Consider the following 72,089-nt stretch of genomic DNA (forward strand, 5'->3'; position numbering starts at 1 on the left):
TAAAAATCATTGAAACGCCTAAAAGAGAATTTCTTAAAAAAGAACCAGTTACAACAAGTTTTGCTTGGTTGGTATGCTTGAATTTTTATCGAGGTATGAATGGCGTGCCTTACATAAACGTTAGTCTATTGCGGACGCAAAGAGAGTCCAAGGGCTCAACGGCACGTTTCCGGTGATGGCACGTCAACAGTATTGTTGCGTGTTCAGTGAGCGCCTTGGAGACGCCTCAGGCGCTGAGTAACAATGAACGAGCAGCGATGACGACGAGAATTTTAGAGATGTCATTGTGGAGTCTACACGTGATATCGTCTGGCGGCGACGCCTGCAGTGCCTGGTTATGGCTTTCCTTGCATTGTCTTGCTTGGTTCGTGTAGCACGTCTGTGTTGATTGGGCGTTGTCGTTTTCTTCCTCTGAGCAATTTGTCGTGGAGATGACGTAAGTGCAATTGCGACTATTGAAGCTACGGTCACCGCGAACGAGTAAGGACACGCACGCAGCGTTTATATGTCTTACCAGTCAATGTCTTACTAAACGTTCGTCGTTAGTCTCAGCAATTAGCAGTCCGGCATTGATTTCAAAATCAATGTTTAAAAGAGAATTGAACCAGAAAAGATTCCCCAAGTCGCAAATCACAGCGTTTGTATAAACCTCAGTGCTTTGATCGTCGCTTGTAGACGCTGATGGCGATGGAATCAGTGCGGGTTGTAAAAACATGCCTCTACACGCGCGCGCCAAGCAGACTAAATGTCAACTGAAACTCGCGTCATCATTTTCTGTGACCATGTGACCACAGGAAATGGTGAGCTCAGTGTACCCTGGGAGGCGACCGCTTGGCAGCGCTGGCCGCGCTGAAGAGTGGCAGATGTGGTATCTGTTTTCAATTGGGCTCGATACTGATTCTACTTATTGCCATTACAAATTTCAACTTGCTTCTCCATTGGAATATTGATACCAAATAGTTACTAGGGGATCTGCTACTGCCACAGGGCTGCGGCACCTAACGGTGCAAATTACAACCATTATGCTACTACCAGACGGCATGCGCTACCGGGCGCGCTCAACGAAGCAAGACCCATTGATTATGTGTGATGACCACCGGTTAATGGCTATTTAATGAGCTGAGGAAGAAAAAACAGTGGTCATAATAAACTGCATGAAAATGCAGTAGTTTCGCCCGCTGTGTGCAGTTTAGAGCAGCTGGCACAGCTATCACTTCAATGACTTATTAATGCACGCTGAAAAGTCTACTTGCCAGCGAGCAAAGACGCCAAACTCACTAGGCTGCACTTTTCGCTCATGGATTGTTTACATCGATCGCTTCCAGAGGCATTCCAAGAACATACCATGCAATGCCTGCATTTGACGCGTTTGCATCCACAGTTTTTTTTTTCTTGAAGGGCTGCCTATATACAGTTGCCCCGTAATTTTTTTTGAAAAATATCACCAGAAATGACAAATATCTAGAGCAGAATTAGGTTACGCATATCCATAACTAACATTTACAAAGTACACTTCACTTTACTGCTCGAAACGCTGCGTCAAAATGGCAATGTGTGTGCGAAGGTGCACTCGCTCAAATTGAAAATATGTTTGGTAGTGGAACAGGGCTATTTCTCGCGGAGTGCTTGCAGCTGTTATACATTGTGCTTTGTTTGACGGGATATAAAGCAATATATCCTCAACAAAATTAGAGACGCTTAGTTACAAATATGCACTTCGATCATCTACACCATAGCCATTGTCCTACAGAGAAGCTATACGCGATGACCCCCCATGCCTCATTCCTAGCTTTGGTTCAAACGCTCAGTAGTGGCAGAAAACATTTGTTTCCATGTGACATCGACTTTGGAGTTGTGGCTTCATGGCAGGCGCTTCCCTTTCACTTTCTGGGCTCGCAATACTGCCTATTCAGCATGACAAGATCTGTACTTGAAGCCCAAACAATTGATTAGAAAGATCACATGCAGTTATTAAACCACGCTAGTTAGTATGATGTGCTAGCGAGATTATGTGATGTCGTGAATCTGCTGCTAGACCTGGAATGCACGCGAAAAGCCCTGATGGGATCTTGGCGGCGACGTCGCACAGCCAGACGACACGCTTCGTCCTCCCGCTCTCGTACGGCAGGATCTTGGCGGCAGCGTCACCCAGCTTCACGGAGTGCCTCTGCCTCGCGGTCTCACACATCGGGATTTTCTTTCTGCGAGCTGCCGCGGCTCTGCGGCCTTATCCATTGGGCAAATCCGAGCGCGCGCCAACAGCGAACGGATTTTATTACAACAATCCCCGTAACCTTGTAAACGATCGAAGAACTAAGCTGCCACTGCCTTGCGCGCTCGCCACTCTGCGGCGTTATCCATCGGACAACTCCGAGCGCGCGCTAACAGCGAACGGATTTTATTACAACGATCCTCGCCACCTAGTAAACAATCGAAGAACTAAGTTCCCACCGCATTGCGCACTCGCCGCTCGTCGGCGTTATCCATCGGACAACTGCGAGCGCGCGCTAACAGCGAATGGATTTGGATGAATGGATGCTATGAGCGTCCCCTTTATAGCGGGGTAGTGACAAGTATGCCACCAGGCTCGACAAAAAAAAACCTTTTTTCTTTTTTTTTTATGTTGGCCTAATGCCTCTACTTCGATAAATTCTATCTTAATGGAAAAAAGGTAAATTTTCAGCTTAAGTTCTCTGCCATTTACGGGACACTGTCCATATTTTATTTTCCAATATTTATTTTTGTCCTTTCTCTCTAATTTTCTGCCACCAATACTCTAACCGTCTCTTACATATTTCAATCGCGGGTGTGTTCAGCTTTCCATTGTTGTCCCTAAAACCCAAGGCTTCCTGTAGGCTCGTGCCCAAACGTACACCTGGGTGGATATCTCCACATTCAATCAGAACATGCTCCGCCGTTTCCTTATCTTTCCCGCAGCATGTGCATTGTTCTTGTTCTTTACTGAATCTTGCTTTATAACTACGCGTTCTAAGGCAGCCCGATCTCGCTTCAAACAGTAAAGCGCTTCCCCTTGAATTATCGTAAAATGCCTCCCTCCTTATTTCATTTTTGCCCTTTCGGTAGTTACTCAGAGCCGGTCTTTTCTCCATAGCTGCCATCCAGTAAATACTCTCCGCCTCCCTGACTTTTCCCTTAACGCTGTTTGTTGACATATGGCTCACAATACCAGCCGTATATTTACTAGTGAGTCTTCTAGTTCTTTTTCTCCACTGTGTGTCCACGCTCTTCCTATACAAATAACGGAACACCTTCTCTGCCCATCTACTCTCCTTCATATTTCTTAGCCTTTCTTCGAACCTTATTTTGCTCTGCGCTTCCCTCGCCTCAAAACCTGCCCACCCCATATCGCCCTTTACAGCCTCGTTTGTCGTCTTCCCGTGAGCACCCAACGCGAGGCGTCCCACAGTCCTTTGATTTACATCCATTCCCGATTGCACCTCTGCCCTCATGCACACCACTGAGTTCCCAAAAGTAAGCCCTGGAACCATTACACCCTTCCACAGACCTCGAAGCACCTCATCCCTATTGTATCCCCACAACGCTCTGTGCTTCATTATTGCCGCATTCCTCTTTCCTTTTGCTGCCGAGGCTTTTTCCTGTACCTCCATGTATCTATCACTCTCATTTACCCATACTCCAAGGTACTTGTATTCACTTACCCTCGGTATTTCTTGGCCTTGTATGGACACCGTCTGATCACAGGGATCATTGAATACCATCAATCCACACTTCGTTACACTGAATCCTAGTCCAAGAGCTTCACCTTCCCTCCCGCATATATTCGCCAGCTGCTGTATATCATCTCGACTGTCCGCAAATAAGACGATATCGTCCGCATAAAATAAACCTGGAAGCTTCTGCTCAATCATCATGCCGCCCTGTTTGTGTGACAGATTAAAACCAATGTTGCTACCTTCTAGCGCTTTTTCCATACTCACCATGTACAGCATGAATAACAGCGGGGACAAAGGACATCCCTGTCTCAGACCCCTGCTAACCTCAACGTTCTCTTTGCTACGCATTCCTTCCCACTCTATGCAAACTGTATTTTCTCGGTATATCTCCCTCAAAAGCTGTATACAGTCGTCGCCCATGCCCATTCCTTTCAATATATCCCACAAAATTTCCTGATTAACGTTGTCGTATGCCCCAGTGATGTCTAGAAAAGCCACGTACAAGGGCCTATTCTCTATTTTAGATATTTCTATACACTGAGTGAGAACAAACAGGTTATCGTCTAACCACCTGTCGACTCGAAATCCGTTCTGAAGTTCTCCCAAAATATCGTTATGTTCGGCCCATGTTTCTATTTTCATTTTTACTGCTTGCATCGCCAACCTGTATAGTACCGATGTAATGGTTAGTGGTCTATACGAGCGAATCTTGTCCTTTTCTCCCTTGCCTTTATAGATTAAGTTCATTCTACTTTGTCGCCAACTGTCCGGTATTTGTCCGTCCTTTAAGCTTTTTTCTACTGCTTTTAACAATGCTTCTTTAGTGTTATGTCCTAGTTCGTTAATGAGGCTAACGGGAATCCCATCTAAACCCGCGGCAGTGCGCTTTGGAATTTTTCCTTCGGCCTTTTTCCAGTTGAAATTATCAAGTACTAGCTCTTCCTCTGTTGCTTTCTCCGCCACACTTTTACTCACCGGGGAGATCCCCTGGACGCTCTTTTGAAACGAATCGGCTGTTACCTTTTGGATGTAACCTAGCGCTTCGTACCCTTCCAATTGATTTCCTCCTTCATCTAGAATATGTTGTTGCGTTGTGACAGACTTCCTACCTAGCGCCTTTATGTGGCTCCAAAAAATCCTAGGCGCGGCCTCCTTTTTTTCGTGTATCTCTGTCATCCAGCGTTCACTTTCACCTTTAATTTTTGCCTCTACCAATTTCTGTACATGGGATTTTTTCTCTAAATATATTTCCCATATTTTTTTGACTTCATCCTGCGGCCGCTTCTCCTTTTTTGCCTTTCTATGCTCCCGTGATGCTTCGCGTCGCTTCTCGATCGCCTCCCGGATTTCCTTGTTCCACCAACTTTTTGGCTTCCTTTTTCCTTTCCAGCAAACAGTTTTCTTCTCTTTCCCTATCTCCTTCGTCATTAGATGTAACAGCTCACTATATTCCCAGTCCTTGCCTGGTATTTCGCCTACTTCTTCCTCGACTCTTGCGGCTATATTTATTATTTGTTTGTCATTTAAATACGAGCTGCCAGACTTTGATTCCATGCTCATATTTTCAGTTTCGTATCCCATTTGTAATGTTATTCGTTTATGATCACTACCCAAGCTGTTAATGCCTTCCTCGTCTATCCTCATTTCTGTCAGTTTGTGGTAAATTCCTTCAGTCATGAGACAATAATCAATACTTCATTGCTTGTTTCTGACTTCCCATGTGATCTGGCCGTCACATTTAGGCCCCGTGTTAACTATCTCCAGACTATGTTGCTCGCAAAGATCTAGTAATAACTTCCCATTGGTGTCTGAATATCCGTCAAGGTCATGTATGTGGGCGTTCATGTCCCCTAGAAGGATGATTTCGGCCCCATTACCAAATTCCTTAATATCCGCACTCATGCAATCCACTATCTCCTTATTCTTTTCTCTGCAGTTATTCCCCGTCCACAAGTAGGCTACCCCTAGCCACGTTTCCTTTCCACCTACTGTGCCCAGAACTCAGAGGTGCTCTGAACACGTCTGTTTCACTCTAACCCATTTGGCTCCGCGGTGAATTAGCATTCCTACACCCCCACCTTTCCTTTCCGATATGGTCCTGTTACACCCTTCCCAAACATAATTTTTAATATGTGGTGGCTCTTCCAAGTCTCTAAGGTGTGTTTCTGTAACCGCATACACGCCTATCTGTTCTTTGTTTAACTGCTCCTCAATCTCTAACCATTTTGCCTTCTTTCTGCCACCCTGCATGTTTATGTAACTAATTGCAACACGCGCCTTTTTCCTTTTTCTTTTACCTTTTTTCTGGTTTTTCGCAATTCTACCTGTCAAAGCGTCCTCCTGGTTGTTTTCCCTGTTACGAGCTACCCCGGACTCCGAAGGGCCCGTGAGCCCCCCAAAAAAGCTACTGCGCGTCCTGCCAGTCGCCAGCCCATCTCGTGTCCAAGCCTCTTATCAAAATGAATCTTGTCTCTTTGGAATCCACCCCACCTGTGCACTTCCCTGTTTAAATCCACTACCTCGAAACCCTTCTCTCGACTAATTCGCCATATCTCTTTGTTTGCGTCGACAACCGCTCTTTGCAGGTTGACGTTGCGTACTGGTACTTCCGGTACTGTGCATACTACAATTTGCACCTGGGGGGACACGGTGCGCATGTCATCCACCCCTTTCGCCAAGGTCGTCGCTAGTCCTGACGATTCTTTTTTCAGGACGTCATTTAACCCTCCCGCAATTACAACGAGGTTACGATTGTTAGCTTTAGCTGCGAGTTGTTCACCCGCTTGACTCATTACTGTCCCCAGCGTTTGTCCTGGGAACGTCCCTATCGCAACTCTCTTGTCGCCTTTCACCCTTTCTTTGATTGCCGCTGCGCATCGGACTAAATTTGAGTCACCGGCGATGATGACCTGTTCAGACATTCCTTCTGAAACCTGCACCTGGCTGCTGACTAGGTGACTAGCGTGAGTCACGGCTGCTTGTTTGCTCCCTCCCTCCCTCAAAACTACTTCCCGGTAGCTGGGCCCTGTGGCCAATGTATCTGCCTTTGTCATGCCTGTTTCCCTCATCTCTCCCGCACGGGGGGTCGTCGCCATAATGCTTCCGCCGTCACCTGCGTCTTCGTTCCCTTTCGCGACCTTCGATAGGCCCTTCTCGGCTGCCCGGAGCCTTTCCTCCATGGCTGACGTTTTCTCTCGCTCCTTCGCCAATGCATTCTCCAGCTCTGCGATTTTCTCCATGAGCCCACTCTGGACCGCCATCATATTGTTCATTTTCTCCTCGAACTCGCACTGTCTACACTTGGCGTCATCCTCTGCTTTCTCTTCCGCACTAATTTCCACCTTCCACCCTACCCCGCACTCCGAACACTTTACGGTCTTTTTGACCATGGCTAGCTCAGTTTACCGATGCCCACGTGTTAGAAAACTGTACTAAAATACACTGGTCTAAGCCAAAAAGAACCACAATAATAAATAAATACGCTACACTTCACAGCACCTGCGCATGCACGTGGTCGGTCTACGCGCAGGCCTCAGCCACGTGGTGGCTGGAGAAAAAAAGACACAGTACAAAAAAAAACGTACACCGTACTAGACCTAATCAAGCCTTACGCTAGCGCCTTACGTTCTCATAACGCTACATACAGAGGCAAGCTGGAAACATGCAAAAACACTTATCTGTAGCTGTCATTCCGGAGCTCTCCAAAAACACGTCCGACCTCTACCACCACTTCCGTCGGACCGTCGAACTTGCTGCACTCTGCACGCGCCCCGTCTCGGCAACTCAGTGAAACAAATATAGCGAGAGGCACGGCAGGCACCAGTCCGGAGTTTTCATGGCAACAAGCGCCTTGTTGGTTCTCGCGGCCAAGCGTTTCTACGCCTTCGCACTCCACCAGCGCGAGTACACTGTAGCGCGGGTGTGCTCCCCGCCATCTAGTAAACAATCGAAGAACTAAACTAGAGGAAGCCACGCCATCTAGTAAACAATGCAAGAACTAAAGTAGAGGTAGCTACATACATACCCCGAGGATAGTCAGACCCACGCCTTGAGGAGCTTCGCCCCTAAAATAGTAATGTGCCTAAAATAGTAATGTGCCGGGCATATAGTGCGTAAGCAGGATAACCGCTCGCTCTTGTGGATCACTAAGTAGACGCCAAGAGAACGCAAGCGGGGGAAAGAAGACAGAAAGTCAGATCGGCAGAAGACATTAAGGGGTCTGCTGGTATAAAGTGGCAACAGCAAGCTCAAAACCAAGTTAACTGGCGGAGCACGGGTGAGGCCTTTATACTGCAGTGGACGTAGTCAGGCTGCTGCTGCTGCTGATGATGATGTGGCCGTGACACTGAAAGTCAAATTGCAGCAAGTAGTGCACGCTGTTATCGGTGCTAAGTGCATAGGTCGTCGATCAACTGATCTCGTTTAGACGCGCATAATTTTGTACATCAGGCACCAAACTTTCAGCCGCCCCGCCGCGATGGTCTAGTGGCTAAGGTACTCGGCTACTGACCCGCAGGTTGCGGGTTTGAATCCCGGCTGCGGCGGCTGAATTTTCGATGGAGGCGGAAATGTTGTAACCCCGTGTGCTCAGATTTGGGTGCACGTTAAAGAACCCCAGGTGGTCGAAATTTCCGGAGCCCTCCACTACGGCATCTCTCATAATCATAAGGTGGCTTTGGGACGTTAAACCCCACATATCAATCAATCATCAAACTTCTCACAAAGTCTCACTCCCACTCTTTCTCACGTATACAGTCACAACCGGCACGTTGCCACAGATTGAGACATTTTACAACAACTCGAAATAAATGCTCGAGGTGACGCGTTTTTCTATCATATTGCAGCGAGAACTTTCGAGGCACGCATACTTATGTTCGCCCTTCTGCAAGTTAACATGCGCCAGGCGTAACATGGGTGACGCGCGTTGTCGCTTGACCGCTTCAAACAGTCGCTGCGTTCTCGACATGCTGGTCCACTCGCTTACACCGAACTGTCGTCATCTGGTAACGCAAGTGCCGAAAAACTTGCGCATCTGGGCAATATGACAATCGTCACGAACCTTCGTAAGATTAAGTCAGAGCACACGATTTCCAGCTGTGGCGCAGTCACAACCTACCAAGATACCCTAAGGGTAAAACTATACGCATTTGCTATTCACTACTTCAAGGTTCGAAACAGTGAGGGCTCTCGCCTTGCTGTCCTCATCAGGAGCAGACGACACCGTATCACCGTGCTGATCAGCGCCACTGTGAAAAAATGTCGCACGATCGCACAACTTTTCGTAGTGAATAAGCAAAAACAGATGCCTCAGGAAGAAGCGCCAGAACTGCCCTGTTTCCCAATGCCACATAGCTGCTTGGGCCCAGACGCCCCATAGCCGATGTCACTAGGTGGCGCAATGTTGTTTCACGAATTCCTTTATTTAACGTGCAAAAAATATCTTTGCGCGTCAAGAAAAAAAAAAGCTTAATAGAAAAACGAACAAACTGCAAATTCATGTTGCGCACCTCTCTGTTTTTCTTGCGCTGCTTGCGCCATTTGATCTTCGCTTATGATAGCTTGTCTTCTCCAGGATCAAGCTTCTTTGATTTGACTTAGAAATCTCGAAGGTGTTCGGGCGAAGAGGTGGTGGGAAGAATTTTATCCCCTTATCACTGAGTGTCTACTCTTGGCCTACTTCTTTTTCTTTATGGTACTTGCTTGAGAGATCTCACGTGTTCGTGACGTGTAGGAGGACAGCAATAGGCTTTTTGACGTTGAAACACTTTATTTGACCGAACGGCCATGAAACAAAAATTCAGGTTACATCGAAGCCCCGCTGTGGTGGTGTAGTGGCTTAAGTACTTGGCTGCTGACGCGCAGGTCGCGGAATTGAATCCCGGCTGCGGTGGCTGCATTTCCGATGGAGGCGGAAAGCTGTGGGCCCGTGTGCTCAGATTTAGGTGCACGTTAAATAACCCCAGGTGGTAGAAATTTCCGGAGCCCTCCGCTACGGCATCTCTCATAATTATATGGTGGTTTTTAGATATTAAACTCCACATAGGAAATCAGGTTACATCAAGCATTGCACGCTGTAAACTGTTATCGGTATCCAGTTCATCGGTCGTTGATCAGGTGATCATCGTTGCGACGTGCCGTCTTTTATACACCACGCGTCACACTTTCTAGCCTTATCACTAGTAAATGCTCAGGCTCTGTTATAATCTTGAGTGTTAGTGTCCCGGGCGCTATCTTAAAATGATATGCTACAAAGGAGAAGCTTCTCAAACACTGGGGTGTAATGTGCTCTGACGTTATTCACAGTGTTTGGAAATTTAAACCAAGCACTTCAAAGTAGCATGCGTGGTAGTATAAACCTTGTCATGTAATGTTGCAAATGTCAAACCAGGGACATAGGTAAAAATTCTAAAAACTCTGCTTTGATAAAACAGTGAGTCATGAGAGCGATTGAAGCAAGTTAATCTAATGCTACAGCGCTGAACGATGCCCTAGATTTTGTGGAGGCACCCCCATATGACCCTAACAAGTCAATGACAGCAATATGGGGCCAAGCGGTGAAAAAATATATTGTTATAGAAAAGCACACCCATTTTTACACACTGCCAGAGTGTTATCAAGGATACATTTTTGTGTCTTCTTTTTTGAGTTGGTCACAAAACGGGTGCTCTCGTAATTTCGTTTGTGACGAACAATTTCTCCCGCTTTTCTATTTTCCCAAGTCAACTTATTCTTCCTTTTATGGTCACCAAGCTCGGCTTGAAAGAGGGTTAACCGGCACAACTTCAGCATTGCATCGACAAGTGGCCTGATACGACTGTCACGTTCAAAACTACACCATCCCTCCACAACGGCGGTTCTCATACTGATGCTGTTGTTTTGGGGCGCAAAACCCAAGCGATTGCTATAATGTTATTCTAGCGAAAGGCCTTTCTAGAGAAAGCTCATCTTAGCGTAATGTTAATTTCGATGGTGTATGCTGAGGCAACGACGCGATGCTTCTCAAATGCTTTTTCACTATGTAGATTCAAGCCAAAGAAACAAATACCTTTTTGGGTTTTTGAAACGAGGCTGTAAACAACTTTGTTGGGTAGTATCTATCAAATATAACCCGGCCAAAATTAAACCCCTTCTTTTGTACAAGCGCACTTATGCTTTAATAAACCTCTCATATAAATTTCAGTGTCACAAGCATTTATTTAGGAACTTTTATCCAGTAGAGTTCCGCGATGAACATCATGCTCAAACAGTATCACACGTTTCTCCATGTATATATCGTATTTTGTGCTGATATTTGTAGGTGATGGAGGTCAAGAAGCGGCTTTGTTTATCAAAACTAAAAAAATAACTCAGAGTATTGAGGAACAATAATCAATATAATGTTATTCATTAATAGATACCACAGAAGCTCCCAAATAGCTCCCAAATGCGGGCCCAGCAACAGTGTTATTAAGCGAACTTGAAAGCTAGATGAAATATGGGCGTAATCAATGGTGGGTTCACCCTGCAATGCAAATGAAAATTCATTTGGTGACATGAATAAGAGTTTTAGCAATATTAATCAAGATGCGATCTTGCTAGTTGCACTGGTGAATATCAAGAAGAATCAATGTAAAAATGAAAACAAGTTTGCGTTTATTTACTACTAATCTACCAACCGGACAATTAAAAACATGCTAACGAGCTACCAAAATCTTGTTTACGCTAACTATAGGGTATTATACAGTTTTCAAAAAATACACACTGAAAGCATTTAACTTAGCGTGTAATTAAAGACTATAGAGCTACTTTGTATTCTTAGAATTGTGCGAATAAAGAACACTGTATTTATATAGCCTGATGGAGCAAATCTTCCAACTCAATAGTGTCACCGTTGTTATTTAATGGTGTTGAAAGGCTATAGATGAAAAAACAAAAGGAGTCACGTGCTTTGTGCGAAGCGCAAGCATGCCTACGTATACTCCCATTTCTTTTGTTTTCTATAGGACTACTGCAAATTACACATTGAGAAGGCAAACTAAAGATCGTCCATTCGCAGGACAAAACTGCAAGGAGTCGCTCTCACACTGTTGTTTGCTGGCGTCATTGCTGTGCGCGTCTATTCTGAGCACCTATACTGCAGCAAAGCCACACGATTGGCAACAATTTCGAACGTGACTTTAGTTAAAAGATTAAAGCCAGTCAGTCACGTAGGCATAAAAATTGATTATCTTTTATTGTTTCAAAAACCATGCATGTAAGACCATGTCTCATGTGCTAGTGTCGTATAAGCCCTTTGATATGCAAACAATAAAATTTTAACAATTCAAATGAGTTGAACAGCTCTACATGCTTTGCAAACAATAGAACTTTCTCAAGCAACGTATTTGAGAATAAATCTTTTGGTTTTGTTTTATTATACCAATAATTTCAAAGCCTAGAATAGAACTTTACCTAAATATTTTGCCTACACAAAAATACGGCTAACGTTCCATAGAGTAACTGCTTCTCAGCCAAGAGGCTAAGAATACAATTTGTAGTAAAGACATTACATAATGCTCTGGCGGCCATCTTGTCTAGACAGTAATGCGAAAACAACATTTTCGCCTGTCTGCACACTTATCTTACGTCTCTATCAGTAGGTTTGGTATTTTACATAAAACATGTGTAAAATAACTAGTGACAACAATGACAGGTTAACGTTTGATTGTACTCTCAATATAGGGCTTGAATGCTAAACTTTATGTAATAAATCAATTTTACACAATTACAATTTTTTATGCCTTTTCATTGCTTCATTGCGTCATAGACACCAGTTTTTCTCAATAAAGCCACCTTTGAAGCTTACTAGCGGGAGTCAGGTACCTCGATCACTTATTTGAGGCTGCACGAACCCCCATTTTGGAGCGTCGTTTGAGCGTTCTAATCTACTACGGAAAGGTAGAACAGTAGATAAAATTAGTAGATTAAATTCCCTACGGAAAGATCTAGTTTACCACGGGTGTCAAGCTGTGCGCGCTGAAAGTTTAATCACTCAGAAAAGCGCATAAATAATGGCAATGGTGTAAATGCTAGTTCTCACAGGAGACTGTACACGTGTGTGGTCCGCTATTAAAATTCAAGCAACAGCATTATTGCATATAGACAAAAATCGCTACTACCTTGAAACACAGTAAACTAACACATAAAGAAGTTTTGTTTTTGCCCCCTCCGCCAATTCATTTTTTTGTCTCGAATTTCAGGATAACCAGGCTGGAAGGTATGTAGAAGTGGCAAAATAGTGATAATAGCGGTGGTGTCCTGTGGGGTTTTGTAGAGCTGTACAATTCATCTGAGGCGTTTCTGGGCTACGCATGTTCTCTAATAGAAAAAAAAACTTGTTAAAAAAATCACGCATTTCTGCGTGCATCGCTGGCGAATGCTTTACTCTAGCACGTAAGAAAGCGTCAAAGTCATTTAAAGCGATCGCGTTGTTTTAAGCTATCAGTCTTTCCCTCTTTCTCGCCTGATTGCAATGTTATAACTTTCACTTATACATGATGCGTCGCAAGGAGTGCTGCTATCGGCATTCTTGTTGTTTTAGGCCAGCGTGGTGATCAGGTTTCGAGGGAATCGTAACACGTATACGGGCTAGTCCATGGCTCTTACTTGCTCCACTGTCTGGAGGCATTTTTTTGAAAATGTTGTGATTAGATGCATGCCATCTGGCTTGTCAGCAAGAGAAGCTACTGTCGCCTATTACAATAGCCAGAAGTAAAAAGCGGTAATACCAAAGTGTATAAGCAGGTGTCATGTTAAGCAATTTAGGCAATGCACTGAAATATTCGGGAAGAAAATAATCTACCTTAGGTAATAAATACAACGCTTTTGAGGCTCACGGGATCGAATCTCGGCTGCGCAGCTGCATTCCCGGTGGAGGCAGAAATGCTGTAGCCCCGTGGGCTCAGGTTTGGATGCACGCTAAAGAACCCCAGGTGGGCGAAATTTCCGGAGCCCTCCACTACGGCATCTCTCATAATCATATGGTGCTTTTTGGGTGTTAAACCCAACGTATCATATATGTCAACGCTTTTGAGGCGCTAAAAGATTTTGCCCTCCAATGAAAAAAAATAGGTTGCAGTCAAACAATGTACAATTGAAGATTTTGGTGCATAGGCATTTAATGCTGCAATCTTCAGGTATGTAAGAAGAAACTTCTGAATTCACCTAATTATGACAACGTACTTTATGCATCGTACCGTGTACAATGAACGTTGTGGTATTCTATGTGTGTATGCTCAATAGTTCTCGCCCTAGTATATTTTATTTATTATCAAAAAATTCCGGAGTATCTCGGCCCAGCCCTATAGGAAGTGTTTATGAGGATAAGTAAGAGTGATAAAGAATAAAAAGAAATTGGTGCAATGGTAGGTAGGGCGTCCGCGCTACCTATTACCGCAGACCGAGCGCTGATATGTTAGACTCCCCTGTAGCTAAAACTTCGGTAGCATTTTAGTCTGCTTTCGTTATCTTTGCTGTCATAATTAGGTAAAGTATTTTCATAGCAGAAATACGTCCGAGAAGTTTAGGAGGACCTTGGCATCAAAGAATGTCGTATTAAAACATTTTTAAGAGGAGACTTAGCTCACAACCTTCTTATGTGCAAAAAAATTATGACCATTAGCCAATTATTTCAACATAGCTCCTATATTAAAAGATTCATATTCGTGCTTCACTTACAGCATTTGCAGAAGCAAGAATGACCATCTAGCCTGCAAGTTGGTGGAGATCCACTGGGGCAACTTGAATTCTGTGCAGGTGGGCACGGATATTCCTTTTTTACTGCGTGCAACAAAAACAAAAAGACGGTGACTCAAAATATAATATTTATTTCAATTTGCTTCAATTTTCGATCGAGGCAGAAATGTTGTAGGCCCGTGTGCTCACGTTTGGGTGCACGTTAAAGAAACCCAGGTGGTCGAACTTTTCGGAGCCCTCCACTACGGCGTCTCTCCTAATCATATTGAAGTTTCGGGACGTCAAACGCCACATATTATCATCAGCATTATTGAAATTTTGGTGCTGGTACAAATTTTGATCACACAAAATCTGCTAATAGTTTTTTGTGATATTAATTACACTGCCAACAAATAACCACACTAAATTCTCGAAAATTCATTTCTTGGCAGAATTTTGACGTTTTTTCTACATAAATATGTTCACAACCACAACACACAGGTGTTCACAAGCATTTGTAACAAATTGGCAGATTGATGCATTTCTTCTGTCTCTTTCGCGAAGTTCTAAAAATTTCTAATTGAAAGCTGTTTCGAACCACAAAGTTTCTGAAAAAAAAATATTTTGTCATACATCAGACTCCCGACATTACTTTATGAAGCCACGTTCTCTTTATCTTTCGGTAAAAATGTTCCCTTCAGGCATCCTGTCAAAGTGGAAGACGGCTTTACTTCCTAAGCACTACGAACATGGCGAAAGAGTATCCTAGTCTTCGTATTATGACAGTAATAGTACTTAATTTTGACCCTATTGTTTGAGGCGTTAAACCCAACAGCTAATATTATTATGACTGTATCAAATCTTGTTTAGTTTACACTGTTTTTGAAATGGAAATGTGCGAAAAAAACCAATTTGCTTATCACTGAATATTTTCGGAAGCATTTCACGGGACTTCGCACTAAATAAAATTTTTTGCTTGATAACAACTGTAATCTCATCAAACGTCCCTTTTTTTATTCGCTATAGCAGCTATGAACCGCCGCTTAAAATGCAAGGGCTGCATGATGAACTGGCGTTAAGCGCTTCTTGATTTCATTGGTGATAGATGTCTAGTATACTAAATACTCTAAGCCACAATATTGACCACAATATTTGACAAGTCATTTTCCAGTGATCTCAACGTATGTGCAGTCTGAATTGCATCTATATGGAGCGGCCAGGCAGCCAATTCAGCCGCTGTTTTTAGCGCACAGTATACAGATACCAACGCCAGACTATAGGTAGTAGCACTGTGGGTATAGTAGGCTGCCATTGCGCTATATGAACGCGTGAACACAAGCTTGTAGCTAACGCCTGATAGCATATGCGCCAGCGCTCATAGGCAGGCCCTTCACTTCCCAAGATAAGTGGGACTCAATTTGTACCAAATGTGAAGCAAGACATATGATTTTATTCGATTATAGACATCAAATTGTCATTGTGCTTGCCTAGGATACAGGGAAAGCAAATCCGATGAGGTATCCCGCAGGTACCTTGAAACGAAGACTTGACAATTTTTCTGTTTCGTATTTCTTGTCGTCATGCGGCTCGTGTACTACACCTTTATTTAAGAAAGTCCGCTTTGAATGATCCCGACGCGTTGATTCAATCTACTTACGTATGACTATATCCTTTGAACCAACCTGTTACTGAATGTTTCGAAGTATTTAAGTGAATTTACCGCTCAACTGTCTGAAAGAATGCTGAAGTGGCAGAGATAATCAACCTAATGGCATTCAAGGGGTAAAAAACGCAAAAACTTCAGTGTATTTGTTACCCAGAAAATTACTCTAGGAAACACACCAGGAAATTCTTGGAGAATTATTCATACCGTATAAATATTCTTGTTATTGAAAGAGAAGAAACAACCGCCATGAAACGCCGGCTCTTTTTTACGTTGTGGAAATTGCAGGATTTATTTTCTTACACTTTTATGCCTTTCTATGCGTCCACGTATAAAATTGAAAATTATTGAATATTATATCTCTTACTTTCTGCTTATTTTATGCTGCTGGTACTTTTAGAATTGTTGATTGATTGATTTATTGATTGATATGTGTGATTTAACGTACCAAAACCACCATAAGATTGAGAGACGCCGTAGTGGAGGACTCTGAAAAGTTCGAATACCTGGGGTTCTTTAACGTGCACCCAAATCTGAGCACACGGGCCTACAACATTTCTCCACCATCGGAAATGGCCCCGCCGTGGTGGTCTAGTGGCTAAGGTACTCGGATGCTGACCCGCAGGTCGCGGGATTGGTTTCCGGCTGTGGCGGCTGCATTTCCGATGAGCGGAAATGTAGACCCGTGTATTCAGATTTGGGTGCACGTTAAAGAACCCGAGGAAGTCAAAATTTCCGGAGCCTTCTACTACGGCGTCTCTCAAAATCGTATGGTGGTTTAGGGACGTTAAACCACACATATCAATCAATCAAACCATCGGAAATGGAGCTGCTACAGCCAAGAACTGATTGAGGAACCTCATTTTAAGCTGTTATTGAATTCTACAACATTTTTATTTACAGATAAAAATATATGGCATGCAGCATATAAAAGGGCTTTTACGAAAAGTTCTGCAGGAAGTACAACATGTGCGACTGCCTGCATATTATACAAACTTCCAAAAAATATTTGCGATCTGGCCACTACAATGTGACTTCAATTGCAGGGGCGACAACATCCGTATGAACCTCTTAATATCTTCACAACATCTAAACTTCCTTTGGACGGCCTCACACGTTTTTCACAATACAAAAGCTTTCATTTGTTAACTCGTACATTTGTTACAATACAAACTCTAACATAACATGCATGAGTACACACATTTAGCGCTTGCGTGATAGTAGGTGGATTCAACGAGAAAATTATTGTAGTTTCTAATATCAGTAACAACTTGTTTTATATGCGTTTGTAGAAAAACTTTAGTTAAAAGGTGAGACATGAACAGGTGAACTCACTCAATAAAGCTCTGGCCCCCTCCTGCGCAATTTAGTTCAAGATTTAGCCTTTTTAACACACTGAGGACGAAAAAAACCCTTTTGTATTTTGATTTCATTAGGAGTAGAATCCAGGCTTCAGTGGGCTAGTGAGGTGAGGGCCCGAGTTGTATAAATCAAGTGTGGTGGAGGCTGGATGAAAAATTAGCTGATGATTAAGAAAAAAAATGACGACGTTATTTCGCTAGGTGTGAAGGTGGAAGAGAAGTGACTGTAAACCAGACAGTGACGGATCGTCCTTTTTTTTTTTTGCTTGACCACATTTACCTCAAAACTGCCAACTTGGTCTTTCCGTAAGAAGTTGCAAGGGGTGTGAAGCAAACTTACTGCATTGGCAAAAGCATTTTCCGTTTGAATTTTCCACGCAGAGACTTGCCGGTGGTTTCCTGCAGATTAGCCTACAAGAACCACCTGTAACGATAAAGATTAATGGTTTACTGGTATATGGCGTATTTCTAAAGTATTAAAAATGACACATCTTAAGGATCCCAGGAATCGCTTGCGCAATGCCGCTGTGCATTATCGCTTACTTTATAGTGGAGAGCTGGTCCAAATGGTAAATATCTGTCTGCGACTTTGTGCATTTCTCCTCCATAAAGATGCTTTACCGTGGTTTTGCACGCTTTACGCGAGGGCAATGTTTGCTTGTTATCTAATTTACTGTGCTATTAAAACTAGTGTTTCTAATGGCATCCCTGGAAAGCTGACGACATTCTCCATGTGCTTTTGTACACTTCAACATTTTGGCACGATTACTTACGTTGTTGCCTCGAAATGATTAACAGTCTTTCTTGGCCTAAAATAACATGGCAGTCTTTTGACAAGGAATGCGCTCAGAATGAATTTTAAAAAAGTTAAGGGACCCTAAAGCTTCGCCTTCAGGAATTGAACGCGATAGCGACATCCTGTGCCTAGTGCGTCTTTCGAACACTTTGCGAATGAAACCTTTTCGAATGGTCTATGCAACCACTATGCACGGCTTTAAGGGAATAGGCGCAGCAGCGTGTGTGCCTTTTGTATTGGGGTACCGGCTTTCCACCACGAAGCCAACATGGTAATCGCATAATCTCGCGCCTTCGCATTGAATGCTTGTACGGTGCATTATTACGGCAACATTTCATGTTGCATAGTGGAGCATGTATAAAGTACGCGTGTGTTTGCGAAGCATGAAAGCCACTTTCACTGCATTTCCAAAAACAGTAAGTTCTTTTCAATGTTTTCACAAGCTAAGGCGTGGTCGTATGGTAGAATATGCGCTTGCCACGTAAATGGCCGGGATCTGATCCCTACTGGTACCCAAACAACCCTTGTTCGGTCTCCACTTTGCACCAGTATTTTTCATCATTTATTTGAATCGTTCTCTATTTTCCGGTCAGGCATAAGGTGATTTTTTTTTCTCACAACGAACGACACCGGCGCCAACGCCGACGCCGAAATTTCTGTGCGAAATGATCTCTTTGACCCTTTCCCTTTAAAAACAGTATTTTTTCAATGACGAAGAGCTAAATGTGCCACATTGCTTATTTATAGTACTTTATTAGGCAGCACTGCTTCCTGTCACCACTTACCAGAAGCTTTATAGTCAGCTCAATTCATACTACATGAATTTCGCTTAATTTAACGGAATGAAAGCCTATGCAGCTATATATATAGACAGAGAGAAATAGAGAATAAAGGGAGGGAGGATGGTCAAGCTTGGCTCGGTTGGCTACCCTACACTTAGGGTGAGAGGAAGGGGGAACAATAGAAGAGAAAGAGACAAAGAGAAAAGAAGAGTTAGAAAGAGATTAATAAATAGCCACCTCAAGGCTACACATGCACTGTCTCACGCTGCTCTTTCACAAGCGCTCATGAAGTCTGGTTGTCCTTAAAGAGCACAAGAGAGCTTTTGTGACTTTGCGCGTACGAGAAACCATCTGCCAAGGTTCCAGGATTTTTTTTTCTGTTCAGCTGACGGAGCTTGGCTTCCATCACAGGTAGGCGCAATGCTGTAGTCAAAAGCGTATAATTTTAAACACTCTAGCGATACACCACCATCCCGACAGCGTATCACTCGAATACACACCAGCGAACATCACTCTTAAAAAAGCAGAGTTAAGTGGAGCTTTCACACAAGAACATGCGTGTGTATTTCGTGCACGAATCTGACTAAATTAGTTCTGATATTTCTTGAATTGACACTTGCGCTCACGCTTCTGCGCTTACAGTTTTAGCTAGTATAAATTAGAGGATAATATTTCTCGCATATTGAAGTACTTTTGCTTTTTAGCTTTAGCGCCATCAGTTTTTAACATAGCTAAGCATGTAACGAATATTTAAAATTCTCGAAACACATTGCTACTGTTTCCAACATTTCTACAAGCGGTGTTGCCTTATTCAAGTTTATTACCTTGACAAGTGTACGCTTCTTGTCGAAGCGCTAGTTATATACACTCCGTGTTAAAGAATATCTCATCTCTACAAGCTACAAAATATTCTCTATTACCTTTTTACGACTTATGAACTGCGTATTTATTACAACTGATCCAGTCTACTTCAAATATGACTTCCACTGATGCGTAAATTCCTGTGTGTATGGTGTCGATCGCAACACTGGCGGAATGGAAACGGTGAGATCCAAACCAGGCAGACTCCTTATACGAGTAACAAAGATTTAGACGAGGCCTACGTTTTCGGAAGGGACGTTTCAACAGGATAAGGATACAACACTCACGCATGTGTTCGTAGTCTTGTATTGAGTCCATGAACAAAGCTTTTCTCGACTTCTTCGGCCGTCTAGAAAATATATTGTGTTTGAATATTTAGTAACGGGTGAAAAGAAATATCACTGCAGTAGAGTTTTATGACAATTTCCAACCCATTGTACGACATCTAAGCAATTAGCTAACACGAAATTTTAATGATCGAACGTTTATAAAACTTTGACAAATTTTTCCTTTCAAGTTCAATATTGAACCTGAGGTTAAGTAATACATTTTTACAAACTCCTATTCTTACTCGCCTTCCGCGATGAGCTGCGTAGCCGGGAATAAAATGCTACATTTGCCTGAAGCCCAACTAACCATGGGCGTGGTGTTGTTTGCTCTGATGGGCATCAAATTAGGTGCATCTTTTGAAACGCAAACTCGGGTATCTACTCAGCTTTTAGAGACGATAGTAATTCTTTGGACACCTGAACGCAGAAAGTTTGCCTGGTCTACCTGTCTGTCACACGCGTCAGCTACCCGGCAAAAGTTTAAGCTTTCCTGAATGCCCAGCCTTCTTGAATTGGTGGCTGCACTCATACTTCTGAACATTGTCAATCAAAAAGCAACTATTACGCATATCTGAGGCACAAAATCAATACTTAATTAATAGATGGTATGTTTCTTTACTAGAAACTACATAGATATGTAATTCCAAAGACTCTAGTGTTTCTTACGCTGTGCACAAAAAAGCTTGCTCTCGACGATATACTGCTGCCACCTATCAGTGGCCCTTGGTTTTGCATAAGCTCATGTTTCCCGACACCACTGCCAGATGGCGTCCATATCTCACGCAATGCAGTCACTATTTTATCAATGCCAGCCCTTCGCAGCGAATTCAACATCAATGAGGCACTGGCTGAGGCAAGGCAAAACAAAAGGGTGGCTCAGCCGGCAGAAAAAAAATTTTGACAAAATTTGCAGCGCAGCACACAGATACTTCAGGGTTTCGGGACCATTCTTTATTTTTATTTTTACTTTTTTCGCGCCATTCTCTTAAATTTCTCTCGCATGCCTAACACTTTGATTGTAATTGCTGATTTGTCATTGTCAAAAATTCTGAATTATAAACAAGTTAACAACACGTTTTCAAACGAACTTTCATTCACAGTTTTACATTTGCCGCTCTCGTTTTCTTGAAATACAGAACTTCTGTGATTATAAACCTAGTCCTGCCATAAAAACTCTCATTGTTCTAGAATTTGTTGCATTTGGCGATTATTGGGGAGTGCTGTTTTTTCCTATATAAATGTTCAGTGCTTTGGTGTATGTGCAAATGTGGTACTAGAGCACACCTCTGTAATACGAGGTTTTACAGACGACTGCTCCGGAAAAACGGGAAAAATTGCCGAGGTGTAGTTTTGTGGGTATCCCTCACGAGTTTAACATTTGGTAATAAATGAACTTCAATATTTCGCGAATATTGTTTTATAGAAGAAATGAATCTTCAAAGTACAAACCTGCCATGGGTGGCTTAGCGCGTACACAAGACGAGAAAGAAAGCTCAACACCCAAAGGCACAATTCATTTCCGAAACCTGAATTAGCTCGAACTGGAACACTAGTCCGAAATGCTGCTGGATCGAGTTCTCCTCAGGTGTGTCTCCCATAGTGCAAGTCACAGTGGTAGAAGTGTATCTTTAATAATTGCGAGTTTATTGAACAATCAAATTCATTACTTATTTTATTGAAACTGATCCGTAGATAAAGCTAGTGTGTTGATCGACCTTCCCTTCCTTTTTGAAGGGACCAATTTGTCTCTATGAAGCAATATTTATGGAGCAGAAGTCGAGCGTGCGTGCTCTCGCTCCGTACCCAGACTCCTTATCCACAAGTCTTCAGATTATTGCGGAATACATTTAAAAAAGGGAAGCTGCATATGGCTAAGTTATGGAAGGTTGCGTCAGCCTACAAAACGTAGAAGAATTTTAGGGGGTTGACATGTATCATCTATACATGAAGGCCTCATCACAGCTTTTATTTCAGATGGGCTTGCACCTTCAGAGGTTTACCGCAAACGGCGATATACGATGAGATGACACAATAGTGTGCACTGAAGTGCCCTTGATTTCTCCAACCACCAGACGAGGCCTTTACGTTTGTCAGTTGTGTACCACGATAGGAGCGTTTTTGTTGATGGTAGCGATAATCCAAGACCTATCTACTGCCTTCATAATCAATAAATCTCTTTGTATCAAATCGTTGTGAGTTTTGGGAGCTCATGCACAATATTGTATCTCTCTGGCTCGATTATGCGCATCTCTTGCCATGGGTCTGAGCTCTTTTCCCATCGTGTTTGTGTGTGTGCTTTTCACTTGAATGTGTTTCTTTGCCTTTATGTGGAGGTCGTGTGTATAGGCCCTGGAGTAGGTAACACAATTTTTTTTCATATTTTCTTGTAACAAGTTGGAAGATGAAGCCTAAAAATAAATACACTAAGCTGATTTTACGGCCTCTTTCTTGGGCGCAGTACCGTCGTAGCAAGGAATGTGAAACTAGAAGTAGTGCAAAGGAAAGTGTTTGATTCAAGTATGCCTCTTCACCACTCTATTTTTTTCCACAGTCCTATCACTGCTAAATATTAAACATGACAGCATCATATTTAGGAAACATAACAGTATGGGCTTGATTGATTGATTGAGATGTTGGGTTTAACCTCCCAAAACCACCATATATTATGAGAGATGCCGTAGTAGAGGGCTCCGGAAATTTCGACCAACTGGGGTTCTCTAACGCAAGCTCAAACCTGAGCACACGGACCTACATTTCCGTCTCCATCGGAAATGCAGCCGCCACAGCCGGGATTCAATCTCGTGACCTGCGGGTCAGCAGCCGAGTACATTAGCCACTAGACCACCGTGTCGGGGCAATTATATTGGCTTATTTCCTCAACCTGGGTACAATATAATGGTAGTATGTGATTTAAAAAGCAGTTGTGTGCTTTGTCTACAATAAGAAGTGGTGAATAATTTTGCCGCAGTTTATTTTTACTTCTAAGTTTGCTAGAATGACACCAAAAATTACCAACCTTACATTGTGGAGTTCATAGTTATGGTGGATACAATATACATAAAAAAATAGTTTCTAAAATGTACTGTTCGCTGTTCAATTGAAACCATAAAACAGCTTGATATTTTCTTTGATGTTGCTGAATGTCTGTAAATAATGCATATTTCCACCATTATTAAATTGAAGTTTGACTTGAGTCATTTATGACGCGTTGGGAAAAACCGTTTGAAGCATCTCTTGTATTTATGCAATTTATCATTTTACTACAAATGCTGAATACTTTACGCATCTAGTTTAAACCTATTTCCCACAAGGGTTCTGGTTAATTAGAATTAGGCTAAGGGTATAGTAACTGCCTGCAAGTAGCGTATAGGTCACACAATGTGTTTCCTTCAAATGCTTTCGTTATAGTGCCATATGATGACGCTAATTTGAACAATTCAGTAGAAAATGACAACTTACCTGCATGAGACACCATAAAACATTAGCAATAACAACAAAACTGCTGTTGTAAATGAGTGTGCCATGCCCTCTGCACTGAAAACAAAAAGAAAAATATGTCTGGAACCTTTATTTACTTCCCACGTTCTATCTTTACGTATAAGCCTGGGTAGTAAGTACATCAAAACATATCAATGGTAAAAATATGTGGGGGAGAACGGGTAAAAGACGATTGATTAACGATACATTATTTGCAACCTGAATATTTGTTTCAGAATACGTGTTTGATAAATTCACCAAATTAGTGAACCTGGTAATGAAACTTCATCGCGATACCAAAGAACAAAACGATTTTTTGCGTATGAGTAAAGTACAATTTAGAAATTTCAGGAACACCACTCTTACACTGATACGACACCTAGTAAGCGAGAAAACGCGCTTAAAGAAAATATCAGTGGCAACGCCACTTTAAAATTGCCGCACTGAACAACGTAACATAAGAAATTTCGTAGGCGTCTACTAGGCCCTACGTAGATTATAATCGACAAAAGTGAAGCACATTGTAATCAGTGGGTGTCATAGACATAGCATATGAATTTTCCAAAACTTTCATCTCTCCGATGCCACGAAAATACAGAAAATACCTTTTTAAAGTTTTTTGAGTCTTGTGGCGAGATTTTGGTGCGCTATTTAAAAATGATACTTCAACGATGTATTTATTCAGTATTATTAAACTCATGTTAGCGAAACAACCGGCATTATAGTTCTCAGAGTGCAGTTTGTTCATCGAACCCACGTCCTTTTAACACGGTTTTTGGCGTTCGAGTTGTCCGTTCAAATTTGTTCTTTTGTACACCTATCTCCTTTCTAAAGAACACAGCAGAGTTATTAACAGATACTATGTAACGCATCTGCGCCAGCAGTGCAGTGTAGATAAGTCCGGCTAGTCAGATTTACATACTAAAACAAGCCTCTTTGCCTTGTTTTATTAGAATCACCAGGCTTTTATCCAAGTGTTTTACTATATATATGTAATATATTGCAAACTTTAGTAATAGTTAGAGAACTGGGACCGTAGACTTGACTAATAAACAAACACAAAACATTGTATTACGCTTGAAGAAAGTTGTCTGAGTGCGCAAATAAACACATTGTGTATAAAGAATAAACGTACTTCCGCGGTTACGTTACATTTGATGCCGTGTGCTACGTCTACTAGGGTTAGAATATTTACCTGACTTCTTTATTTTAACGGTCCGTTACACGTTCCATATATCCATTCATTGGTCATGTAGAGGCCATTTCAGCAGGTGTTCTTTTGCTCCAGCTGTTTCGAATTTGCGAGAACACACCGGTCGGTGCAAAATCGACTTTTTAAAAACTGTTCAAAGGACAGAAACATATGGAAATTTACACAATAAATATCTATGTGGGCATTGTTCTTTTATGGTTCTTTACATCATAGCAAAGTACTTTCTTTCTTTTTTCTCTGGTATGTTACTTCTATCTCTGTGCTAAATCGGTAGGAATTACAATGGTCACTTCGCCTTTAGGTGAAAACTGCGTAGCAGTAATAGAAGCCGAACAATCGCATTTCTTAAGCGAAAGGTACATAGAAGTGCCGAAAAGTGCTCACATAATGAATTTATTTTGTAAAATATAATGAAATATAAACAGAAACATTGAGTTACGCACAAACTCTAAACACATAATCCGCTAATATTTGTAGTGATAATAATTATATGTTCAGAAATACTAGGCAAATACAAAATTTGGTGCAATGACCAGCATCACTGTTCCATCAGCCATGGCAGCTGATTATTCCCTACCTACGCTGTAAACCCAGATGGGTGGAACATTTGGCAATTTCTAGTGGCACTCTGAAGCAGGTATGAAACATTGTAAAGAAAACGTGTGCGATGGATCAAGCAATGTTTGCTATTTTTGTTAGCTCCACTGGAGATACCGAATCCTAGAATATGAGTTGAAACTCGGTTGAAAAAATCGAGAAGTGGACTTATCTTCATCTAGTCAGCAACTATAGAAAAGTCTGCTTGTTGTAGCGCTGACTCTAATGGCATTAGCTACATAGCTTTCTCACAAAACAATGCATAAGGCTCCCTAGAAAGCAGTTCTAGCTGGTCTATTTAAATTTTGGAGTAGGTCAGATGGAATTATGGGTTTGTAGGAAGGTGGTCAACTTATGTGGTACATTGCGGGAGAAAGGCTTCAGTAGTTTGCTAAAGACGTGCGAGCTTCTCAGTGAGAGCTACCTACTTTTCAGCAAACATCGTAACCTCACATTGAAGTAGAGACCTTCCTCGGGGATGTGCTGCCTGCTTGCGCATGTTGTAGGTGATGGCTGTGTTTGATGTCGATGTTTAAAAATCTAAGCTTCATGCAGCTTATTGCTCTGAGAATACATACGAAGACTGACACCGTGCTCTGTTGCATGCGTGATGCACTCCGGCACCGAGCGCTGGCCTACAATTAAAAAAAAAACTCTTTAAAAACAGCGGCTATCTTGCAGTGCTTTCAAGTGTTGCCCGGCAAACACCCTCAGCCAAAATGCTCTACACTTCATCACAACTACAGTGTAGATGACATTCTTAAGTTTCGGTTTCAGTGCGCGTTACCTATACCGAAGCATTTGTCATAGCCGCTGTCCTCTCAAGCAAGCCTATACGAGAGTTATGTCAAATTTTTCCTAGATGTGGGCCTCGAACTTAACGTGATGTGGAAACCCGTCTATAGCAACTGATTCATCTCATTCGAAAGCTGCCGTAGATACAACAACAGCGGTTTCAAGCTGTACTCGAAAGCAAAATTTGAGCTTTAATTTATTGATATGTGGGGTTTAACGTCACAGAACAACCATATGAATATCTGAATTTTCTTAAGGGCACAAAATAATGAGCACACTGGCCTACAGCAGTTTCACTTCCATCAAAAATACAGCCGCAGCAGCAGGGATTCAATCTCGCAGCTTGCGGGTCAGCAGCGAACTACTTTAGCCACTACCCACCGCGACGGGGCGAGATAACGAGGTTTAATACTATTTATATCGCTACTGATTTTAAAGAATATATTTTAAGTGTGAGTAGGCATTTAGGGAGAAGCGCTACAAAAAGACATAGACACTTTAAATATTTTATAAAAGGTATTCTTTACCTCAATATCATGCTCATATTTCGAACTGCACGATAGGAATGAAAAAAAAGAAATTTATGTAATTGTCTAAGATTCCGTATCTAATATTTACAGCGGGGGTTTTGCGCCAGAAAACCACCCTATAATCATGAAGAAAGCCCCAGTGGTAGGCTCCGGAAATTGGGGCCATATAATGCTATTCAACTAGCCATTGCATTGCACAGTAGTTCGACCTGTGTTGTTTCACTTCCAGTGAGATAAAACAGCCGCAGCCTTGACCAAGCCTGTGACCTTCGGGTCAGCAGACAAGCACCATTGCTGGTACACCACAGCGCCGGAAATGTTCAAGCTATTAATATGTTGCATGTTACGGTTAGTGCGCTTTTTATAGTATGCCTGAAATATGTTTTTCTTGTGAGATTCATGGTGCGGTGTCATCCAACTTCGATGCAAAAACAAGCTTCTTGTTGGTTTCCTCTGTGTGCCATGACACTCCACACGAACGGTCGGACACAGCAAACGTTTAGAATAGATTTTAATTTACCTCCTAAGTGAACCTAAACATTCATGTGTAAGGCTGTGTATGCACAACCCCCTCAGGCGACTATAGAAGTGGCCCCCTTACCTCCGTCCCGTGCTCACGCTTATTCTAATGAGGGGAGAGACCTCAGGAGACCTCCGTCACGTACTTACCAACGAAGCTTCGAGGCGGTCACACGTTTGTTTTAGAGGTGCTTTTGCGGCACGTGTGTGCGAGAAAACCAGCGAGAGCAGATGATAGTCTGTCCGACGTGCGTCTTAGCCTTGTGTGTCTAAGTGACCAAGCTACAGTTCAACGTCACTACCCGATTCTGCGCCCAAGAACCAAACTGAAAATGCTCAGCATAAAAAAAGCAATGTTAATTTATTTATCGAGCATAAATCAATCTTGGCGCGTGTATCATGCTTACTGTAGCTATAACAAACGCTTAGAGCGAAGAACACTCAAGCAACAGTAATGGTGGCACCACACCTTTAACTTTTGGCCAGCCACTTAGAGGAAAGGTAAACAATGAAGCAGTGTTTCTTAAACCCGCCTATCAAAACTCGTGTGTAACATAATCATAATACCGTTGATATGACCGGACTGTACAGTTCTTCTAAGATGCACTATCACGTAAGACGATGTTCAATATATATTGAGTGAAGCGCTCACGATAACGTATGCTCTGTTCAAACATTATGAACATCATGATGAGAGCTGTTAGCGTATATAGGCAGCGGAAACGCCAGCAGGCTCCAACATCGTCAATCTATTATCGTAGTCACGTTGATCTCTGGACGTGCTGCATTTTGCATGTTTCGGTGCGCGCCATACAACTAGTGTGGTGAAAGCATGGGCCCTTTTAGGCGTCACAACAGAGAAATCAGAAAAATCCAACTCGGGAAAAACCAAGAAAATGGGTGCTAAAAAAAGCCTCAAAGGTGTAAAAGTGCCGTTCGCGTTCACTTGTGTTCTTCAACACGTGGTTAAGAACCAGCCATTATCTTTTTTACCTTAATTGTATGGTGGTTTCGGGACGTTAAACCCCACAGATCAATCTTTTTTACCTCAGTCGGTGCAATGCTTCTTGCCACTCACTCACCGGAAACCTCGTGTGAATAAAGTTTGCTGAAATGCCCCCGGGATCAGAAGCACTTTCAAGCTTTTCGCATACAAACTAATGCACTGCTTTTGACTAGTACGACATTGATGACGCATTTTTTGTGGAACTGAATGGCGTTATCTTGTGACATTATTATACCACCATAGTGATGTCACAGATTATAGCGAAATGATAACTTTATTTTGCATTTTTAGCGTGGGCCATAACGACCGCTTTTTAGTGTGTTGCGGTTGCTACGCAAGTCTCATACATGTCGCATATCGGCCACTTAAATATAAGGCACATTATTTCTGTAAATTCTGTCCATATATGACTTATGTGTATAATAATTATGCTTTAGTTAAAAAATTGATGATTGATATATATGTGAGGTTTAATGTCCCGAAAGTTTAGTTAAGAAATTAACGTGAACTGAAATAATGATAAAAGAAGAAATCCCAACGAAGTAATGCGAACGCATACTGCCGTTCATAGTACGAACAATACTAAGAGCATTCAATAAGAAACAGCGCCTCATCATTGAACAAACCGCCATTAAAGCGTTAAGAAGTTGCTATCTCATAACATCAAAACTACACCTACCCAGTTTTTGTGAGGACAAAGATATATAATTTAAAGACTAGTGCGATAAAGAAAACGGCATTGACCTTGTTGACCGGACGAATGGAAATAATAAAAAAAGTTGGCTGATCCCAAGTTCAGTGAAAATAGGTATGAGAATCATTAATTAGCAAGATTGTTATGTCTCTTTAAAATCAGCACAACATTAAGAGGTGGACGTAAATTATGTCATACATGACTTCCATGTCATGATTATAATATGTGCGCCTGGTTTTGTGTTTGTCGTCCATTCGTGTCACATACTACCAAATTTTGTACATGTGATGCTAGCAAAACGACCGTGAGCGAAATATGAGCGTTGCTTGTAGTCATGTTTCACATGACACACATGTCTTAATTATCATGTTTCGACATGTCCCTTACCTTCGTCGTCAATTAAAGTCGAGTAACCAAATTTGTTGTGAAGCTAGCGAAATGGCCGCGAGTGCCCTATGAGTGTAGCATGTAGTCATTTTTTACATGACACGCATATTATGGTTATCATGTTTGGACGTGTCATTTACCTTCGTCGTTCGGTTATATCACGTTTTACACAGTTTCGTACAGGTGAAGCTAGCGAAACCACCGCGAGCACATCATGAATGTGGTATGTACTCATGTTCTTACATGACACACAAGTAATGGTTATCATGTATGCATCAGTCATATACCTTCGTCATCCATTCGCGTCATGTAACACCAAATTTGGCACATGCGAAGCTAGCGAAACGGCCGCAACCGCATCACGAGCATGGTATGTAGTCATGTTCCTAGATGACACGCATGTCATAATTTTCATGTCTGCAACACTCACGTACTTTCGTCATTCATTCACGTCCCGTAATAGCAGATTTGGTACATGTGAAGCTAGCGAAATGACCGCGAGTGCAGCATGACCATGGCGTGTAGTCATGGCTTACATGACTTGCTTTTTATGATTTCCACTTTAGGACCTTTCACTTCTGTTTGCATGCCATACCATACCTTTTTTGCAATATGTCATGCGAAGGAAACCACTGCAAGAGCAGCAAGACCATGACATGCATATCATGACATTCATGGCATACACGTCATGCAGCCATGCATGACGTTATGTTCGCCATGCAGTCATTGTTTGCCATACCGATTTCGGAATGGATTCGTTTATCAGAACAGCCAGGAGAGCTAAATGCCGTAGGCGGTGAGATAGATAGATAGATAGATAGATAGATAGATAGATAGATAGATAGATAGATAGATAGATAGATAGATAGATAGATAGATAGATAGATAGATAGATAGATAGATAGATAGATAGATAGATAGATATGATGAAAGTCGAAGTTCGCTTAGAAATGGTTCGCATTTAAAATCAGTGTACCAGTAGGAGTAAAATGCGGCTATTCTGCAAGGCACTCAAGTATTGAGTCCACACCAGGCTCCGATTTTATAGCAGAGTATTACACATTATATTTGTATTTCTATAGTTCCTGAAGCCACATTGCTCAATGCTGTAGAAACACACTCAAGATATTTAAATACACTAATTATGATAACGTGCATGTTCTTGCTATAATACTGGCATCTATGCTTAAGGGGAGTGCTCACGTCACGTAAAACCTTAAGGTACCTTTCAAACGCCATTGTAGCCGTCGTCCTTATTGGGCCCACGATGTGAACACACCTACTAGATTTACAATGATGCGTATACCCACCTCATAAAGCTTGAATAAAAGACTTTTACTCCACGCATTCCTTATAGACGAGAACTTGACCATAGAAGACTACTTGCCGACTGCTTTACATGAAATGACAGTCGAAGGGTGTGCGATGTATTAGCCTTTTCAGTCAAGGCTTATAACTCAGTACATATATGTATGAACATATCTGCTTTCGCGTAAATTTAGAACACATCAATTTTGAAAGGAACAATTTGTGATTGAAATTCGTAGCCAAAGTGTATGGTCTGATGGCCCCTAAGGTCACTACACTAATTTATCGATGAATTGATAGAATGAAGTGCTGTGAAAACAACTTCAAATGTATTAGAAGAAAATTGTGACATGCGTGTGGGTTCGTGAACAGTTTGGTTTAAATAAAAATTATTGCATTTATTTGGAAAGTCATAACATGCGGCTGAAAGACAACTAGACACTTCATTCTCACTCCTCATAATAATTATCATAAAATTTTTATTGAAAATTATAATATATTAGAAGCAGTAGCAGTTACATTCGCTATTCTCAAGGTGGCAATTGGGATATTTGCCAAAGAGCCTGCACTTTGTATGGTTCCATGGAGCACACGGTTGATTGACTGGTGCTGCAACAGAACAAGTTTTAACAATATGAAAATTGATGATTGGGCTAGTTGACCCATGAATACGAACTCAGTATGTTAATAGACGACGAAAGTTCATGAATATATTGTACGCGAATAAAGTGTTAGAATACACGTACCTCAATAAGAAAGGTAGAAGCTTCGATTTTGAAGATAACGGTGTAAATGTAATGACAAAAGTGTCATTCATGGTCTCAATGAACAGTAGCGCTTCACCACGTAAAGAATGGCCAGAGGAAAGTCTGAGGGCAGGACAGTTCCTCGTTGCTCATATTGAAGGCATGTTTATTTGGAATGTTGGTATCGTCTAGCATATCAAGGGGCAAGGAAGCAAAGCTATGGGGTAATGTCAGTGTGCGGAGGAGAGTAAGGAGGGGAGGGGTAAGAAGCATGACTTAGCCATGAGTAGTATTGGGCGTGCAAAGTAGAAAGCAGCTTGGGGAAAAGAAAGTATAGCATATCAGCATCTAGTATGATGTAGCAGAGAGGAAAGTAAGGCGATTAGGCGTGACGTGAGCTCAAGTACGAAGTCGAGGATGAGGGGAAAGCGTCAGATCTATTGTTTCCTAAGTCTTCATGCCACTATCACATAGCTGCTTCTGTTTTTACCCCTGACCAACGTAGAAACCAAGTCTATTCTTCATGGAATAAGTATAGAATAGAAAAGGTCACAGAACTCATCGTTGCTGTGAGCAACTATTCATATTGCAAACAGCTAAACAACAGCCACTTTTGTTCAGTCATGTCACAAGCTCACCCACGTATTCTATTCTTTCTGCTTATTCATAGTTGGAGTTCACGAAAGTTTTTAATTATTGTTACCTGTTGTTCTAGTATGTAATGATTATGCGACATTTCAATCTTTTTGTCCTTTTAAGATGTCTGTGAAATCAGTTTCTACGTAGTACTGTGATTTTCTTTTAGCTTATTATAGTTTTGTTCACTCACTGCTGCATCTTCTGTATATATATTGCCTCAAGGGTTTTTTAGGGACTTTAAAAATGGTGATACTAAAGACCACTGCAAATATCTTTGATTAAGTGGGTATACTCGCATTTGATGTACATCTGAAACACTTTGTAACCAAAGATACCACGATACAACATGAACACCAGATGGCAACCCAGCTCCAATTACCATCAAAGGAGTACTAAGTAAAACACGCACTGTGCTCATCATCATCGCACATTGGCACATCATTTTCTAAGGAAACAAAACTCTTCATCTAAAAAGTGTACATATGAAGTATTGCAACAGGTTGAACATAATGAAGATATCTTTCCTTCATGTATAATCTCGCCAGTAAGCCTGTCCCTGCTTTGCTGACAGCAGTACAGTATGCAAGAAAAGGTTCAGAGCCACATGACTTGCTTCAGTGCCAACCAATCATCATGTGCCTTTTTTTGAAGTGTCGTGAACGTTCTTTCAAAAATTATTTTATGCATCGTCCCGTCTGCCCTATATATTGTTTACCACATGATAGTCGAATACTGTTAGCTACACTGGTAGGCCAGGCAACAAATAAACCTTTATTCTGACTTTTCCAGCCTCATTTACCACATGATTCTCTCTGATTGTGGACTTCAACGAGCTTGTTTGGGACTGAAAGCACAATTTTGACTTTTAAGCAGCTTCCATTCTTCTTCAAGTTGTGGTAGACCTTAAGAAAATAAGGAGTACTTGTCCCCTTTTCACGTGCATAGGTACACGTACCCTGTGAACGGTTATTCGCACGCGCATTTTTTGGAGCAAGGATTTTGGAATTCAACACTGCACGTGCAAAGGGAAGCCAGCGCGTAACAACCAGTCAGTCTGGAAGCGCAGGTTATAGGCATGTCGGGAAGACAAGTCTTCTTTACTGCAATAAAAATATTGATAGATTGCGATGCCTCTTTTGACTATCTTGGTATACGCTAACGCACACTGAAAATGGGCTTATTCTATCACGGTTTGCAGCACCAGCAGGTCTTGTCATTTCAAAGCAATCTCAGTGTCTATAAACTTGAGAGTGCTTGTCTTCGACAGCTCACAAATGAATTCTATGAAGTTAAAACGGTGTTTAGAAGCCTTGACAACTTGGGAAGCATATTTCGGCACCACTTCTGTATCCTTATTCAAAAAAATAAAAAAAATTGTAGTCATAAACATATTGGTCGATTTCTAACATTCTTGTTCTCAGCAAACGATCTAACCTTGCTGTGTTTTGTCTGCCCAAAAATAAGAATCGTTCGCCCTTGTTTGTTTTCTTTCTTATTTTTCACAAATGCTGCTGCCGAGCGTTTGGTGGCTGATCTCCGGTGGTGGGTTTTGCCAATCTTTCGCGAATCACAATTATCGCTTAGGATTTGTGCTATACAAGATCTAACGCATACGCCCTACCTCTTAAGGTGTGACTTGTTTTTACAGTCCGTGTACTTTACTTTTACGTAAAATGTTTGTTGGTAGCTAGCGCTCACATGCTGTCTGGAGTCTTTCCCCGTGTTACGTGCGCTGCAGAGTGTTTCAGCACTTCGAAGGGGTGGTTCGTTTGCGTTAACTTGTCTCCCTCCTCTCCAAAGCATGCGTTTTTGTCAGTTAAGCTCTTTCTGAATAAATATAAACATTGCAATGGGGCTATGACAGCAAACAATTCTGAAAGCCGCTCAAGCTTCCATTTTTATTAACCTTGGCATTACACAATTAAAAAAACCTTTGCTGAAGAATCACGTCATGAAAGGCATGTATAGATTAGGTTTTTATCATTTCAGAAGCTTGAACAGCTAGTTTTTTGCAAGAAGGTCTTATTCCATAGCATACTTCATGTCTCACGTGAAGAACGTAATAATCGAGTTTGCTTGAAACTATTCAAACGTCCTCGCACAAGACAAACCACTAACGTAGATCAAAGACCTGCGGTGGTATTGCACGAAACTATAGGAATTATTAAGACCATAGTGTAAGCTTAAAACCGTGCCACCTGTTTTCTACGCCAGCTGGCCCATTCTCCCACTTGTGGGACAATGTCTCGCTCAGAGTTACGTACTTCACGGCACAAGGAGACGAGAAAAGCAAAAGGTGCGTAGAGCATTCGTTCGTTATACTGCCGTACGGGTCATGACCGTTCCCTCAAGGTGGGTTGAGCAACTCCTCTTGAGTACAACCAACCAACCAACTTGCGAAACATAAACCGCATGCAACTGGTTCTTAAGGTGCACAAAGCAGCCATAAGAGCGTATAAAGACGTGGAGCACCTAGCAGATAAGATTGTACACTGATAAAATATTCCACAGGTTTTTAAATAAAAAAATTAGTTCTTTATGCATATTGTTAGCCAAAGGCTAGTACAGGCTGGAACAATGTATAACATTTCATGCATACTTGAAGACTTAAACACTGCAAAAAAAACAACACATCTGGCAGTTTTAGCCACACCTATAGTATACAGAACATACAAATATTACGTCAAACTGAAGAAAACATTAAGCAAAATGTACACTAGGTGAAACACGTAAATTAACTAAATTTTTACGCAATAGTGACGAACCATTAGCACATAGTAACACATACTGCAAGCACTACAATTCCGCTAATTGTAGAGCAGATTCCATGTTAGTTCCTGAAGGTCGAAAATGTTTTGCTATGTTTAGTAAAAATCCTGTGCACGGACTACTGAAAATACAGAAATGTTTTCTCATGTGGTATAATATTAAGTGCACCTGTATTTAGGCATTGGACACGTAATGCTGCTATGAAAACTCTTTCAGGAAGAACTCAAAGCGTTCATGTCACATTAAAGCATTCGCTGAAATATTACTAGAGTAGCTTCACCAGTGTATTCGTTTCAATGTATACAACATGGGTCAGCACTGTCTCCGTAGAAATATGGTTTCACTGTTAAATACCCACAATCTATTTGGGGAGACGTCGTGCTAAAGAGCTTGTAATGAGAAAGGATACAAACGTATTTTTAATTGCATTGTGGCAGTTCAAAAATTACAGATTTGCTGAAGAAAACAAGCCCGATTCATATCTGCTAATCAAAAAAATTCGAAACGTCACACACGAGTGTGTCATAGATAATTCTGCAAACAAGATTTCGAGAAGAGTTCTAACTATACATGCAACTAGAAGCACTGTCTTACCGCAGCCACACTTGCATCCGCCTTTGGATAAATGTAAACATGACGGTACTGTTGTCCTACAGCAACGAATTTTGCACGTAGGGTCGCCTAGAAATAGCGAGATAAAATAAAAGAGTGCGATTCACTAAATCATTTTACTTGTTTATTATTTTTTGCAGAAATTATGAATTTTATGTTTGAAATATTTGTTTATTTTTATTCATTGCTGTCTACCTTCACTGATCATTTGCATATGTCCTGCTTGCAATTTAGCGTAAATTCATGAAATTCTAGTTTACCATGACACGGCTTTAAAAATAATAAAATTCACAGAACTTGAAGATGGTGAAAATAAAAGCAACATGTTTATTTTATTTCGTGTGCACAAAATGTGCAGGAATAACGGACAGTTTTCCGGAACTCATGGGCATTTTCGCACAGTTCATCGAGTGCAGAATTAGTAAGAATGCTCACCGGTGTGTTCACTAGCAGCTTTTGTGGCCGACTGTTGTAGCCAGCTTGAGTGCTAGACTTCTTAATTTATTTTAACAATGCATTCTGAAAATTTGTAATGGCCTGACTGCAATAACTTCTACCACCGTTACTCACAGCTATAGTGTGTGTTTTATTATCCTAAATACGTCAAAATTTACGCAACTTTTCCCAAAACTTCCTCAAAAAATTTGTTCCTCTTGCAGGCATATAGAAATAATTTGAACTCCTGTTAGAGAAAAAAGTGCAGAACAACAAACGTTGTTCTACCTAAAAAAGTAAAGTTCCCTTGAACATGTCGCTCTTAAAATTTTGTCTATTCAAGGAGTACAAATATTATCAATATTGGCAAAGAATTTTAATATGGCATAGACCATATTAGAGGGTCCTATAATCTTCAATAACCTGGGGTTCTTCATGTGCCCCTCAGTCAAAACATAGAGGCGTCGAGCATTTTGCTTCTGTCTCAGTGCTTCTACTACGGGCGGTCTTCAATACCGTGAGCTCTGGGTAACCAATCGAGCACCACAACTACTATACCACCATGGGTTAATGCGAAACTATACTTAGGAAATCGATTCATCAATATCGCACCTTCTGAATGTTCAAATACAAAGCTGAGCTTGAAGATATCAACTTGTTATTGCTTGAACATTCATACTTCCAAATATTTACGTCATACTCCCAAATATGAACATTCATATCCCCCAAAACTGCTATAATGAGCAGCATAAATACGTATAAGTTGGTATGTTTAAATAATATCTGTTTTGATGAGTGTGAATTGGTTTAGCCTATTGGTCATAAGGCTTCCAATGAGACGCGCTGTCTATTTTAAGAACGTTGTTCTCCAACAGAAAAGATGTTCTGTTAGCTTGACACCGAATAATAGATCACGCGAACATAGCGCTTGCATTGGCTGATTGTGAATTTTGCATTGGCTGATTATCAATCCTTAACGTTTTCATTTTGATGTTCTTAATAAATAGCATGTGTTGGGTGACATGCCCCTAAGGTATGACATTGAACAACAAATATATCGTTTGGAGCTCAGTTGCTCTAGTGGTGTTCTTCCTCATGTTGTGTCCGTGTATGTACATGCATGTCGACCACATGTTATGGCTTGTATCCATTAGACGCTATAGTATACATGCGGGGGCTTACTTTGAAGGAGTCTCACAGAATAAGCCACCTTTTGGTGCCGGAATGCTAAATGGATGCTTTTTACCTTGGTGTAATGCAACACGCATAACCGTAGGAAATTGGTTTTTTAAGGCTGAAAATTTTATTTCAGGAACTGGCGTATGACCTCCGGAAACAAGTGTAGTGATAATAATGAAGCATATTTGCTGGTACAGGCATTCGATTTAGTAATGTTAGAATAAACGTTAACGCCACCTGCGGCAATATCACTACCTCCCGATTTACTAACGAGAAATCACTTCGGTCAGTTTTGCCTTAAGAATAATCCTAGACTATCTTCAATAAAAGTTTTATTTCTAAGGATGATTCCAGCGGAGAATAATGTGGTACTTACGGTACTTCATCAAGATACAGGGCACAACAGTAAACACCATGAAAGATACCAGCCATCGTTGGCTCATATTAACCTTCAATAAAAATAAATATTTAGTAATTTCACAATATTCAGGCATTAGTTGATATAGCATTCTCTAATACCACATGTACAACCACCAACTAGACTATTAGTTTTTTCACTAAGCTGCAGAAAAACGATAAACTGCATGCACAGCCTGAATAGGAATTACATATACAGTAGGTGTAGACTGTACAACCTTTCAGCAAATTTGTCACGACATGGTAGAAAGCACGTTCTCATTTTTATTGCGCGCTCAGCTGTCAAACTATTGTTCATTACGCACAATGAACATCCGTTCCTTTTTTCCAGGTGGTTGTTTTGCTTAGCTTATTTCTGTTTATTTTGAGAACAACACAACAAGACACTAAAAGCATTGCTACAATTGGCGATGTTGAACACAGTATATGCACTGAAATCCTCGCGCTTTTTAAAAAAAATTATGTGACATTACAATAACACTTGTTCACACATTTCACAAAGATGGATCACAAATATCTATAGAACTCAATCACATGATACTCTTTGGCTGCCAATAGAAAATAAATGTTGAAGCAATCTTGATATACTTGTTCCCTTTGCCCTGTGCGCAAGCAAATCTACTTGTCTTGCGCAGTAAGAGGGAGGAGTAGTCTTCTTTAGCCATTCCTTGCATCATCTCATTCTTTCTGAATACTACCTCCTTGTGTCTACTGCTTCCTCACTTTGCAGCTCATGAATGATTAAATTTCTTACGTTGACACTTGAGATTCATTGGAGGAGGTGTATGCAGATGGTTTATTCGGGCCAATTAGAAGTGCTATCATTATATTTACCGTATTTTTTAGCTCTAAGTTGGAAAACAGATCTACGAAATCAAGTTGTGTGTGACATAGCAAAACTAGGAAACACCGAAAGTAATATGAATAGTACTTCTTCATATAACGATGTGCCGCGGCAGCCCGATTTTCGATAAAACCGAAAAAGTCGGAGACCCATGTCTTTAGCAGCGGAGCGTTAGGTACATCAAGCATGGTGATTCAGACACCGAAATCTTCAACGATAATTTCTCATGCCAATCGATGCTAGTAGAAGGCTTGCAGGCGTATAATAGATCTTTCGAAAAAACATCCGTGAGGCTCGGCTAGAAAAGGAGTGGCAGGGTGACTGTATTCAGCGGGTTCATCATTAGATGCTTTGATTGTTTTGTCCAAATTCTACCAGCGGTGACCTCAGATGATTACAAAGTCAAGAAGGCTCTACTTGAGTACGTCTGGGGGTTTCAGAGAAAGTTCTCACACATCTAAACAGTAAGAAAACGAGACGGGCCAGCTGTTTGGTGTTCAAACTTTTGGTTATTTTTATCGTTGTTTGGAGGTAGTCAACATAAAAATATCGTCTAGGGGCTTGAGAGATTACATCATTTCCAAACAGTTCTGATTGATATGTGGGGTTTAACGTCCCAAAACCAGGCTATGATTATGACAGACGCCGTAGTAGAGGAATCCGGGAATTTCGACCACTTCCTGCCCTCAAATCTGAGTACACGGGCCTACAGCATTTCCGCCTTCATCGGAAATGGAAATGCCGCTACCGGGATTCGAACCCACGACCTGCGGGTCAGCAGCCGTGTACCCTAACCACTAGAGCACCACAGCGGGGCTCCGAGAAGTTCTAACGTTATGCCACGGGGAACTCGCAGTACTTGTGAAAGAGTACAAATTTAAGATGGTGGCTGAGCTCTCCGAATGCGCCGACTAGCATTTGGACACTAAAAGGCAAAAGAACTTAGGAAAAATATAGACATGAGAAAAATATAGCGGAGAAAAATCAAACTTGAAGGGCAAACCAGTAGAGTTGCAGTGCAATGTCAGATTATTGAACGATGAATTGTTCCATAAGTGGCACTCGCATTTCATCACCAGAATTCGATAGGTGCGAATTACGTGATCATGACACAAGAAGCATTCGTAGTGATAGGCAAAGAAGTAAGACGGCCTACGTCGTTGTAGGTGAACATGCACTTAAGGCAACGGTACCGAGGAGGTTTAACCGAGAAATTACAGTGCCACGTCACGTGTTGTTGCATTGTCTAGAGCTCCTGTATAATTTTGACGCGTTGTATTTAGTGGACCCTAATCATATTCCGACATTTTTGGTTGATAATTCTTAGTGCTATTTCAAAAAATAAAATTAGGTATAATTCTTAGCATATCAAACTAACAATTGTAGCTTTATTCCACACTTCCAAGACCACATTCAAGAAAAGCAACTCAACTCGTCGTTGTAGAGGTACCTTGTTCTTTACCTTAATATATGCCTCAGTATTGTAACCTATAATAGAAAATCAGCAACACGATAATGTTCCGAGGAATAGCAATCCTTTTAACATCAAGCCTATATATTTTCATGGTTCATAAAGCAAACCCTTTTCAGCATCCTTATTTAGCAAGATGGTACCTGTGTAGAAAGTGATGCACATTTTTTTTTTAATTTTGTGCACTTTTTGAAAGTTTTGTGCAGCACATGGAACAGTGCATAGTTGTCGAGTGTTTTATTGGTCATTAGGTTCAACGTGGAAACCATACGGAGCACCCAGACAGGGACAGTGGATAAAAACAAAAGGCATTAGTGCTATGTATCGTGCTTTCTTTTCTCGTCCCAGTCTGTATGAGCTGTATTGCTTTAGTGGTGCAATACTAACTATCCCACTTAGCCATCCTCGTAATTTTACCTCACTCTTGGCACCACTTACATATTTCTACTGCGTCCCCAACTTAACAGCAATATTATTATGTTCAGTTGAAAAAACGTGGCGCGAGGTTGCCAATGTGAAGAACGAGAAGAGACAGAGAGAGCGCCAACTCACAACTAAGTCTATTTTCATGAAGCATTCCCAATATATAGGCTTTTGGAGGACTTGCGCAGAACATTTCATTCACCGCACGTGCAGACATGAACATTTTGATGATGTAATAAACGATTATGGCAATCATGACATCTGGGAATTAAACACATATGCCTGGTGTAAAGATGTCGAAAAAACCAAACACACCCAAGCCTGCGCAAAAAAATGCGAGGAAAAAACAGCAAAAAAGACTGACAGACACTTCGCAGCAACCTGCTAAAGTACATCTAGATCGAACAGTTGGAATTCACTATTATGCAGCAAAACAGAAAGCACGCTTACGCACGAGGTGGTGTGCGATAAGAAGCATGCAAAGGCCCTCCTGCGTTGTGCTGTGGGCCCTGTTTACGCAATTCCCCTGAGCCGTGGCAAGGTATATATAGGCGAGACAGGGCACTGTACAAATGACCGTTTAATATAGCATTCTTTATCAATTAGGAATTGAACAGGGTCTCATTTGCCCTTCCACTGTGTTTTGTGTGGCTGCAGGCCGCAGTTCGATCGCAAGTGACTACTTGGAAGGAGCCGCAATGCGCTGGCGCGGGAGTTACTCGAAGCCTTTCACATAAGGAAGAAAGGAGACTCGTGCGTCAGCGATCCTTCAGTTGTGTTGCTTAATAGTGAATTCCAACTGTTAGATTTAGATGTATTTTATATAGTTGCTACGAAGTGTCTGTCAGTCCTTTTTGCTGTTTTTTTTCCTCACATTTTTTTGCGCACCCCCAGGTGGTCTAAATTTCCGGAGCACTCCACTACGGCGTCTCTCATAATCATATAGTGGTTTTGGGACGTTAAACCCCACATATCAATCAATCAATTTTTTTGCGCAGGCTTGGCTGTATTTGGTTTTTTTCGACGTCTTCACGTCAGGCATATCTCTTTGATTCCCAGATATCATGATTGCAATAATCGCTTTTTACACCATCAGAATGTTGATGCCTGCACGTGCGGTGAATGAAATGCTCTGCGCATGTCCTCAAGGAGCCTATATATTGGGAATGCTTCATGAAAATAGACTTAGTTGTGAGTTGGCGCTCTTTCTGTCTCTTCTCGCTCTTCTCATTGGCAACCTTGCGCCACGATTTTTGAACTTAATACGTACCAACTAGCCCAACATAACGTACTGTTATTATTACGTTCCACAGCGCTCTCTTATGGAATCTATAGCTTTAATTCATGTGATATTTATGCGTAATTGTTCGAGGAAAATAGGAACACCACCCATCTTCAACGATTGCGTCACTCACAGGTAAGATGCCCGCCTAGCCAGCACATATTGAATATTTCTTCACTACCAAAATTGAGATGTCGATTTGCAAACGCTGCTAACCTAAAAATTACCTTTCAGTGGAATATGAATCCACTGAAAGGTAATCCACTGAAAGGTTACAACTTCAATCTTGAATGAACAGTAGAATAGTTGTGGTGCTTTGGTGCACAAATATGGAGCACCCTCTCACACTTTAAACCTACTGACATGCTCTATAAATTAAAATTGTGCTTGCGAAAATTACATGAAAGAGTAACGAAATGTTTTATTATGCTCTCCCACACTGGCTGAACAACTTGTGCAGATATTGATAGACAATATGCATGACTAAAAACCTAATGCACGCATTAGGCCAAACGACTAGCATTTATTAAGTTAGGAGAATCAATGACTCATTTTCTGGAATCAATATACAACATTTATATTTTACACAACGAATATAGGGCCCTTGTTGGAACACCTTTTTTGCGGTTACAGCCGATGTAAAGATTTTATTTAGGCAAATCAAACCTTTAGTACGGAACGAGAATATTTACATTTGTCGTCTGAGCAATTGCAACTTTTCTCTTTCACCGGTCATGAATTTTTAAAACTTATAAGAATGCTATGTGGGAGATTACAAACAGATACCACAATATATTTCTCTGCTTTTTTCGCATTCATGCAGACAATTATGTGTCAGTGAAGAAGCGAAGGTAAACACAGCTGTACGAAAATACACCAGGAGTGACTTCTGTTTAATTTGCAAGTTGATGCGAAGTATATATTAAACAGTGTAGTTCAGGCAGTTTTGTCACTGAAAGCTGTCACAATCGAGTACCTGAAGCAAACTTTCAGCTGTGAATTATTCATTTACTGCGTAAATAAGACGCGTCTGCTGTGCTAGAATACCGAAGTTGTATGCGATAGCATCAAAGTAGGTTTAACATTACTCTAGATATGTTGTGATAATGGAATAGGCTTGTTACTATTGAAAACCAAGATAAGTTCATGAGAGACGCCCTCGTGGAGTTTTCCGGAACTTTTTCTCCATCTGGTGTTCCTTACATGCACCTAAATCGCACAGCGCATGGGTTGCTACCTATTTACCTCCTTCAGAATGCTTCGGCCACTAGCTGGGATTGAACTCGCGACCTTTGGGTCAGCAGCCAAGAAACCTAGCGATTGTTTCACCGAGATGGGCGCTGATGGATAATAAACTAGCCACATCGAGGAAATCATGCGCGAAGGTTCAGGTACACAATAGCAGAAACGTGGGAATGCCATAACACTAATAATAATAGTAATAACGCTTGCGAGTGTGTGAACAATGCGTACATTATTCAAAGCATCGCATAAAACATACGCTACCTTATGCCCTTATAGCTGACGATACATTACCTTCAATATTACTTGCACAAAACAACTGCGTAATCTGTTTCTTTGGTATTGCAACGCATGTGTTGTTTTGCAAGCAACACGTTAATATTTATAAAAGTTATTTTCAGCAAAAGCCGGCTTCATTGTCCAAATACAGCCTTTTTCTGTTCATTGAACAAACACCTGTCAGCGGTTGTCATTTTTACTTAAATGAATAAAAGTGCGCGAAGAATTTTTGATCTGTTTGATCTTGGAAACATCATTACAATACATGTATTGTTTATAATTTGTGTTTGACAGGTGTTCCTTGCTTATAAAATGGATCTACAAGAATTTTCATGCCAATACAATGAGTATGCGCAAGCATAGGGCAATAAATATAGAAGCAAATAGGTACGCCTGAAAACTGCGTATCTATCTCTCTGTCTGTCTGTCTGTCTGTCTGTCTGTTCCTGGGTCTGTCTGTCTGTCTGTCTGCCTGTCTGTCCCTGGGTCTGTCTGTCTGTCTGTCCGCTTTATCTGGTTGCCCTCGTAATTACCGTCTTTGAGTGCACCAAAATTAGTATGGAAGAAAAAGAGGGTTTAAAAGCATGTTTCGCGGCTAATAACAATAATAACATGAGAGTTTGCTCGCCTACGTTTTGAAATCATTGACTTGTGATATGCGTGGAACATGTACGTACACCACGAGCAGCAGAATGCGGGCATGAAGCACATGTTACTGAAACTTTGTCTACACAGGAACAGCTGAAACATGAATTAGGACATAATTGCAAGAAGTTTCAGCGCGCGAACAAAGGAAAAAGGACAGCGCAGACAGAAAGAGTGCGAACTTACAACTAACTTTATTTCACAGAGTGGCAAAAATATATAGGGCTAAAAAAGGTTGATTACAGAGCATGAAGGTAAAATGCAAGCCTAATCTACACATCAGTAACAAAACACGTGTGACGGGTCTTCTATTGCCTCAAAGCCCAGCCAGGTAATCACGTTCAGCCTGTCATAAAGCAACCGATGATGTGCTTACGCATTTATCTCCAAGCAAGTGTATTTTTTCGGCTTCGATAACTTCTCGGGTAAGCTGGTCCCTGTGCCTTGCCAATTTTGAGCCCTGATCAAAGAGAGGGGTGCACCCACAATCTCGGCAATGAATGCCAAGATGCCCTTGTACTACATTGTGCATACTGTTTCGGTGTTCTCGGAGGTGGTCATTTATGCACCTGCCGGTTTGCCCGACATAGATGCACCCACACGTCAGTGGAATCAAGTATACGACTCCCACTGCGCATGGGATGTAGCGTGTCCTGTGCGCGACGGAGCACGAGGCATAATTTCCACGAGGCGTATTGACCCGTTTGCAAAGCCTCTGCAATTTTTCCGGTGCAGAAAAAGCACAAGAACGTTGACGTCTCGAGCAATCTTCTTTAGTCTGTGTGAGACGTCGTGCACGTAAGGTAGTACGACAGGCCGGCTCTTTCTGACACTGTTTCGGTTATCCGGTTTGTCACCTCGCTTCACGACAGTGACCAGCTTTTCCACCACCGAAACAAGAACATGCGCGGGGTAACCAGCTTTGGTGAGCCGCTACACTTGTAGAGCAAAGTTGCGATGTACCTTCGGGGGGCAGGACTTCTTTAAGGCGTTGGCAAGGCAGAGGTTAGCAATGCCCCGCTTTACCAATTTAGAGTGAGCTGACCTGAAAAGCAGAAGTGGCTTGCCGCTTCTTGGTTCATACATCCAGCAAACATGTCGGGGTTCTAGCAAAAGCTTCAAATCTAGAAACTTCAGGTTGTTATCAGTAGGTGATTCATAGGTTAGAGCTAGTGGTTTCAGGCACTCTCGGAAAACAGTCAACACGTCAGAGAAAATGGTCTGGAAATTTTGACTATCACATTTCAACAACACTAAATAATCAACAAAACGGCAAACTGTAAAGACTACAAAGTCATCAAGCTTGTTTGACAAGACACCATCATGGTGTGCTAGAAATATGTCACTGAGAATGGGTGCCAAACTTGAAGCAATACATCTTCCACTTTTTTGTAAGTAGTTTTTGTCTTCCCGTGATACAAAAGTGGCGTTCAAATAGAAACTGAGTAATTCCAATAAGCTGCTCTTATAAATTCTAGTACGCGTTTGGAACGCTGATGATCCTAACCTGTCCATGGATTCCTCTACACATTTAAGTAGTTGTTCATGCGGCAAAGAATAATACAAGTCCTTAATATCCACAGACATTGCCTGGAGTGCTGTGTTAGTTCGCCCAATAATGTCAATAACAGCGTCAGAGTTCTTGACTCAAAAAGGGTCGTCTATTGTTATATTTTTAGCTTTTCTTTCTTGCCACTCTGTGAAACAAAGTTAGTTGGATGTCAACGCTTTTTCTGTCTACCCTGTCCTTTTTACTTTGTTCGCGCGCTGAAACATATTGCAAATATGACTACTTACCAACTAGCCCAAGTTTCCGCTCTTATGAATTGGGAATTCAAATGGGAGATTTTCAAAACAACTGGCATCGACAGCTTCACCAACCGAATGCAAAATGTAAATATTGCAGTCCCAGGAGTGTAGGACCACAGTAAAAAGTGGTTGCACGGCAGTTTTAGTTTACTTTTGCTTTTATTTACTTTTTGTGGTAATCTTGGGGGGCATGCGAGTCATTGCGCCAAAATTGCTTCGACACGCAGCATCAGTTTGACGGTGCTCAGTCGAAGTGTACGACCGGATCAGCCCTGACCCCACAGACACTGCAGTACCCGCACTGCACCCCGCGATGTGCTGCGCCACCTGAGACTACCCAGCGCTTGTGCTTTCTGTTAACACAGGACAAACAAACCAACTTACACGTAGGTGACAGTGAGGTAGGAATGGAAACGCCATTGTGACGACCCTCGGATTGCCTCACAGCACTTTCGGCCTGCACATGAATGAACTCCTTTCGATACCCAGCGTGGCAAAGTTACCCCTTGCATCAGTCGGAGTACAACCTAATTGTTTGCGGTTCGCGCGCCTACAAGTCGCCACCCAGACAAGGCGACGTGCGCTGCGGCACCGTATTATCCCTGGTGACCTTCCATTGCTGTCCGGCTTGCTTCAGGTAGCTTTCGGAAGTGGCCGGGCTTACAACACGTTAAATTGTGGCTTACGTCACAGTAAACAGGCACCCAGTCGAGACCTTTGATGAAAGCTGTCGCACTGGCATGCCTTAGGCTATTTCCTTACTAATTCTTTCAAACGAGCTCGTAAGAAGAACCACATGCGGAGAGCGAGGGGTTCCACTTACAGCGCACAGGGGACTGGAGTATTACTGTCCCGTCAGCAATTAGTTGAAGTGCTACCAGAGATGCATTTTTAAGGGCCCCAAATCCCATAACCCGTAGCTTATAGTGCTATGTTCTACAAGATTAGTTGAAATGTTCTACAAGATTAGTTCAACATTAGTTCGAAATGTTCTACAAGATTAGTTAAAACTGCTTTCAAATAACAGTGCACCGTTCATTGTATTTCCTCTGCTAACTATGTACTTTTCGAAACAATACATCTACATCATAATCATCATCATCAGTCTCACTACGCTCACTGCAGGGCGAACGCCTCTCTCATGTTTCACCAGTCAACTCAGCCATGTGCTTGCTGCTGCTACTTTATACCTGAAAACTGCCTAATCTCTTGGCCCCTCTAACTTTCTGTCTTCCCTTGAATCGCTTCCCTTTTCTTGGAATCCAGCCTGTGATCCTTATTTACCAGTAGATATATTGCCTTTGCACTACGTGCCCGGTCATTGTCCATTTCTTTTTGATTTCAACTATAATATATTGTTAACCCAGGTACGTTCCCTGATCCACTCTGCTTTCTTCTTGACTCATAAGGCTACATGTATTATCTTCCTTTCGAACACTCACTGCGTCGTCCTAAATTTGAGCTGAACCCTCTTTGTAAGCCTCCTGTTTTCTGCTCCGTAGGTAACTAGCGGCATGACGCAGCTGTTATATACCTTCCTCTCGAGGGATAGTGGCAATCTGCCAGTCGTGATTTCAGATTGCTTGCTCAATGTATTCCACCCCATTCTTTTTCTTCTTATTGCGTAAATCTGGTGGTTCGGCTCCGCCATTAGACGTACTCTTTTAGAACTTCAAGTGCATCACTACCTATCCCCAAGCGCTGTTCTCTTTCGAGGTTGTTGAACATTATTTTGATTTTCTGTAGAATAGTTTTATGACCTACCTTTCTGCTCTCTTTGTCTCATTCAGTAATTATGAATTGCAATCCATCCCTTAAGGTATGCAGCAATGAAATGTCATCGGGGAAGCGCAGGTTACTAGGCACTCTCCATTCAGTCTTATCGCTTACTTTTCCCATTCTAGGCCTCAGAAAACCTCCTATAAGCACGCGGTAAATAGCATTGCAGAGATCGTGTCTCTCTGCCCTGCACTCTTCTTTAGTGGCATTCTGTCGCTTTCTTTATGGAACACTATGATGGCAGTTGATCCTCTGTATATTGCTTCGAGGATGTTTATACGTGTTTCGCAAAAGCCCTGATTCCGCAGTTTCTGCATACCTGCTGATATTTCCACTGAATCAATCGTCTTCTCGTAATCTACGAAGGTTATTTATACTAGATGGGTGTATTTTTGAGCATTTCTTTATTAGTTTATTGAGAGGATAAATGTGGTCGATTGTTCTGTAGCCTGTTTGATAACCTGCTTGTTTTTTTTTGGTTGATTGAATTCTTACGTTGTCATAATTCTGTTACCATTTACTTTGTAAATAGCTTGTATACGACGGACCCAAGCTGATGGGACTGTAAATCTTCCATGGCGTCCCCTTTCTTCTGAACTAAGGTGGTGTTCACATTCTTTCATGACTCTGGTACCCTCCTCGTCAAAAGACACTTGGCAAACAGGGTTCTTAACTTTTCTACCATGATCTGTGTTCCGTCTTTCACAAGATGTGATGTTGCCTGATCCTCACCAGCAGCTTTGTCTTTTTTTTTTATTCCTTCCATGGCTTTTCTGACTTCAGTCATTTCTGGTGGGATGTCACTTGTGTTACTTCTAGTTCTTACATTATTGTCTTGCCTTCCCAGCTACTGTACAGATCTCTGCAAAACTCCTGTAAAACAATACAATAAACAATAAAAATGTGCCCCTAAGCTACACGCGTCATGTGGGGATAACGTGAGCTGTGCTTCCAGTATTGCCTACACTTTTATAGATGTCTAATAAAAATCACATTCGTGTTGCTATTGTTTGGTAGCCCAAATTGTGCAGTCGCTGGACCACGAAATAACATGTGATGAATACTTCCGTATGCTACTCAGGTTATCGCGACATAAAGTACATTTTACTTCGATAATATTGTGTTTGTGCTTTTACGTTTGTGCTTTTACTGGCGAGATGGCACGGCGGTTCTATGGGGAGCACTTTGAGACGCATGTTGCGATGCACTTTCTCCTCACAGTGCAATGGCTCTCTTGCACGAGTGCGTAGCTCCAGATCGGCATAGTTTGTACGCCTTGGGGTTTTACCGGAAGTATGCGTTGAAATCAGGTAGCACGAAGGTCACTTCGCTCTTTTTAGTGGCCGCGCTTACGTAAGAACGCGCTACTCACACTTAAGTAACATTTTTGACACTTGTTAGTGCACCTCCGTTCTCTGTATACTAGTGTGTTAGCTCCATTCATTCTTTCTTGCGTTTGAACAGAGTGCTTCAAATGTCGAACTGTTACAGCCGTTAGTTTGCGCTCATCATCTGTATGTTATTTCAATGCATCCATTCTACTTAAGGAACGCGCTTCAAGTTTCGAGAAGCTTGTCGTTTTTCGTGCAACATTACAATTTTTTGCTATATCATTCTTTCCTTCAACAGTGGTGCAATACAATGCACATTAAGCCCTTAACTACTCCTATGTACACATGTTTCGCTTTTATGTGATACCAATTGCTATGACAGTGTAATCAGTTATCTTTTTTACCCTCTATTCACACTCGTTTTTTTTCGGGGGAGGGGGGGAAGCGTGGTGTGAAAAAAAATGTTTATGCAGTGGCCAAAAGTATAAACCCAGCTGATGGTTTGTGCGAAATATGAATATGTTGTTCTTGCTCTGTGTTTTTCCGGCTGCATGCACAATAATTTTTACCATAGACATTCACATAATATTTCAGCAATAAGTGCTTGAAATTGCTAAATTAAACTTTGATAAAAATGCACCTAAAATTGAATAATTGTGATTGGTGTTCAGCCCCACAGAATTAAAGTTTTTTGTTTCCCAAGAAGACAAAAGTAGTGGTGTTGATGATATGTGGAGTTTAACGTCCCAAAACCACCATACGATTAAGAGACGCCGTAGTAGAGGGCTCCGGATGTTTCGACCATCTGGGGTTCCTTACCATGCACCCAAATCCAAGCACACGGGCTTATAGCAATTTCGCCTCTATCGCTAATGCAGTCGCCGCAGCCGGGATTTGATCCCTTGACCTGCGGGTCAGCAGCTGAGTACATTAGCCACTAGACTACCACAGCGGGGCGCACAACAACCACAGTAGTGGAGACACCGTTTGTAGGTCCTCTTCGCAGAGGGCCCAGGAACAAGCATGCATAAATCTTTTATTTCTTCATGATATTTGGGCTGAAAAATATCACATCAATAACTTGGGTTGTTAAGTTGGCACAGAATCCTGATGGAAGCCATAGACTTTGGTGACTCCGCCCATTTACTCCGATGTCACCTACTGCGTAAGAGAATGCCAGAACGTTGAATGATGCGAAATACTGCTGAACCAATTGGCAACCAGTCTAACAGATCGTCTTGGACTTAGTGTGGTCTTTTCAGGTGTAAGGTAATAATTGAACAGCAGTTGCAATGTTGGTTGTTGGGGCTGCAAAGCGCACTCCTGCTACGTCGAAACAAAGACCTGCCCAGTGGTACTGCTGTCCCGGTGACGAAGTATCATATACACGACACTCCGTTGCAAACAGGCAGCTCCAGAACCTCTGCATTACCAACGCAGAACACCATTGACTGAAGATCTAATGGAAGCCACAACGTGCTCCGACTGTAGGTTATAGCAAGTCTTAAATGTCCTCATTGCAATGAAATCAGCAATATTTATATATATATATATATATATATATATATATATATATATATATATATATATATATATATATATATATATTAAATTGTGTAATACAACATTTTCGTACGTGGTTCTCACATCATTTTTAGGGCATTACAAATCACGTCTTGGACGCAAGTAGTCATTGTTAAAAGGTTTATTTTTCTCACAATGTAAAATGTTGGTCCTGTGATGATAAAATATTTATCCAGTTACTGGTTTGCAGCAAGTGGACGGGGGCCGTTTAAACGGAGGATCAGCAACTGCAAAATAAATCAAAGTAGGAATCAGCTAGAAAATGTGATACGCAAAAAGTGGACCATAGTCTAATTCATGCGATGTCTTAACGAAAAAGAAATTTGTGATGCTCGTCTTGTCAAACAACATGGCGTTCAAACTGTACTTTTTGGCACGTAATAAATTTTATTTGCTCCTTTTTTCACAATTGTTCTTACCGTATATATTTAGACAACTTGTTCTTTCCACAACCACATACCATGATAGCGTTCATTAACCGCTGCTCCTATCTCTGCGCTCAAGGAAACGATTGTCAGGTAAACAGCAGTTGTACAGATTAGAAAAAGATAATCGTAACTCGGGTAGTCAGTGAGGCAATTTTATAGCGAGCGGGCATCTACGCATAAGAAATGATTGATGCTTCAGTGTCTCGGTCACATCCAGCTTCTCATGCCATTTCGGAAATTTCAGCGGCGTGAGTTGCTTTAGCAGAATAGTAAGAAGGCAAGTACTTTCTTTAATAGACGACGACAGAATATAAAGACGTCCGTTCAGTAAAAATGCATCACGAAGTTTTTCATTTTTGATATGTACACCTCTCTCATAGAGACACAAGGAAAAAGAAAAGTGCAGAGAAACACAACTTTACACAGTCAAAAGGAGTTTCCTCTGCTCCCCGCACGTGCAAACGTTTTGAGCACCAGACGGAGATAACACTGCCTCTTATGTTATTCTTAAAAGTGAGAAAAGAACATAAAAGTGAGCCCCGTAACTGTCTGGATTTTAGTGCAACACCTCAACAATAGCTCACGAGGGATGGGGATAAGTAGGGATTAAAAGGATGGGATTAAAAGGTACATAGATAGAGGGGAAAGAAAGAGCGTGGCGCAGGGACAGCGACACCTAGAAGTAAGGAGAAGATAGGAGAGATGGACACGGTCGCAGGAGTCCGAGAACGGGGCACCACTCAGCGGGAGCTCTTGTCGGCGTCAGGAGATGGCGGAGGGCGAGCCAGTCAGCCAGAGCGGCGCTGTCGTGGGACATCGCGGGGGCACAACTAGTCGGTACGAAATCCAGAGAGCGAGTGATAACACTGCCTCTGTGGCTTTCAGTCTTTCGTCCATGGGATGTCCTGTTGGTAGTAAAGCATCGCCGACGTCTAGGACGCTATCCCCATGGTCCACCAAGTTAACTAGTCGATGCAACTTTTGTTGAAACCCGGAAAAGCGTCCTTCTCAAGTAGACCATTTCGTGCCTTTTCGCCACGGGTGGTTCAATCAGCGTTCCTTTGAAGTGGCGCTTGGTTTACATTTTATGGTAATTGCAACATGAGTTTCGATACTTCACTGTCATTTGCTAATGTCATTTAAGCCAACCTGCCATTGTCATGTCGAGCGATAAGATGGATATATCATTTGTACGTGGTTGTTCAGTGACATAGCTTTCTGGGCGAGCTGATTCATCGTATTAAGAAGATAAAAACAGCGCAAAACCACACGAAGACAACGGAAAAACACAACCACAAAGGAGAAGCGCTGGACTTGCAAATAAATGTTTATCGAAGAACTGCACACATTCCAACACATGAATCAACAATGCATGCGTAAAAAGACCATATGAGCCACGTCCATTTTGTGCACGTAACCATACAGAGCATGAAACGCATGAAACAACGATAAAATGCAAGTTGCCTTCCCCCTTCTATTCTCAGAGCATGCTGCTTGTTACAGAGTAATGATGTAGCACCTTGCCCTGCTTCTTAGAGCGATTGAATAAAATGAGCGTGTTACTTTTTATCAAAATAATTTCAGAAATTTTACTTACCACACCAGCACATGCATCGGTTGCATGCGTGAATACACTCATAAGGTCCAAAGGGCATAGAACAACCATCCGAGGCTTTTACTGAAAAAGGAAGTAATGTACTGTCAAGATCACTTAAATTAAAGGTGCATTTTAGCAAGAAATTTGAACTAGTATTCTACTCTGACAAATATTTCGTATTTCCTGGAAGCCAAAGGAGGGCTTCCATTATACCTTTTGTGTAGAGCTGAAGGTAAGCTACCCTTGGCGGCGATGACGTGCAATTTTATAGCATCGCTTCATGCGCTGCAACCGAAATCTTCCAAATTCAAGTGTGTATTGAGCAGGTTGGTCTAAAAGGGAATGTTTGAGAAATGACGGCAAATGAGTTTAAACATTAGATGGTGTGAGGTACGTGTATTTCATCGCTCTTGGCATCTTCGTATACAGCTTGCAACTATTCAAGATTATTTGACACACATAATACAAAGGCTCATAATTTCTGCGGAACCTATGGGACTTTAAGATGCAGGATTAAAAACATCGTATACGCACTGCGACATTTTGTTCGGAATAAACGTTTGAAGGAAAATGGCAAAGAACACCTACAGATGAAAGAGAGGGTTCTTCTATTACGACTTCAATTGGTCTAAGCTGAAAGAAGCCAATAACAAGAGACATACAATCAAGAATGACTTGCCGAAAAGTAATCTACCACTTTTATTTTATGCCTCAGTTCAGATATCATAAACATTTTCATTCACCCTTCCACAAGAGAGTCTAAGAATTACGAGACTTGTCAAAGGACCTTGCTTTAATAGTTTTTGTTGGATACTGAAGGCTATCAGGAAACTTTTCGCCCAAAACGGCCAAATGATTGCGAGACAATTATAGAGAGTGCCACAGGCAGATACAGCTGCTTTTATAACTGTACGAAAGTGTCTATATTGAAGATGTGAGTAGCTCTACAGTAACTTTCAAACTCTTTAGACACCTTTTCAACAGACAAAAAGCCCAATCTACTTCAAGGATGGTGAATCGCTGGTGCTATTCATTTAATAGTCGAGCGACCAGCAAACTTGCTTCCACTTCAGGGCATTAATTTATACTATATTAGCTGTTTTGTCCGTGATTCACTTGGGAAAACAATATTTGACGACTCACACAATCCTGATGAGATCGGTAGTGCGAATCCAGGTGATGTCTTGCCCAAAGCATACGTTGTGTTCGAAAGGGCCTCATCTATCCCACCCTCTGACGCGAAATCGGAGATGTTAGAATATCGTGGACTCGCTACAATTGGAATGCATTACCACACTGCTGAAGCCAACCACTCCAGCAGCCAGACAAAATTTGCACTTGTTACAAGGCCTGTTGTTCGTCTAAGCCGTCTCGATACAATCAACCAACACCTCTATTTTGCGTGGTTACCAAAATACGCATAGTAATTTATACTTTGTTCGCTGCAGTGAAGGGCAACGCCAAAATGAAACTATTTAGTCTCGGAACTTGAAAGTAATGGAGTAGTCTTTGCACAGCAATGACACCGACTGATTCTGCCAGCTTGTAGCGCAAGTGAGGGCGCAGTAATACAGAGTTAATGGATCATATCATGGCCCTTTGTAGTTTTGAAGGAAACATTGCACTGCTAATAACAACGGCCCCTGCGTGAAATGCTTCAGCGGGCAATAGCACAAGGGATGTGCTTGCCCGCATGCTCAATATCGTGCATGTATGTCCAATTTTTGAACACCACAGCATTAAAGTGTCCCGGCGACACCATTTGTCACACAGGTCCCGTTAATTAGGGAGGCGTTCGCCGGGCTAATTCCAAGGGCCGAAGTATCCGCCCCCCGAACCGCACCACGAAAGCGTGGACAATTTAGAAGTGGTCCTTTTTGGCGCGCCAGCGGACGCCAGCTGTGGCCCAAAGAACAAGTCAGAGCCGAGAGTTGATAAACAAAACACAATTATATTCTCAATAATGGCAGATCGAAAACAATACACAAGAATGCACACTCCACAATAGTTGCATACAATATGTCACCAATCAAACAACGTACTACACAGTACAATCAGCCACACTCCACACTCAAAACAATAGACACAGACAACAATACGCACTACAATGCAGTCGCATGCATTGAACAACCAAGACACGTAAAGACTAAAGAGAGAGGAAACCTATTCAGTCCAAAGTTCTTGGAACAAAAGTCTGGATGATACTTTTCCGAGAATCACTCACTCAAAGTCCAGAGTTGTTGTCGTTCCGCTGCCCTCGAAGTTTCTCTTCCAGAAAACCTCGCCGAAGTTTCTCTTCCAGGAAACCCCAAGTCTTCAATAGGCCCCTCTCCAAGCTTCAAACTTCTTCGCCGGAAACACGTCGGCTTCACACACGCAGCTGTTACCACGCGTCTTCGTTCGATAGCGGTAAACACACACACACTCTTGCCTGTAGCTCGAGTCGTCACCCCTCAGGTGGAAATCATCGTCTTCTCCTGCTTTGTCTCTACGGACAAAACCTTCGCCGACTACACGGTGGAATCCCTACGCGCTCTGGCGCTAACTTCCGTCTTCTCCTGCTCGCTCATCTCGGCTGCTCGATTAAATACCTTCCGCCCGAAATTCCAGAAGGTTCTCGTCATTTCGTCGGCGCCATACGCAGCGAAGGCTGGGGAGAGGGCGAGACGGTTGGGATGCCCTCCATGGCGGATGACTCACGCGGTATGACCACGCCCCTTTCCTTCTAGAAAAATCGAGTGCTTGCTCGGCCGCCGTCGTGGGGTGAGGAGGTTCGTCGGCGAAGCCACGCTTCCGCGAGGAGAGGGAGCGTGCCCGGGGAGCTTGTTTTCTTTTTTCTTTTTCTTTTATCGTTGACCTCGCAGCGTCACTCTGGCGGTTCGTCGCGAGCATTTGGCGGCACGCCCTTTTTGAGCGCTCGTTCTGTGACACCATTCTAGCATGTAATTTTGATCGGTTCGTCTGGTGCTCTGGAATGCGCCGATATCGTTGCGCAAATGGCAACTCCGAACTTGACGCTGTTATAATTTAACTTCACGGGACAAACTACCTTGATTTCAGGCTACGGCGACACCCATCGGCTATTTTTGTTATGAGAAGTCATGTCGTGTCATGTGGCAGAATGACAAAGATTGTTAGCTTTTTAATTTGTTTGACAAAAAAATAGCGTGCAATAATTTTATGTTGATAACCAGGCCATACGTGTGATGCTGAAAACAGCAAAAGCTTCTTTTACACTTTCCCCAAAAAAGAAACATTTCCTGTTTCTAAATGATGTATTTTCAGAACAACGAACAGCATGTGAACGAGGCTATGGAACGCCAGCAACTAAGTGAAACCATGCCACGCTTTTAGCGAGCCAAACTTGTGGCAGGCAGTGGGTGCCGGCGTTGCCATTGAATACAACTTCCAAGCAAGCCGAGAAGTGACCCCGTTCAAAGCGCATGTGTTTATCTAACTCAGCTTGAACATCGATGTATCTGCTACCCGGTGCACGTGGCTCGTATAGACAAATTCCACTGAACTTACGTCACAAAAATGCGGTGGCGCTGTCTTGATAGGCAAAAGACGCTCTGCCTACTGCAGTTTCTGGTGGGTTTGCAATGATGCATGTGGTGTCCACGTGTGAGCACGTTTTGTGCGTCTTTTGTGCGTGAAAAACGCGGGGTTCGTCTAGATATGCTTGCCATGTTTCGCGTGACCTTCCAGTTTGTTGCTATCGCATTCATTGCTTCGCCTTTGCGGCAAAACTGCAACTTTTTTGTGAACTCATCGTGTGCTCAGAGAACACCATGGAATGTGAACCACTCTGTTGTGTGTGATGCCGACTGTGCATTACGATGGACTATGGCTCGTCAGTTAAAACAGGCTTCACTCCCCGACTTGAAGGGAAGGAGCTATATCAATTACTTTCTGATGCTCCACAGTCACCCCTGAACAAGAAGTTTGAGTATGGGCCGAAGTGTCGGGATAACTTTACATGAAATTGAAATATTTGGCCTTTAACTATTACGATGGTCGCTGTCCCATTTTCCTACGTTGTCTGATTCTCACCCTGACAAAAGTCTGTCAAATCTCCGCCTTTAAATCTCTGCTATTGCTTGTAAGAGTAAAGCTTCAAAGAGCAGCTTATATCTCTGATGTTAAACTGAAAATGCGGAACTTGCTTTAAGCATCAATGAAAGATAACGGGAAATTGACAATCATCAACTGTGGTATCGTTATATTGAAAGCACTACCGACAACACCTCGAAGGGTATTGCTACCCACCATAGAAAAGCTGTATCAACATAACGCTTGTTGCTTTTCCAGTAGAGCAAGTGTTGAGTCTATTTGGATTGTCCTGTTCCTCCGTCCAAAGTCGCCTTCATTTGTTAGGTCACTAATAACTGTAGCACTACGAACCATGGTTCAGAAAACACAATGCGCCTCATTATGAGGCCAATGATATTTTTCGAGCTATACTTTCTTTTCTTAAGCCCCTCTACCAGTTCATGTCCGAAGCGTTTGCGCACCAAAAGGTGTAGAAACGTCTCCCACATTTTTTTTTCTAAATAAGATAGCCCGCCGGTTACAGCATCTAATTCAGTGTAATTCAGATCGTCCCGTAAAGGACCAGTGCTTGAGCCTGTAAGCAACGGGATGGCGTCCGACGTAGACGTGCCATCATTACTGGTTTGAAAAAAGGAAAAGGGACAACTCAGGCAGGAAGCAAGCTGCCGAAGTACAGCGGCAGACTTGGCGTCCAGCCAGCCAGAAGCATCCGAACGTTCTAGGTGCCTCGCAACAGGAGCCACCAGCGCTCGTCATCTTTTTCTCTAGCTGGCTCGCCGCCACAAGCGCTACGCTACAAGCGTAATGAATAAACCGCCCATGTTGCTTACGTAAAGTATCGAAAAGAGAGGTGTGGCACAATCTTCAATTAAAATAAAATATTGCGGGGAACTGGAATTATAATGATCGCAATATTCTTACTGCATTTGCAAATGCATCCTTCTCCCCATCTTCTCATGCTTAAGCAGGCAGGTCTTTGTCCGCATGGGCACACTGGCTTCTGGCAGACTGAGAACTCTAAAATAAGTAAGAAAATAGAAAAGTTCAGTGAAGAAAGATTGTTTGCTCGAGTGAAAAATAACACCGTAAAAATAATCGCTAGCTGATGTGGTATTCTTAAGTAAAGATTACAAAAATAACAATTGCGAAAACTGTATCACGGAAGCTCCGAACTACTCAAAAATACGAGGTGTTTTCGTAAATACTTTAAACGATTTCATCACTCAGCCGTTACTTGGCCACACTAGCAAACATTCATGATTATTTTTTAACAATTCACAAGTAATACTGTCTGCAACCACCTCAGTTTGTTCTCAAATTGAAATATCATAACATGCACTTAGCCCACACTATCCCATATCAGTATTCACTGACGGAACATTAGATACCAATACATTGTGTTCAAGCATGCTGTTAGGCACACTTAAAACACGGTGTACACCTTATCTGTCACGGCAAACAGCATGTCTATTGTCAGCGAGAGAGATAGATAGCCTGTGATAAGGGCCTTTGCAGGTCATGTGCTTTACGATTACAAGTTTTTAACTCAGGAGTTAGGGTGAAGTGGCGCCAAAAGAGACAAAAATATTAATATATTGAATAAATGCTTTATTACCACTAGTTACCATGAAACAGCCGTACCGAATTTTTCCTTCGGCTATAAGGTGTGTGCTACAAATATGACGGTGTTGCCACAGAAAGCTCAATATTAAAGGAAATAAAAAAACATCAGGTGTCTGAACTTGCCCCAATCTGTGCAGCGAAACGAGACAGTGTGGAAAAATTTAATCTCTTCAGTTGTTCCAGTAGAATCACTTGAAAGTAGCTCTGTGAGCCCTCACGCAGTCCTCATGGCCCAGTTCATGTACTCCCCCCATTTTTTCGCGTTTTGCTCTCTGACATACCCAAATAAAAAAAAATCCAATTGGTCCCGGGCACTAAATAAAATAAACCTTCGGTGCTGAGTAGGCAGAAGTGTACTTTAACAGAATAAATGCTTATTTCCTTTTACTGACTCCAGAGTGGGATCATGCAGGGATCCAATTATTTAATATAGCAGAATTTCACGTCGTTTGGACGGGTCTTTAACACAATGACAATAGCCGCGTAATTTTCTCCGCATGAACGCTGTGAGCAATCATCAACTTTTAAACACTAAAAAGTAGAAAACTACTAGCCCTTATTGTTGGAAAAGACAAAAAAGTACTTTTTGTAATAGCCACAGAGGCCGGCAAAGTCGAAATGTCGAGTTTGGCCCAATGTCTCATTTTATCTAACTCTACCTTAGCTCTGAAATCTTCCAATAATTCTGCCTTCTGTGCTTTTGGAACAACAACTATTTACCTATTGTTAATTGCAAATATCTGTTGCAAGCGTTCCAATACAGACTTATTTTTAAGTGAAGTCTCGTTCTATGAGTACGCCTTCACTGATTGTAGTTTACTTAGATACGCAAAATCTTGCATTTATTCATGGCCTAGAATTGACCCGTGCACTTTTGTTTACTTGTCAAGCAATTTTTATCACGTTTCTATTCTATCAATTTATATTCAAAGAGTATTTCTTATTCCTGTGGAAGCACATACTAGCATTGCTGCGTATGTTATAACAGTTTTTTGATATCGTATACCGCACTTCGCTCTTGCGGACGAACTATTACTTCTTTTCTTTCACCCGCTCTTCATGTCCATCCATTGCTTATTTCTAATTCATTTTTGCTTCGTAGATTTGTTAGACGATCGGAAGTTCTGAACACCAGAAGAGGCAGTCATGAGAGGTGCCACGAACTGGCGCGTTTGCATATGCAGCGCCACTCATAACCACGAGTGGCTCTCTGTATACATGATGTTTCACTTAACTTGCACCAAGCATTGAGACGAACATACGCAACAGCTGTGTGTATTGAATGGGTGCGTTATTTTACTGAGTGTGAAGAAGAAGATGTGCCTGCAGCGAGCAGCATCGCCAACGCCCGGCTCGCTCGGCTCGTGCTTCGGTCCGTTGCTGTGCCGATCGCTGGACGCTTCTTCACGCTGTCTCGTCGCTGTCTTTAACGGCTAATAAACCTCCTCACATTTGGTGGAAGGTGCTGTTAATCCCCGTTTCTACACCCTGGAGCTTCGAAGCCGCACGCTACCACCTGTCATGACTGCCAACGCCACTACATCGACGCCTTCGCTCCAGTTCAACTGCCCTGGCCATCCTACGCTACGGGAGCCGAAGGTCTTCAGCGGTGCGGATGGGACCGACGTCGAAGACTGGCTCGAGCACTACGAACTGGTGAGCGCCAACAATAAGTGGGATGAAGCCGACAAGCTGGGCCACGTGATATTTCATCTCACTGGCGTCGCCGAATTATGGTTTAATAACCACAAACACAACATTCCCACATGGAGCGTCTTCAAGACGTCGTGTGCTGAAGTGTTCGGTCGGCCGGCTGTCCGCAAGCAAAGAGCAGAACAGCGCTTGCGCGTCCGCTCTCAGCAGACTGGCGAGACCTTCACCAGCTATATTGAGGACGTCGTCGACCTTTGTCGACGTGTGAATGACACCATGCCCGAATCTGACAAGGTCAAAAACATTTTGAAGGGCATCGACGACGGCGCATTTCAAATGCTCTTGGCAAGGAATCCAGCACAGTTTCTGAAGTCCTCAGCTTGTGTCAGAGCTACGACGAGTTGAAGAAGCAACGCACTCTGACTAGGCAGCCTCAGCCTGGTGGTGAGTCGCTGTCCAGTTTCGACTCCATGCCCGACAATTCACCATTGCTTCAGCAAGTGAGAGCCTTCGTCCGTGAGGAAGTCGCCCGCCAACTTTCCCTAATGCCCTTTACTCACGAGACCACCACCCGTCTACCTGCCCCACTTCGCACTGCTATATCGGAAGAGGTTGCATAAGCTGTTCCTCTTGCGCACTACGAGCCACCTCTATCTAGCCGTGGTCACTGCCCGGGTGTCGCACAGCCGGTAGGCGCTCCTGTCACCTATCCGCCAGCCGTTCAGCTTGTGGCCGCGGCCCTAACCTATGCAACGCAGCCTGTGGCTCCTCCTGTCGCCTTTTCGCAAGAGAAGCAGCCCGTAGCCGCGTCGCTCACATATGCAGACGCTGTACGTAGGCTCCCGCAACCACCCTACACCACGCGCTCACAGCCCGCACACCCGGCTGCTTATACTGCACCTTGGGCGGCAGCACCAGTCGCCAATCCCTGGAAGACGCCCGATAACCGACCGATTTGCTACGCTTGCTTCACTCCCGGACACGTTGCTCGCTACTGCCGCCGTCGACCTCAGACGTTCGGCAACTATGCCCGGTCGTCGCATCCCGGCAGCCAACCCTTCGTCCAATACGGGCCGGTCTCGCCACCTCGCTATGCGCCTACTGACCACCTTGACTTCCAGCCGCAACGCGCACCCTCTCCTCGTCGGCGATCGCCCTCCCCCATGCGTCGCCGGCCCGGACCCTCCAACCAGGAAAACTAAGCAACGCAGTTCAAGAGGCAAGGACTGCGCCGTTTTCGAACTGTCTAAGCCCTCGCTCCTCTCCTGCTAACGTGGTCGCAGTAAATGTTGAAGGTTATTGTACTTTCGCCCTTGTGGACACTGGCGCCGCTGTTTCTGTTATTGCCGCTAATCTCTGCCGTTTATTACGCAAAGTAACGACGCCGCTTTCGGGACTGTCACTTCACACCGCAAGTGCACAACAAGTAACGCCTCTCGCAGCCTGCACTGCAAGAGTCTCCATCGAAGGCATTCTTTACATCGTGGAGTTTATTGTTCTTCCTGTCTGTTCGCATGACGTCATCCTCGGGTGGGACTTCCTATCCCGCCATATTGCCGTCATAGACTGCACACGCGCCGAAGTTGAGTTTTCACCCTTGTGTGATATCACATTACTGGACGCTCCTCATCAGCCGCCGAAGTTGCTCGTTCATGAAGATACCGATATTCCGCCTGGAAATTGCGCCCTTGTTCCCGTTTCATGCAACGCCTACACTGACGCTACAGTTCTTTTTATGCCTTTCGATATCTTCAAATGTCGTCGAGCTTTGCCGCTGCCTTTCGCAACAATTGACCTTGCCGCCGGAAGAAGCAACATGTTCGTAAGCAATCCGCTTTCCACACCTGTCACATTGCTTGCGGGGGAATGTCTCGGCCGCGTGCAGGATCTCGACCCTTCGTTTTTGTTTGATGTCCCGGACGACTACTGCGACCACCCAAAAGCACTGTCGGCACTCGGGGAGTCATCCAATGATACGTTTTCCAGCGCCATCGCCGACACTCTCACTCCCACCGAACATGCCGACCGGCTGGATCTTCTGCATGAGTTCAGGAGTTTGTTCGATGTGTCGCAACCTCAACTGGGCCGCACATCACAAGTCAAACATCATGTTGACACCGGACTACACCAGCCACTGCGTCAAAGACCATACCGTGTCTCCGCTGAAGAGCGCCGCGTCATCAACGATCAAGTCGAAGATATGCTTCGTAGAGACGTCATTCGACCATCTCACAGTCCCTGGGCGTCTCCCGTCGTCCTGGTGCGTAAGAAAGACGGATCTATCCGATTTTGCGTGGACTATCGTCGTTTGAATAAGATAACCCGCAAGGACGTCTATCCTTTGCCGCGCATTGATGACGCCATTGACACTCTTCACGGAGCGGAATTTTTCTCGCCGCTAGGTTTGCGGTCTGGCTATTGGCAGGTCCCAAAGGCAGAAGCCGATCGCCAAAAAACGGCATTTATTACACCAGACGGACTATATGAATTTAACGTCATGCCCTTTGGGCTTTGTAACGCGCCTGCCACGTTTGAACGTCTAATGGATAGTACGCTACGTGGCCTCAAATGGAATATGTGCCTCTGTTACCTCGACGATGTCGTGGTTTTCTCACATGACTTTCCTACGCACCTCCTTCGCCTAAGGCACGTTTTGAGTTGTCTGACCAACGCTTGTCTGCAGCTTAACCTGAAAAAATGCCGCTTCGCTGCACGCGAGCTCGTCATTTTAGGCCACATCGTGTCCAAGCACGGCGTATTACCAGACCCAGAAAAACTTCGAGCAGTCGCAGAATTTCCCAAGCCGACGACCATGAAAGAACTTCGCAGTTTTGTAGGCCTATGCTCCTATTTCCGGCTCTTTGTTCGCAATTTTGCATCTATCATGTCACCGTTAACCCAGCTTCTTCGCGGTGACGTGAACCTCACCTCCTGGTCCCCTGCGTGTGACGTTGCCTTCACTACTCTGCGCCGTCTGCTCACTTCCCCACCTATTCTTCGCCACTTCGACCCGACGGCTCCTACCGAAGTGCACACCGACGCCAGCGGCGTCGGGCTAGGCGCGGTCCTCGCTCAACGAAAGCCCGGCTATTCAGAATACGTTGTAGCCTACGCTAGCCGCACTCTGACGAAAGCCGAAACTAATTACAGCGTGACAGAAAAAGAGTGTTTGGCTCTGGTGGGGGCGCTTGGAAAGTTCCGGCCGTACTTATACGGCCGCCCGTTCGATCTAGTAACTGATCACCACGCGCTTTGCTGGCTCTCCACGTTGAAAGACCCTTCTGGCCGCCTTGCGCGATGGGCACGATCGCATCCAGGAGTACGACATTCACGTTGTATACCGCTGCGGACGCAAACACTCTGACGCTGATGCCCTGTCCCGCTCACCTTTACCACCAGATCAGACGTGCGGAAACACTTGCCTCCAGACCTTGTCATCGCTAAATCTCGACTCGATCGCCACCGAACAACGTCGTGACCCGTGGATCGCCTCTCTTATCGAATATTTATCTGGCACGCCCCACCTTCCAGTATCTCGATCCCTCCGACGTGAAGCTTTCCATTTCGCCATCCGCGATCAACTTCGTCATCGACGCAACTACGCTCCCGATGGCCGCCGGTGGTTGCTGGTCATTCCACGCACTTTACGATCGCAAGTATGCGCCTCCCTTCACGACGATCCGCAATGTGGCCACGCCGGAGTGTTCAAAACATATGAACGCCTTCGCCATCGCTATTACTGGCGCGGCATGTACAATTTTGTACTTAAATTCGTGCAGTGCTGTCCTGACTGCCAGCGACGTAAATCAACACTGCCACGTGCGACTGGCGCATTGCAGCCACTTCCATGCCCTGCCAAGCCATTTGATCGCGTCAGCGTTGACCTCTACGATCTCCTTCCATTGACACCAGATGGTAATCGGTGGATTATAGTGGTGGTTGACCACCTGACACGCTACGCCGAAACAGCCGCTTTGCCGAGCGCTACAGCTCAGGATGTCGCCTCTTTCATTTTGCAACGCTTTATCCTTCGACATGGTGCACCTCGAGAGCTCCTTAGTGACAGAGGCCGCGCTTTCCTTTCCGAGGTCGTCGAAACTCTGCTTTCGGAATGCCACGTCATTCATCGGAAAACGACAGCATACCACCCGCAGACTAATGGACTAACGGAACGGTTCAACCGCACGCTAGGTGATATGCTCTCAATGTACGTGGCATCTGATCATAGCAACTGGGACCGTGTTCTCCCATACGTCACGTTCGCATATAACACCGCAATACAAACCACCACGGGTCTCACCTTTCTTTCTTCTTTACGGACGTGAGCCTTCCCATACAAATGATACCCTACTTCCTTACCGTCCTGATGCTTCCGAGTGTCCACCTATCTCCGATGCTGCTAGACAAGCCGAAGAGTGCCGCCAGCTCGCCCGTGCGTTCACCTCGGAAGAGCAACAACGCCAAAAAGAAACCCGTAGCACCTCTCTTCCGGATCCCAGCTATGCCCCAGGGTCTCTTGTGTGGCTTGCCATCCTATACCAAACACCGGGACTCTCCTCGAAACTTGTCCCCCGGTACGAGGGGCCTTACACCGTTTCGGAGAAAACCTCTCCGGTTAATTTCCTAATTGAACCAGTTTCCCGATCGGACGGCATGCGCCGGCGTGCACGTGACATCGTCCATGTTTCCCGACTGAAACCGTACCATGAGCATTTGCCTGAAACTTCTTAAGTCGCCAGGATGGCTCCTTTTTCAGCGGGGGCGATTGCGAAGAAGAAGATGTGCCTGCAGCGAGCAGCATCGCCAACGCCCGGCTCGCTCGGCTCGTGCTTCGGTCCGTTGCTGTGCCGATCGCTGGACGCTTCTTCACGCTGTCTCGTCGCTGTCTTTAACGGCTAATGAACCTCCTCACATGAGTAGCATAGAGCATGTAAAGATTTTTTTTTCATTTATGAAAGCTTGGCAGTTTACAAAGAAGTCGCCATAAAATTTCATGTGGCAACTCTGGCGAAGAGTTTTAGTGCTCTGTCGGAAATGGCGAATTTCCATTCTATTTCAAGGTATCGCCCGTTCTCAATTTCGAACATCTTTTTAAAGTGCACAAATTTAAAAACGCACTACGTGGCTGTCTACATACGCGCGGCGCTCTTAGTACCTTCCTATGTTAGTTCGACGAGTTACGAAAGGCTGCTCCACGCACGGAGCTTGATTAAATAGGCTGTTGGCGTCTGTCCTTAACGTTCCTAAATAGGTAAGATGTTGGTTGCTGTTCTCGAGTATCCGTATGGGCATTTAGTCTGAAAAAAAAAGATCATCTACTTAAAAATGGTAGCCAAGTGTCAATGAATTTTCTGTCTCCGTTCTTCCTTGCACTGTAACTTTCACCCATCATTGTGCAGTGTTTAAGTTTTTTTTGTGAATGCGAATATAAAACAATGCCTACGCACCATCAAATACTGCCCTTGGTTGCGTATGTAATTTGCCCATGGCTTTCGCTTACTTATGGATGTTTTCTTTTATTCAAAAAGTTAGTCCCTACCAACACCTAATGCCCAGCACGGGCGCGCTAGCCAGTTCCATTCAGCTCAATGCACCGATCTAGTCTTCGATGATTTTTCAATGTACGTTTGAGGCCACTAAATGCCGCGCGTGTTGGGCAGCAGCATCGCACATTCTTATTAAAAGTTGGGAAAATACTCAGGCAGCTGCCTGAAATATAGTAAGAAATTTGTTGTTTCTCAATCAAAGGCACAAAATCCGCATTTGAGAGATCTTTCTCAAGCGTTACCATTAAAATAGCTCACTAAGAACTGTTAATATTTACGGACCTTAACGAACGGTAAAATATTTGCTCTCATGAGCTCTGTAATTCAGCACAAATTTATTTCGAAAACACGCAGCCTCTATTTTGGATTTTGGAGCTATGGTGCAAATTAGATATAACACCCTCTAGTGTTATCAACCTGTGTGGCATGCTTTTTTTAGTCAATGTTTTCGGTAAACACCATACATCTTCTCTCTTAGTAGACACAGTAAAGTTCATCTGTTTTTCATTTTGCTGTATCTGCACACGAAATACTCATTCTATTTTGGGTCAAAAATGTGAAAGCTGGTTGCGCAATTTTGAGATATTTTTACACGGGCCAAAGCTGAAACTATTGCCCATGATGTTGTTCGTAGATTAACGCTGTAACACTAATTTATTATGCATTGTGAACGGACACTGCTGCGCATGGTTCTACACAGTTGACTACGATTGTGGTGAAGTGTTTGTTTAGCTAAACGTACGTGGATATTTCTTAAGGGTATTTTTTTTTATTTTTCTGTCCCTATACATGAGCAGATTCTGTGTTTCTCGTTCTTTTCGGCGGGACGGCCAATCAGCTGATTGCGTGCTCAGTTCATTGGGAATCTTTCGCGTTAATTGTATTTCATTTCTTGTAATTTTCTGTTTTCTATTTTCACATATCTAAATTTCACACGAGAGCTTATTTCGTAACTCCATCCGTCTCCTTCGCGCAGTAATTTTTTGTTGTTTTCTGGATGCAGAATTTTAGTAGCAAATGGAAACAATATAACTATTTGTTCATCATTAAAGAACAGAACTCACCTCTCTTGTAGTATTCGCTGAAGACTGGTTCTGCAAAAGAAAACTTATTGTGCCCATCAGTGTAATCTGGCACTAACGATAAGTTTCGCCTCTCCAATCTCTCTGAAACTTCTCAGAATGCAACAGCTCCTATATATATATATATATATATATATATATATATATGCACAAGAATAACTTCGGTTGCCGCAAGGTTATAAATATGAAAGTAAATGCGCTTTCACATAAAAACTGTTTATTCTGCCGACGTTTCGACGGGAACCCCGTCTTTTTCAAGGCACGAAAAAGACGGGGTTCCCGTCGAAACCTCGGCAGAATAAACAGTTGTTATGTGAAAGCACATCTACTTACATATATATATATATATATATATATATATATATATATATATATATATATATATATATATATATATATATATATATATATATATATTTAAATATATATATATATATATATATATATATATATATATAAATATATATATATATATATATATATATATATATATATATATATATATATACATGAAAGTAGATGTGAAAGTAGATATATACACCATATTTTATCCGAGTATGCCGGAATTCATCTGCTTTACAGATCAATACATAGCTGCACCAAGTGCCACTTAATGCAGAGAAAATAAAAATTAGCATGCATAAACAGACTGCGAAATCAAGGCCCGGTCACTTGCACGAAGAAATGAATGTGGTAGTGTATTGCTGTTCTTTACCCAAATATTGTTAAGTTTTCAGCTCAAGTATTTTGTTTCTCCTGGATGAATTAATGAATATGTTATACAGAAATAGTGTTAGCCTGTAGAATAGGAATAAAGCTATATTTCGCTGTTACACAGCATTCTCTCCTGTATGTTTATATTTTGTGTTCACTGCGCTGCTTAACTGACTCCTGTTTAGTTGTCTTGGTTCGGCCAATACCATAAAAGACACATTCACTGTAGAAACGCTCTCTCTTGATGCCACTGATTTTGGGTGTGGCATCAGGGTGGTTGTCTTTGTTGCGGAAGTAAAATGCTGTATGGTCAGTGCAAATTTACAAAACTTCTAAATTGAAACAATAGTAAACGTCTTTAAACATCTTGGAGAAGACGTGTACGTTCTAGCAAAATGTGAGTCGATTATTATAAATAAGAAAGATCGTTAAGAAGTGAGAATATTTCCGGTAGTCTTCAGAAAGCGGAATTCGTGGAAACAATTTAATTAGGCGAATGCTCAAAAACACTCTGTTGCCACCCTTTTCATCTATGATAGCCTTATGCATCGCACAGAAATAAAAAGAAGCTCTCTGTGCTCATTCATCTCATTTCAGTTGGAGCAGATGTGGAGAACTCTATTTTTCTTAGGCGCAATGTGTATTCGTTGACGCGAATTAAGACGTAAATGAAAAATGATCTGCGTCTCTGACCGGTTTTGAATGTTGCTTAGAAGCTACGTCATAATCTCCCGTTATATAATGTCACGGCTGAAATGAAGATGACTTAAGTCTTAATTGACCTTTATTTTAGCCGTGTCAGCAGAAAACGACAAGGTAATCTAAATATTAGTTTGTTCCATCTTTTGTTGTGTTCACGACTGTCTTGTGTTTTTTTGTTATGACAAGAAAGGAGAGTAATGCCTAGAAGGTCTTTCATGAATGTGGACTCGAGCTGAACTTTATACTTTTATCAAGAACAAGTTACAGATTTTACACCTATAGCTTTATTTTAAGTCCGTAATGTTTTTGGTGTTACCTTCTTAGGTGCCAGAAACCACTCCTACTACTTCATTCAAGACACTCAAAAGTTGTCACAAACGCAAGTGCATTCCCTACCCTAAAGGTAAGCTATTGCTAGGTATCACATGGACGGTTCTGAACGTAGTTTCTGTTCACAGAATCAACTTGTAGGAAATGCACATTTCGCGGCTTTATTTCTGGCTTGTTACAGTGAAAGGCTGTTCAAATGGGCGAAAACCAAAAATCGTTCTTACGCCATCAGTGATGTTAATAAAATACGGTAAAGTTTTAATTTTTTCATAGCCATAAAGTTTACTACGCCTTGAACAATGCTGGCAAATGATATGGTATTACCATGGTCTTTTCAGCTACAGAAAAGTAAACAATCTATAAAATCAACCCTTTGTTAAGAAGAAATTGAAGGTAGTGAAGTGAGAACCACTGGCTGTGAGTTAGACATATATCTAAATATGTCTAATAAGCGTAGGGTTTGATACCAAAACGCTTCATCATCACCATCTGGAACAGCAGCCTAACTACGCCCACTGCAAGACAAAGACCCCTCACGTGTTCCGCCAGACAATTTGATGCTGTGCTTGCTGCTGCATGCAACTTTATACCCGCAATCTTCTGAATCTCATCCGCTCACCTAACTTTCTCTCCCCCTCATCTGCTTTCCTTCTCTGGGAACCAGGTCAGTTACCTTTAATGACCAGCGGTTATCCTGCCTAGGCGCTTCGTGCCCAGCCCATGTCCATTTCTTCTTCTTGATTTCAACTATGATATCTTTAACTCCTGTTTGTTCCCTAACCGACTCTGCACTGCATGCGCTTGTCTCTTAAGGGTACCCCTATGATTTCGCGCTCCATCGCTCGCTTCGTTTTCATCAATTTAAGCTGAAGTTCTTTGTAAGTCTCCATTCCGTGTTTCTGCCAAATGACTTGCATTACAGCCTCACTTATGTCCATGTCTGATATGCCCGGCATTGTTTTTCTGCTTTGGTTTTGTGGAATCAGTTTTCCATATCGAGATAGCGCCCGTTCTGTGCACTATGTGTTCCATTCATCTTTGTCAGTAGCGTTTTATCATATATATATATATATATATATATATATATATATATATATATATAAATATATATATATCTCCGTGACAAAGGGACTACGTACAATGAATTCTCACAATATATATATATATATATTCCTGATGAAGGCCAGACTCTAGGCCGAAACGTCGAAATAAACCACGTTGTGACCGCTCACGGAGGATCTACTAGACTATATATATATATATATATATATATATATATATATATATATATATATATATATATATATATATATATATATATATATATATATATATATATATATATATATATATATATACGCTTGTCTCTTTGTCCTCATTGCCACTCTGTGTCATCATCATTGTCATCGTCTGTATACTGGCTCTGTCTGCTCGTTTTGCGAGGTCTTTCCTCAAATGAACGCTGACGCAACTAGGACTACCACGACTTCACACGTCGTGGAGGTGAAGTTTTGGTCCTGTGACCTCCCGCAGCCCACTCTACCCCTGGAGCTTCATTTAAGCCGCCACTTTCACCCACTCTCAGGCAGCATGTCCCAGACCGAGCCTGCCGGCGCTGATGTCATCAACCACGCACCACCGCAAGCCGCCCCTCCTACTTACATACACGAACATCAGTGGGAACCCCCGCTCTTTGCTGGTATTCGTGGAGAAGACGTAGAAGACTGGCTCGATGACTACGACCGCGTAAGTGACGCTAATAGGTGGGACGAGGCCGCTAAACTACGTTACCTGCCTTTTTATTTCACCGGAGTGGCAAAGACATGGTATTTTCACCACGTATTTGGCTTACCCGACTGGGCTACCTTCCAGCAACAGCTGCGACACGTTTTTTGGACACCGGACATACGATCCGCCATCGCGAGGAGGACACTCGATACTCGCCGACAACATCCCGGTGAATCGTACACTTCTTACATCGAGGATGTCCTCGCACTGTGCTGGTGTGTCAATCAATCGATGCCGGAATCGGACAAAGTGCGTCATATATTGAAAGGCATTGGCCCTGTTGCCTTTAATGCCCTCGCTGTGCAAAACCCAGCTACCATCGCTGATGTCGTGACGACATGACAGCGCTTTGATGCGCTGGACTTCGTTTGTCTCCAACCGGACATCGGCGACCACCACTCCACGTCTCATGGCCATCTGCGTGATCTAATCCGGGACATTATACGCGAAGAATTGCGGTCTATGGGCTTCCCGCCTCCTACACTGCGTTCTACTCAGACGCGAAGAATTGTGGTCTATGGGCTTCACACTTCTCACACCGCGTCCTACGCAGTCTTCAGGAGCGCCTTTGCATGACATCACCAGGGAGAAACTTACATCCCTGACCGGTGCTGCACCCGTACAGCCACCTGCTTCTCGCCCCACATCCACCTACCCTCAAGTTGCTGCCGTGTCTTCCAGCGACGCATACGAGACAATGCCGCTGCCATCCTACGCGTCTGTTGCTGCCACTCCCCCGGTGAACTACCATTCCACATCCCCTGACCCTTCTTCGTTCCACCTGACCGCGCTATCTCCAGGTGCCTCGAACGCCTTCTACTCCCTACCGTGGCACTCGTCCCACCCTATCTGATACTGCTGTGGCTATCACGGCCACATATCTCGTTTCTGCCGAAAGTGCCAGCAAGATGACCGTCGGAACGACATGCGCGAACGGGATTTGTACATTGGGGCGTCTTATCAAGGTCGGCGTTATTCGTCTCGCCCGCACTGGTCCGCATCTCCTCCGGCATCGACTGCACCGCGGAACAGCCGAAACACGAGACGCCACTCGCCTTCGCCCTTCCACCGTTCCACTTCTCCACTTCGGTCCGCCTCATTCTCCTCTGATATTCATTCGGAAAACTAAATGTTGCAGTTTGTGGAGAAAAAACTGCATTCGGAATTAGAACTAAAATTCCTCCATCAGGTCCGTGTAACATGGTTTCTGTGGAAGTGGAAGGAGTGCGAGTCGATGCTTTGGTGGACACAGGTGCGACATTTTCCGTGACAAGTGCTGATTTGTGTGAACATTTAGGGAAAGTAATGACGCTTGATGATGGTCCCACGTTATTTTTTGCCCAGAGAACGTCATTCGTCTTTCCGCGTTTAGTACTGTGCGTGTTTTCATCGACGGCATCCGCCATCGTGTCCACTTTGCTCTCCTGTACCGCTGTTCACCCCAACTAATTTTAGGGTGGGATTTTCTATCATCTGTTTCCGCGGCTATTTGTTATGGACAACGCGTCGTTCACCTCACTGACACCGATTGCATGCTTGACGACGACAATCAGAAACCACTTCGTCTGGTCGCTGCGAAAGACATCGAACTTCGACCGCTACAAGAGTAAATTGTCAGCATTACGTCCAACGACATCTGTCACGGTGATGTATTGGTCTCACCGTCACCACTTTGCATTCGTAAAATCATAGTTCTTCGGTCCGATGTCGTTTAGGTTTGTAATGGCTCTGCACTTGTCACCACTGTAAACTCTACACCGGTAAAAATCTTACTGCCACAGGGCACTACTGTGGCCCGTGTTGCCGACTTCGAGCCTGTATTTGTCATGCCACTTCAGGTCATCGCATGCAAAGACAATTTTCTTGGTGAGCATGTTTCTTCCTCCTCCATTACCACCGCTATTAGCAGTGCCTTGACAAAGTCAAAGTAGCAGCAGCTGCTCGCATTGTTACAGACACACGCAAATTCTTTCGATATTTGCTCGTCTAAGCTGGATCGCACTAATACTACAGCACATCGAATTCAAACAGTTGACACATTTATCGTACACCACCGACCCTACCGCGTGTCTCTAGCTGAAAGAAAAATTATGGCAGAAAACCTTGCTGACATGCCTAAACAGGAAGTCATCCATCTTTTATCTAGCCCTAGGTCGTCTGCTATTGTTTTGGTCCGTCAAAAGGACGGCTTTGTGCGTTTTTGCGTGGACTACCAGGCTCGATAAGATCACACGCAAGTACGTGTACCCTTAGTCACGCATTGAGGACGCCCTTGATTCCCTACAAGGCGCTAAATTCTTTTCAAGCATCGACTTGCGTTCTGGATACTGGCAGATTCCCATGCATCAAGACGATAAGGAGAAAACGGTGTTCGCAACCCCC

The 72,089-nt window shown here is 42.9% G+C and overlaps 2 protein-coding genes and 1 long non-coding RNA gene across 5 annotated transcripts in view; all 3 read right to left on the reverse strand.

Annotated features, from left to right (window-relative positions):
• Window positions 1-10,951: 10,951 nt before the first annotated feature.
• LOC142790165 (uncharacterized) lies at window positions 10,952-24,966 on the reverse strand. The gene is made up of 6 exons (XM_075885165.1): window positions 24,852-24,966; window positions 23,639-23,713; window positions 20,138-20,199; window positions 17,752-17,835; window positions 14,391-14,492; window positions 10,952-11,196 (listed from the first exon to the last, which is right to left on the reverse strand). The coding sequence occupies exons 2-6, from the start codon at window positions 23,701-23,703 to the stop codon at window positions 11,192-11,194; spliced, it is 318 nt and encodes a 105-aa protein (XP_075741280.1). The 5' UTR covers window positions 23,704-23,713; window positions 24,852-24,966; the 3' UTR covers window positions 10,952-11,191.
• Window positions 24,967-31,217: 6,251 nt separating this feature from the next.
• LOC142790168 (uncharacterized) lies at window positions 31,218-37,630 on the reverse strand. Its single transcript, XR_012889386.1, has 3 exons — window positions 37,462-37,630; window positions 35,454-35,540; window positions 31,218-31,314 (listed from the first exon to the last, which is right to left on the reverse strand). It is a non-coding gene; the product is annotated as an uncharacterized LOC142790168 (long non-coding RNA).
• A 12,664-nt stretch (window positions 37,631-50,294) lies between these two features.
• Window positions 50,295-72,089, reverse strand: part of LOC142790166 (uncharacterized) — a 73,239-nt gene continuing 51,444 nt past the window's right edge. For all 3 annotated transcript variants that reach the window (XM_075885168.1, XM_075885166.1, XM_075885167.1), the window contains exons 6-9: window positions 66,156-66,185; window positions 57,191-57,286; window positions 52,217-52,297; window positions 50,295-50,418 (exon numbers count right to left, since the gene is read on the reverse strand). In XM_075885168.1, the coding sequence (XP_075741283.1) occupies window positions 50,360-50,418; window positions 52,217-52,297; window positions 57,191-57,286; window positions 66,156-66,185 (266 nt within the window). In that variant the 3' untranslated portion in view covers window positions 50,295-50,359. The remainder of the gene's footprint in view (window positions 50,419-52,216; window positions 52,298-57,190; window positions 57,287-66,155; window positions 66,186-72,089) is intronic.

This window comes from Rhipicephalus microplus, unplaced genomic scaffold (assembly GCF_043290135.1).
Source record: "Rhipicephalus microplus isolate Deutch F79 unplaced genomic scaffold, USDA_Rmic scaffold_75, whole genome shotgun sequence".
Classification (NCBI taxonomy): domain Eukaryota; kingdom Metazoa; phylum Arthropoda; class Arachnida; order Ixodida; family Ixodidae; genus Rhipicephalus; species Rhipicephalus microplus.

Coding starts and splice junctions, on each gene's coding strand:
- LOC142790165 (XM_075885165.1), bottom strand. CDS start 23,703: ATGGCACACTCATTTACAACAGCAGTTTTGTTGTTATTGCTAATGTTT. Junction 17,836..20,137: donor ACAAGACTACGAACACATGC/GTGAGTGTTGTA, acceptor TTATCGTTACAG/GTGGTTCTTGTAGGCTAATC. Junction 14,493..17,751: donor AAAATGCTTTTGCCAATGCA/GTAAGTTTGCTT, acceptor TGTTGCACGCAG/TAAAAAAGGAATATCCGTGC.